The 71287-nt window shown below is 36.6% G+C and overlaps 4 protein-coding genes across 4 annotated transcripts; 1 reads left to right on the top strand and 3 right to left on the bottom strand.

Moving 5' to 3' along the window:
• Positions 1-23795: 23795 nt before the first annotated feature.
• Positions 23796-45086, bottom strand: LOC135132993 (spermatogenesis-associated protein 20). Its single transcript, XM_064061213.1, has 6 exons — positions 44748-45086; positions 44369-44620; positions 35964-37322; positions 35705-35913; positions 29385-29584; positions 23796-29331 (listed from the first exon to the last, which is right to left on the bottom strand). The coding sequence occupies exons 1-6, from the start codon at positions 44921-44923 to the stop codon at positions 29032-29034; spliced, it is 2496 nt and encodes an 831-aa protein (XP_063917283.1). The 5' UTR covers positions 44924-45086; the 3' UTR covers positions 23796-29031.
• A 411-nt stretch (positions 45087-45497) lies between these two features.
• Positions 45498-47138, top strand: LOC135132994 (small ribosomal subunit protein uS4). Its single transcript, XM_064061214.1, has 4 exons — positions 45498-45596; positions 45935-46178; positions 46427-46613; positions 46918-47138. Exons 2-4 carry the CDS (start codon positions 45956-45958, stop codon positions 47090-47092), a joined length of 585 nt encoding a protein of 194 aa, XP_063917284.1. The 5' UTR covers positions 45498-45596; positions 45935-45955; the 3' UTR covers positions 47093-47138.
• A 6392-nt stretch (positions 47139-53530) lies between these two features.
• LOC135133029 (glutamine-rich protein 2-like) lies at positions 53531-56798 on the bottom strand. The gene is made up of 9 exons (XM_064061258.1): positions 56597-56798; positions 55033-55183; positions 54800-54985; positions 54412-54752; positions 54299-54361; positions 54098-54248; positions 53965-54049; positions 53760-53911; positions 53531-53708 (listed from the first exon to the last, which is right to left on the bottom strand). The coding sequence occupies exons 1-7, from the start codon at positions 56608-56610 to the stop codon at positions 54023-54025; spliced, it is 933 nt and encodes a 310-aa protein (XP_063917328.1). The 5' UTR covers positions 56611-56798; the 3' UTR covers positions 53531-53708; positions 53760-53911; positions 53965-54022.
• Positions 56799-62058: 5260 nt separating this feature from the next.
• On the bottom strand, positions 62059-65607 carry LOC135132340 (uncharacterized protein C16orf96-like). Its single transcript, XM_064060409.1, has 15 exons — positions 65484-65607; positions 65205-65427; positions 65039-65158; positions 64225-64990; positions 64065-64177; positions 63820-64000; positions 63616-63766; positions 63383-63568; positions 62995-63335; positions 62882-62944; positions 62681-62831; positions 62543-62632; positions 62417-62489; positions 62337-62363; positions 62059-62285 (listed from the first exon to the last, which is right to left on the bottom strand). Exons 1-15 carry the CDS (start codon positions 65541-65543, stop codon positions 62212-62214), a joined length of 2619 nt encoding a protein of 872 aa, XP_063916479.1. The 5' UTR covers positions 65544-65607; the 3' UTR covers positions 62059-62211.
• Between the last annotated feature and the right edge of the window lie 5680 nt (positions 65608-71287).

The following is a 71287-nucleotide window of genomic DNA, read 5'->3' as shown; positions in this document are numbered from 1 at the left end:
TGAAATAAAAATTTTGAGAAATCAGAAACCTGGAAATCAAGAATTTGAAAAATTGAAGAAATAAAAAATTGAAAAGGCGCAAAATCAAAAAAATTGATAAATCCAAAAACTGCAAAATTTAATGCATTTTTTAGTTTCCATTTTCTATTTTCTTTATTTTTTCAATTTCTGTGTTTTTCATTGTTCTGATTTTATAATTTTTCTTTTTTTCATGTGTTTTTCGATTTTTCAGATTTTTCCGATTTCTCAGTTTTTCGATACCTGATTCTTCAATTTTTCAACTTTTTGAATCAGAAAAATAAAAAAATCGCAAAATTATGTAGTTGAAAAATCAAAAATGAAGAATCGAAAAACTTTGAAATGAAAATGTTGAAAAAACAGAAATAATTGAAAAACTGAAAAAATAGAGAAATCCAAAAATTCCAAAATTTAAAAATCAAAAACCACTGGAAACTCAAAAATTGAAAATTTGAAAAATTAAATAAACGAAAAATTATAAAATCGAAAGAGACACAAGAATTGTGACACAAAATCGAGAAAGTGACAAATTCATCTTAAAAATGGAAAATAAAAATCAAGGACTTGAAAAATTGAGGAAACGAAGAATTAAAAAATCGAAAAAAAAAATGTTTGATATCAAAAAATTAATCTAAGGTATGTAAATCCAGATTTTTCGAAAAATTATAAGATTTTATTTCGCGAATTTATTTTTTTTATGATAAACCTTATAACTATATAACTTACAACTTATAAGGGTCATGAAACATTGAGAATAACATGAAAGTAGCCGTTTCTGATGGACCCAATTTCGAATGAAATTTTATAATTTTTCCTCTAAGACACTTTTTTGAAAACTCTGGCATTACATTAATTTAATACATATTAATTTTATAATGACAGAACCCAGAATCAAATTTATTTTCTTATTACCGCTTTATTGTTCTATTTTCCTATGAAAATCGGTGCCCTGTGAATACCATAATGTCAAGATGTTTAGGAAACACGAAATGCTCCCTCACAGATTAAAATTTATTTTCTTATTATTGTTTTATTGTTCTATTCTCCTATGAAAATAGGTGCTCTCTAAATATCATAATGTCAACATGGTAATGAAGCACGAAATGCTCCGTGTTTAGTTTTACATGTGAAAGATACCGATTTTAATCCTAGAAACACGCAAATTTTAATACTTCATTTATTTCTTTAATAATCCTATAGAGTTTTTTTGGAAAATAAATCAAGAAAATTGAAAAAACTGGGCAACGTCGCTTTGAAATTTCAAAATTAAAGTAAGCTTAAGAATGTGTTCGAATCAAAGGCAGTGGCAGAGTATGGGTGATTATTATGAAAATAAACTCTTCGAAGTGGTTTTCTATCCGAGGTTATGCCTGAAAAGCGAGGAAAATTGTATTCAAGTAAGTAAATTAAAATTTCTACATTTCTGACAGCTTCAATTGCTAGCGAGTTCCGTCTTCTTCACGACAAGGACCTAATATAATGGAAAAATATATATCTATTTACTCATTAACTTCATTTCAAATTTTCGCACGTCCATAACCCAATTAAAAACATCTGAAATCAGTATTCTTTTTTTTCAGAAGCGACTTGTAATAAATATTATACTTGTCAAGAAGTTATGCGCTTTGAAAAAGTTACAAAGAGCTGGCAAAACGTCGATAAATTACTGAATAAATACTTGAGTAAAAGACAAAGCCTACTCAGGAAATTCCAAAATCTCCTAAACTTATTTTTGTAATTAAAGCGAAACACAAAATTACGAATTCTGTGAAGTTTCCTTAACTATAAATTAAAGTGTGTATAAGCAGAGCTGAAAATATTTTAGACGTTTGACTTTAAACGCTTCGGAGAATATTTAGAAGAGTACTTTGTTAAAGTTAATACAAAGATAACAGCAGTTGCAATAAAAAACAGTGACAACATTCGCTTCCACTCGAGCAGCAAATTTCCCACCCACATCACCCGAATGATCCTTCCAAGTCGGTTACACACATGTCCTAGGAATGCGATGTTTTATTTTAGCTAAACACACATCACGATGTTTATGGAAGATTCGACAAAGATTTGTTTGGTGTTTTAGCGATCCATGCGTAAAAATTCAAATTTTCGACGGTACGCTTTGTAGGATCAGTCGGTATGTATGTAAATGACGATGGATGGATTTTTATGACGATTGATGTAATAAAAAGGTAACAGGAATAATAAAATGCTTTAGTTTGAGATTTCGTTGGGTTTTATAATAGCAATAAGGTGGAATCAGGCCCGAATAACGTCCCGGGAAAAGTTAATGAGGGTATACAATGTATTGATGGGCACACAATGTGTGTTTCGTGAAAATTGTTTCCGGGAATGATGCGAATTAAATTTATTTATAGGAACATAAAACGGGTTTGTTAGTACGTTTCTAACAGGTGAAGCTGCGTTTGTAATTATTACGGAAAGCTGGTGTGGCACACGATATCGTGAAAAATACAACTGTTAACAAGATTTGTTGCATTATTAGGACGTAGGGCAGTTCAGGAATATGAAATAAATTTTCAACACGTCTGGTTTTGTGTGAGATTTACCATTTATTTTATTATTTTACATAATCAGCGATCCTAATCTTCGTTAAAACTTGCATAATAAATTAAATTGTGTGTCGTGCTCAGGTGCAGACGCATTTTTTAGTGCTCCTTATTTTTCTTCATTTTTTATTTCATTCGTCTGTTTACATAACTTATGTAGCTTGTTATAATGATTTTAAAATTGACTTTTTTGCTACGTTTAACAACTAAACAACAGATTCATTATCACAATAAGTAATAATAAAAATTTTAGTTAATATTTCTTTCTTCCATAACGATGTTCAATTACCATTTCAGTTAGAATGTGCAAAGATATGGTTGTGTTATTTTTGTAATAATTTGATAAAATTCCATTTGACAACCATGTTTGCCCTTTTTGCGAATTATTTAAAACAATTTTGGGGAGCTTTAGTGTTCTATTTTTGAAAAATTCTGACCTGACCTGTTTTTGAGTTGATTTTTGGAAAATTTAAAACGATCTTGAGGTTCTAGGTATTCATGTTTAGAAAGAATTTGAAAGTGCTTTGGGCTCTAGTCTCTTCTTTTATAATAATGTAATTAAATTTCTTAGAGCATATGTCATTTGCCAAAATCGGTTTTATTTTAGCAGGTACCAGCCCCCTCCACTCGCCTTTCATTTTCTTAGAGGTCATTTGCCAATAATAATAATATATTTCGCCAATTCTGTTACATGATCGAAATATCATAGATGCCTCTTGTAGCTTTTGACTCTCAAGGCCAACTAGATTCATACTGCTTAGTATTTACTACGATGAGACTGACTTTTTCAAATGATATACCTTCCAAGAAAATAATGGGAGGGTGGGCGGGACTACTACTTGCTAAGATAAGACTGAGTTTGGCGAATATATGAGAACTGGTAAAGCCAAGACTCATTTGGCAAATGATACCTTCTAAGAAAATAGAAGGGTGTATCATTTGCCATAATCAGTCTTATCTTAGTAAATACTAGCCCCGCCCGCCCGCCCTCCCTGTTGTTGTATAGAGGGTATGTTATTCGCCAAAATCTGTATTCCCTTAACAAATACTGTCCCCGCCCACCCACCCTTTGTTTTCTTATAGGTTCTATAATTTGAAAAAGTCAGTCTTATCTTAGTAAATACTAGTCCTGCCTACTCGTCCTCAAGAAAATAGAGGATAGCTGAGCAGCTAAGATACGACTAATTTTGGCAAATAAAATACCCTCTAAGAAAATAGAGGGTGGGTGGGCGGGGCTAGTATTTACTAAGATGAGACTGACTTTTTCAAATGATATACCCTACAAGAAAATAATGGGCGGGTGGGCGGGGCTACTACTTGCAAAGATAAGACTGAGTTTTGCGAATACAAGAGAACTTGTAAAGCCAAGACTCATTTGGCAAATGATACCTTCTAAGAAAATAGAAGGGTGTATCATTTGGCATAATCAGTCTTATCTATACTAGCCCCGCCCGCCCACCCTCTTTTTTATAGAGGGTATGTTTTTCGCCAAAATCTATATTCCCTTAACAAATACTAGCCCCGCCCACCCACCCTTTGTTTTCTTATAGGTTCTATTATTTGAAAAATTCAATCTTATCTTAGTGAATACTATTCCTGCCTACCCGCCCTCAAGAAAATAGAGGACAAGTGAGCAGCTAAGGTACGACTAATTTTGGCAAATGAAATACCCTCTAAGAAAATAGAGGGCGGGTGAGCGGGGCGAGTATTTACTAAGATGAGACTGACTTTTTGAAATGATATACGCCCTACAAGAAAATAATGCGCGGGTGGGCGGGGCTACTACTTGCTAAGATAAGACTGAGTTTGGCGAATATAAGAGAACTTGTAAAGCCAAGACTCATTTTGGCAAATGATACCTTCTAAGAAAATAGAAGGATGTATCATTTGCCATAATCAGTCTTATCTTAGTAAATACTAGCCCCGCTCGCCCGCCCTTTTTTTATAGAGGGTATGTTATTCGCCAAAATCTGTATTTCCTTAACAAATACTAGCCCCGCCGACCCACCCTTTGTTTTCTTATAGGTTCTATCATTTGAAAAAGTCAGTCTTATCTTAGTGTATACTAGTCCTGCCTACCCGCCCTCAAGAAAATAGAGGACAGGTGAGCAGCTAAGATACGACTAATTTTGGCAAATGAAATACCCTCTAAGAAAATAGAGGGCGGGTGGGCGGGGCTAGTATTTACTAAGATGAGACTGACTTTTTCAAATGATATACCCTACAAGAAAATGATGGGCGGGTGGACGGGGCTACTACTTGCTAAGATAAGACTGATTTTGGCGAATATAAGAGAACTTGTAAAGCCAAGACTCATTTGGCAAATGATACCTTCTAAGAAAGTAGAAGGGTGTATCATTTGCCATAATCAGTCTTATCTTAGTAAATACTAGCCCCGCCCGCCCACCCTCTTTTTTTATAGAGGGTGGGCGGGGCAAAATCTGTATTCCCTTAACAATTACTAACCCCGCCCACCCACCCTTTGTTTTCTTATAGGTTCTATCATTTGAAAAAGTCAGTCTTATCTTAGTAAATACTAGTCCTGCTTGCCCGTCCTCAAGAAAATAGAGGATAGGTGAGCAACTAAGATACGACTAATTTTGGCAAATGAAATACCCTCTAAGAAAATAGAATGTGAGTGGGCGGGGCTAGTATTTACTAAGATGAGACTGATTTTTTCAAATGATATACCCTACAAAAAAATAATGGGCGGGTGGGCGGGGCTACTACTTGCTAAGATAAGACTGAGTTTGGCGAATATAAGAGAACTTGTAAAGCCAAGACTCATTTGGCAAATGATACCTTCTAAGAAAATAGAAGGGTGTATCATTTGCCATAATCAGTCTTATCTTAGTAAATACTAGCTCCGCCCGCCCACCCTCTTTTTTTATAGAGGGTGGGCGGGGCAAAATCTGTATTCCCTTAACAATTACTAACCCCGCACACCCACCCTTTGTTTTCTTACAGGTTCTATCATTTGAAAAAGTCAGTATTATCTTAGTAAATCCTAGTTCCGGTTTACCCATCCTCAAGAAAATAGAGGATAGGTGAGCAGCTAATTTTGGCAAATGAAATACCCTCTAAGAAAATAGAGTGTGAGTGGGCGGGGCTAGTATTTACTAAGATGAGACTGACTTTTTCAAATAATATACCCTACAAGAAAATAATGGGCGGGTGGGCGGGGCTACTACTTGCTAAAATAAGACTGAGTTTGGCGAATATAAGAGAACTTGTAAAGCCAAGATTCATTTGGCAAATGATACCTTCTAAGAAAATAGAAGGGTGTATCATTTGCCATAATCAGTCTTATCTTAGTAAATACTAGCCCCACCCGCCCATCCTCTTTTTTTATAGAGGGTGGGCGGGGCAAAATGTGTATTCCCTTAACAATTACTAACCCCGCCCACCCACCCTTTGTTTTCTTATAGGTTCTATCATTTGAAAAAGTCAATCTTATCTTAGTAAACACTAGTCCTGCTAGAACTTGTAAAGTCAAGACTCATTTAGCAAATGATACCTTCTAAGAAAATAGAAGGGTGTATCATTTGGCATAATAAGTCTTATCTTAGTAAATACTAGCCACGCCCGCCCGCCCTCTCTTTTTATCGAAGGTATGTTATTCGCCAAAAATCAGTATTCCTTTAACAAATACTAGCCCCGCCCACCCACCCTTTCTTTTCTTATAGGTTCTATTATTTGGAAAAGTCACTCTTATCTTAGTAAATACTAGTCCTGCCTACCCGTCGTCAAGAAAATAGAGGACAGGTGAGCAGCTAAGATACGACTAATTTTGGCAAATGAAATACCCTCTAAGAAAATAGAGGGCGGGTGGGCGGGGCTAGTATTTACTAAGATGAGACTGACTTTTTCAAATGATATACCATACAAGAAAATGATGGGCGGGTGTGCGGGGCTACTACTTGCTAAGATAAGACTGAATTTGGCGAATTAAAGAGAACTTGTAAAGCCAAGACTCATTTGGCAAATGATACCTTCTAAGAAAATAGAAGGGTGTATCATTTGCCATAATCAGTCTTATCTTAGTAAATACTAGCCCCGCCCGCCCACCCTCTTTTTTATAGAGGGTGGGCGGGGCAAAATCTGTATTCCCTTAACAATTACTAACCCCGCCCACCTCCCTTTGTTTTCTTATAGGTTCTATCATTTGAAAAAGTCAATCTTATCTTAGTAAATACTAGTCCTGCTTACCCGTCTTCAAGAAAATAGAGGATAGGTGAGCAGCTAAGATACGACTAATTTTGGCAAATGAAATACCTTCTAAGAAAATAGAGTGTGGGTGGGCGGGGCTAGTATTTACTAAGATGAAACTGATTTTTTCAAATGATATACCCTACAAAAAAATAATGGGCGGGTGGGCGGGGCTACTACTTGCTAAGATAAAACTGAGTTTGGCGAATACAAGAGAACTTGTAAAGTAAAGACTCATTTAGCAAATGATACCTTCTAAGAAAATAGAAGGGTGTATCATTTGGCATAATCAGTCTTACCCGTCCTCAAGAAAATAGAGGATAGGTGAGCAGCTAATTTTGGCAAATGAAATACCCTCTAAGAAAATAGAGGGTGGGTGGGCGCGGCTAGTATTTACTAAGATGAAACTGACTTTTTCAAATGATATACCCTACAAGAAAATAATGGGCGGGTGGGCGGGGCTACTACTTGCTAAGATAAAACTGAGTTTGGCGAATACAAGAGAACTTGTAAAGTCAAGACTCATTTAGCAAATGATACCTTCTATGAAAATAGAAGGGTGTATCATTTGCCATAATCAGTCTTATCTTAGTAAATACTAGCCCCGACCGCCCGCCCTCTTTTTTTATAGAGGGTGGGCGGGGCAAAATCTGTATTCCCTTAACAATTACTAGCCCCGCCCACCCACTCTGTATTTCCTTATAGGTTCTATCATTTGAAAAAGTCAGTCTTATCTTAGTAAATACTAGCTTCGCCCACCCACTCTCGAGAAAATAGAGGACAGGTGAGCAGCTAAGATACAACTGACTTTTTCAAATTATATACCCTATAAGAAAATAATGGGCGGGTGGGCGTGGCTACTACTTGCTAGGATGAGACCGATTTTGGCGAATACCTTCTAGGATAATAAAAGAGTGTATCATTTGCTAAAATCACTCTTATCTTAGTAAGTACTAGCCCCGCCCACCCGTCCCCTCTTTTCTTCCAGGGTATATTATTCGCCAGTCAGTATTATCTTAACAAGTACTAGCTCATATTATCCCAACGCTCTGATATTTTTCGAAAAATCTATACACAGGATGAATCACTCAACGAGCGTTCCTCAATATCATTAAAAGTAGAAAAAAAATAGAGCTTAAAATTTTTCTATTCTTGGAGTAGCATACAATAAAATTATTTTCAAGTGCACAACCTGTTTTTTTTATAGAACACTCTGTATATATTGTTGTATATTTTCATTGGCCTCTTACCAGGTTTGAAAACCAGAAGTTGTCTTTGAAATTCCGATGCGACGGTGCCTCGTTATTCCACTCTTTTGTAGTAGTTTTAGGGATACAAGGATTCACAAAAAATTCATTACAGTTATTTTTAAAATCAGTGCTACAGGATTTCGTGGAGAGATATACAGAGTGTTTATAAAAAATTCTATTACATTACAATTTTCATATATCGATTTTTCAGTTTTTTCAAATACAGCGCTAAGCGATATGAATCTAGTTGGCCTCGTTGACTCTATTGACATGATGGGTGGGCGGGGTCAATACTTGCAAGGATAAGACTGATTTTGCCCTCTACCCTTCATTTTTTTAGAGAGTAGGTCATTTGCCAATATCAGTCTTATCTTAGCAGATACTAGCTATACAAAAAGAGTGGATCTTCACAATCTTATGACTCATTTAAACGTCTTGGTTCCAACTCTAAAGTACTTATTAATATTGCTTACAAAAAAAAACTCTTTGATGGTTTACGCAGAAAAAAATGTGCTTAGAGGTATAGAAAATTCAGATTTTTGAACAAAATAAGCAGGAAAAAGTAAAATAGGTCGAAAAGTGCAAAAAAGGGAGAAGTGTGAGAATCTAAAATGTCCAACTTCACCCTGACATACAACTATGTACGTTGTAAACTGAAAGTGTCAAATTTATTCGCGTTGCAGACTTTACATAAAATATTTAAATTACATTCCTGACTAATTCGCAGTTTCCAGTGGATGTCTACGTGTCGCCAATCTGTATACACAGCCTTCATAGCAAAGTCTGCATAACTCAACTGAATGCGTTTTCAGCGTCTGCTTGCAGCAAAATAAGTTCATTTCATCAAAGTCTCCGTAACTACAAAATTATGTATAAGTCACAATACAAAACTCTGGAAGACAGAATGTAAAATTAAAACGTTCGATTTAATCCTCAAGATTCTTCCAACACACTGTTTCCGGCCCACGGAGCGATGACATTCTTTGAACTTTACCACCTACAACGTTATAAATTACTTCCTGAAGGCTTAAATATTAGGGTGAGAATTCAATAACACTTCGCCAACTTCGGACACCAATCGTATCCGAAAAAATTAGCGAACTAGAGTTGGAAAAAAAGAAAATAGCTTTTAGGGAAAAACACCTGACTGAAATATAATGGTTGTGCCATTCAGGATCTGTCCTGATAATTATTACCGTCTTTAAGGTGAAACGACAGTGAACTTTCAACGCTGATTCTTTTGAAATATTAGTCATCATTATAGTAGACACAAAAATAACGTTCTCGAACAACAGCAAAGTGAGGTGGCGCACCATCTTGTTGAAACTCAAGTTGAACATGAAGTATAATATATAAATTTATATTATATCAAGTGTAAAATTGAAAATCAATTCGAAATAAAAAACTAAATTTAACTGCGAATTATTAGAGTTCGCTGTTCAAACGTGCCGCGTGTAGACCCTTGTTAGTCAGAACATTCCTATTATTCGTCTGAATACACACCTCGGCTCTATTTGCCAGAAGTAAGTAGATATATTGCGTTCTTCCTCCCCCGAGTATTCCTTGAAGTATTTTTCTGTTTGCTAGATCCCGTTGACGTTTCATACGTACAAGATCCATGTAATAAACCCTCTTTGTGCCCACATACCTCTTTGATAAAACTTTATAGTTTTAAACAAAGGCACGAACGGATCTACGATGGAGGGGAAATCAATGAGTTCAAGAAAATAGTTCAAGAGAAAAGAGAAAAAGCCAGCGAATTCGCGTTTGTTTGCATAAAACCTGTCGTTAGAAAGTTTCTACTTTTTCAATTGACTCGACAGACAAATCATCTTACCATAGTGAAAAATACCACATTACTTCAAACTTCGCCGTCTCAAGTCTACCGTAAGTGGTGGGAACCCTTACCGAAGTTTTATGAGAGAAAATCCGCAGTAAATCTCTGACGCCTGGGTGCCCGGAATTTATATAACCTAGACTTTTTGCTTAATAGCCGATATTAATTTGGCAGAAACCTGGAAACCATTGCGCATAAAGCGATGATTTGTTTGCTGGGAAGCCGAGGATGTAATCGTTACTGTGTCCGATTTGGAATAACTCCTACAGCAGTTGCAACTCATTCGTATTTCCATACAGGGACAGGGTGATTTCGAAATGTGTATAATTAAAAAATAGGCAATAGATTTATTGCACTGTGTAAAGTTCACGTTCCTTTGGGTGACTGCAGTGCCTAGAAAAAATTATTTGAAAATAAATATAAATTGTTGTACACGCCACTGGTAGTGTTTCTTGACCTACCATAAGTATTATTCAATGAATGGCACATAGCGACTAGGATTAAGAACTAAAAACAGCAGCGCACTGATAAGCAACGATAAGGGACAAGCTGGTTGCCGTCGTGTGGGATGATAGTTGTTGGCGTCGCTCTTACTACTCTTACGATTGTCGTTCGAACCCTGGCGGTGCTGCGGACCCCGAACACATCGGGTACAGGGCTGTAAAAGAAGGATGTTGCGTGCGTGCGTGTTTTATCGGAGGTGACCAATGCTTGCCGGGTGGGTGCCTTGACCACTAGACTACAGAGCGGCTTATCTTTCTTCGCTTATCAACCTGTTATTGTGCCGCCACCAGCATTGGTATACCTAGCAATGCGGGCATATGGTGAATTACAGCTGTGCAGAGTACGATGAAACCAATGGCTAGAGTTTCATGTATTCGGGTATTGTAGGAAGGAACTCTTAGGGAAGACATACTAACAATTTTTAGGTAGTCGATTTTGCTATGTAAAGCTTTATTACCAAAAGTTATAGTTTGACAAAGACGACGAGTTTGAGGTAATTGAAGGCCAGTTAGTTGTAGTCTCTCAAAATATGTATGATTGTTTTTGTTAACGTTAAGTTTAAATAAAATAAAATTTACAATTTTCCTCTGAGCTTTTTCAATCCTATCAATGTGTGTTTCATAGAAGGGATTCCAAATTATGCTACAGTACTCAAGAACTGGTCTCACTAACGCACAAATAATTTAATAATAATTTAAGGATAAAAGTTTCAATAGTCTCTCTCAAAATGTTGTAAAAAATTTCAAAACTGGTAGTAATATCATTAGTTGTAAGCAAAATGTATATTACAGTCATACATAGTAGAGAAATAGTCATTAATTTCACTATACCGAACATTTCCTAAGTTAAATGTAGTATGTAGTATGATTCATCGGCTGGGCGACGCGACGTTCGCTAAAGAAAAGCCTGGAAGCGGATGTCGCAACGGACCCAGAAAACCCTCGAAGCGGCGTTCTGGATCCATCGAGAGAAACGTATAGGTTTAAAAAGAGGCCACCGAGAACGATTATTATTCAACCAGAAAAATTCCAACTTACGATTTGTTGATTTAATACATTATGAGACCTCCGATGCAACTTCCGTGAAAACGGATCTTGCCAGTGGCGGCTCCTCAGAGGAGGCAGGGGAGGCTGAGCCTCCTCTGTTTTTTGGAGCTGAGCTTCCTCTAATTTTTTCGATGAAAGAATTTGTATTTTTATAGACATTTGTTACTATTCAGAATATTTTGTTTGATTTAATTTACTTTCATCATATATCAGGTTAAAATATCGAAAAAAATTATATTTGCGCCCTTAAATCATAATTCACACCACTCCGCGTTTGGCTTCAGCCGTAGAAGCTAGCCTCCGCCGAGAATGCATCTTACTATTGAGACCGCAACCTTGACGCATAGTCATTCAGCACTGCATTGGCTAAAATGTTCATCGGGGTGCCGCTTCAGGCCGCTAGCCTCCGGCTACTGCATCTCTTTTCAGATCAAGTCGCACGGATTATTTTATCTCTTTCTTATTAACTCGCGCGATCGAGTGTAAATTGGAAAAACATTGAGGTGGTTTCGCGTGCTCCCTATTCAGTGGTGAATGGTGTTTAGGCTTTAGTACCTACGTAAAGCCTAAGGTGTTTTTTATATCATTTATTTGCGTTTTATTTCTGATCGTTAAAAACAGCTGGTATTATCGGCATATTAATATTACTTATACTTAACGAGAATGAGCAACGAAAATAAGTCAGTCTCATGTGCAGTGTAAAGGCATGAAAAATCACAGGAACACATATTTTCTTCTACTACTTTAGATTCCGCTCATAAGAGGGATATTGAGAACTATAACGAGAAAGTTGGTGAAAATAGGGCAATTTTGAAAAGACTAATCGATGCAATAGTTTATCTATAGTGTTCTTTTCGTGAGCATGACAAAAAAATTATTCAGATAATGAAGGATATAAAAAGTATTGGTTTTCAAATTTGAGCCTCCTCTGAAGAAAACTTCACGAGCCGCCACTGGATCTTGCACAAGTCACAAATTACATCAGGACCATCTTCAGTGCACAGAGAACACTTTTGGGTCATTTTTGCAGAGTAAATGTGAGAAATATCGACAAAAACAGGTATAAAACGTAGGTATATTGTGGTAATAATGTTTGACACAATACAGACCTAGCAAATGAAATAATTTGTAGCGTCACATCACCAGGGCTGTGGTAAAAAATCATCGCCTCTATGGTGACGATAAAACAATGATTTTTAAAAGTCTGTTTTTTCGATTCAAAAGAAAATAAATAAAGTTTTCACTTCCTAAAGTTCTTCGATTACATTCACGGCCCTTCAACCACAAATTCTTCACTACAGTTCATCTTTAATTCTTTCCTTTCTTGGTTTGCCCCTATTATTGTACATTCTTTAGCTCTTCCTTTCTTCTTATCTATTTCTTCTTATATACCTAGTTAAATTCCCTTGGCATTTTCTCTTTCATATTTTGCTACTCTTTTACTTCTATCCATATTTAATACATAGTATTCTTTGAACAACGCGATACGCAAAACATGTTCTTTATTTTTTGTAGAGAAATAAGGATATTGCAATTAAGCTCCGCCCCCTTGGCTTACGACGAATAAAAAAATCACCAGAATTGAGATAGGGCGGTGGGCGGGGCTTATATTTTGCCTTTGTTTTTCTTAATATACATAGCCATCTTTTCACAAGAAGAAACTTAGAATATGGTTAAAATGGTGCAAGAAGATATGGATTTTGCAGTTATGGGGCGGAGCCTCATTGCATAATCTATATTTTCCTATGCAAATTTTCCATTTTAAACATGTTTTAAGTTTCATCTTGTGAAAAGAAGTCTACACATATTAAAAAAAAGACAAAATGGAAGCCCGCCCACCCGCCCGATCTCAATTGTGATGATTACTTTATTCGCCGTGAATCAAGAGGGCGAAGCTTAACTGCAAAATACTTTTTTACAAGAAATAAAAAACATGTTTTTGAGTATCGTGTTGTTCAAAGAATGCTATGCATACTAGGAAAAAAAAGGGCAAACTACAAACCCCGCCCACCCACCCCATCTCAATTGTGATGATTTTTTTTTTACCCTTAAAAACTTAAAAGATGTTTTTGTAAGAAAATATGGATTTTGCAATTAGGTTCCGCCCCTAGGTCTGGGTGGGGCATAATCTTTGGCTTTATTTTTCTTAATATACCTAGTATTCTTTGAATAACACGACACTGAAAAACATGTCTTTAATTCCTCGTAGAGAAATAAGGATTTTGCAGTTAAGCTCCGCCATCCTAGCTCACGACCAATTAAAAAAAAATCATCACAATTGAGTTAGAGTGGGTCGGCGGGGCTTATTTTGCCTTGTTTTTTCTTAATATATATTGCCATCTTTTCACAACATTGCCAACATTATGGGGCGGAGCCTATTGCAAAATTTTCCATTTTAAACATATTTTAAGTTTCATGTTGTGAAAAAATGGCTATGTATATTAAGAAAAAAGAAAGCAAAATATAAGCCCCGCCCACCCACCCTATCTCAATTCTGATGAATTTTTTTATTCATCGTGAACCAAATTGTTTTTAATGACTTTCTCAAGCTTACACATGTCAACTTAATAATTTCTAAAAATTGTTATAAATATCGGGTGACTATTAATAATGGACGCAATTTTTAGGGTTGGTAATTCTGAATAATTGGTAGCAATGCTAGCAGGTCTATCACAGTTGTTAATTTTGACATGAAAGCGCCTGAAAAGGAGGCATTAAATGCACTGACAGATACCGACGTTGCCAAGTTGTACACTGTGATCATACTGTAAAATCACAGTATAAAGATCATAATCTGTATGTATACTAACCGACATTGAAAACCACTCGCCCTTCAGTTTCTTAGAGAGTAAGTCATTTGCCGATATCAGTCTTATCTCAACAGGTACTAGCCCCGCCCACCCACCCTCTATTTTTTTAAAGAGTATGGCATTTGCCAAAAATAGTCTGATTTTGTACTAGCCCCGCCCACCCTCTTTCTATTTTCTTAGGGGTATGTTATTTGCAAAAATCTGTTTCTTCTTAGCAAATACTAGCCCCGCCTACCCGCCCTCTCTTTCCTTGTAAGATATGTTATTTGCCAAAATCAGTCTTATCTTAGCAAGTACTATATAATACTTATATTGAAATGGCAAAATAAATTATTAAACAATAATTAAATAGTACTTGCTAATATAATACTGATTTTAGCAAATCACATACCTTCCAAGAAAATAGAGGGCGGGTGGGCGGGGCTAGTACTTTCTAAGATAAGACAGAAATTGTCTTATTTTAACGAGTGCTAGCCCCGCCTACCCGCCCTCTCTTTCTTTGTAGGATATGTCATTTGCCAAAATCAGTCATATCTTAGCAAGTGCTATATAATATATTGAAATGGCAAAATAAATTTTTAAACAATAATTAAATAGTACTTGCTACGATAATACTAATTTTGGCAAATCACATACCTTCCAAGAAAAGAGAGGGCGGGTGGGCGGGGCTAGTACTTGCTAAGATAAGACTGATTTTGGCAAATGACAAATCCTCTAAGAAAATAGAGGGTGGGTGGGCGTGCCTAGTATTTGATAAGATAAAATTGATTTTCGCACTTTTGTCATTTTCAACTATTTTTCAATTATTTCCGAAAATTTTTTGTTTGAAACAATAATTAAAAGACGATCTGACCCAACGGAAAATTTATAGATAATTTTTCGCAGATTACGAATCTAAAATATTTTTGACAATTTGTCTTCAAATAACTGAGAACTGCGGGGAAAATGTCCCAAAAAATTTAAAACCGGCCCAAATGGCTTTATTTGAGAGGAAAACATTGAGTTTCTAGTTTTATAGAGTATTAATCGCAGATTTATCTTATGAAATACTAGCTCCGCCCACCCACCCAGCTTCTATTTTCTTAAAGAGTATGTCATTTGCCAGAAATTGTCTTATTTTAGCGAGTACTAGCCCCGCCCACCTTTTCTCTATTTTCTTAGGGGGTACGTTATTTGCTGAATTCAGTTTTTTTGGTAGTGAATACTAGCTTAACTGCAAAACACTTATGTCTTTATAAGAAATTAAAAACACGTTTTTGAGTATCGTGTTGTTCAAAGAATACTATGTATCTTAAGAAATGAAGACAAAATATAAACCCCGCCCACTCACCCCATCTCAATTGTGATGATTTTTTTTTTATTCTTAGAAACTTAAAACACGTTTAAAATGGCAAATTTGTGTAAGGATATATGGATTTTGCAATTAGGCTCTTCCCTAGGTCTGCCAACGAATGAAAACTTCATTACTGTTTAGATCAGGGCAGGTATGGGTGGGGCTTAATCTTTGGCTTTATTTTTTCTTAATATAATATACTAGAGCTACGAGGTTAAAATTCGCTACATACTCCCAAAAGTCAGATTGTTTATTCTTGGGTCCGGCAACATTCCAAAAAAGGATTTTCGTTTTCTTCCTATTCTACTGTTCATTCTTTTTCTTGTTACCATCCCCTCGGCCCTCATTCGAAATTATTTTAACGTTTTCGCTGTTTTCCTCTTTTTCCCCTTATTCTTATTCATCGTACTTTACGTATTCATCTTATTTGCATCTTCTACCATAGCCATGACTAAGGTCATTTTCAAATTTTCCTTTTCATATTTTGATTTTCCCTTCTCTGCTAGTTTTTTTACTGTTCCTCACCATAATAGGATATACTTCTGCCTATATTTAACTTTTCTTTTCCTCCCTGCTCATGTCTCGTTGGTATTATTTCAGTATATTTTCTTTCTTTGGTATTTTCTTTTACCATATAATTTTTATAATCTTTCCCATTTATATTCAGCTTTCATCACATCTTTTTTGTCTCGCCTCCTTCATGTACTTTACCGATTCCTTGCGCTTCTCTTGCATGTCTTTGCTATAGTTTTCATTAATTAAGATTACTGCTTGAAATCAGATTTTTGGACTCTTGCGTTTTCTTCCATTATTTTTCTCTATTTCCCGCTTCACATGATATAGTTTTTGCCCTATTCTGGTATTTCTATTGTCCATTTCCTCTAGTTTCACCATAATCTCGTTCATTGACATGTTCCCTAAATGATCCACACAAGTTTTATTTTAAAACAGCAATAAATCATTCAAAAATAGGACTTTAAATTATTACAACTTCCCTCTCATTTTTTTTTTTTAATAAATATAAAAGAACTCAATAGCACATGGATATCCATAATTTAACTATCTTTCTGTTGATATTAGACTCTAAATTTCTAATCTAATACCTTCCTTTAATCTAAAAATACTAAAATATTAGTTGAGGAGTTTTTTATTTACTGACTTTACATTAACTAATAGTTACTGTCAAATAAACATTATTATTATTACTAGACTTTTTGCTTGAAAAACTGCAGCTGCCTATCTAATCACTTAGTAAGTTTCACGTTGTATATCCAAACTTTAATTGCCTTGAAGTCAGACATCTAACTAATTTCATTTAAATTCAGTGAAAAATTTGAGTTCGAACGGACAGACAAATATTTTGGGTTCACTTTTTTTTTAATTTATTTAAAATACATACTGTCTCTTTTCTGAAATATTTCTAGACTCTCAAAGTCTTTACATCGTCTGCATCTATGCAACAGACCATAATGTCCCTGTAGCACTAATCCAAAAACAACTTGAAAACTTTCCTCCACATCTAAAGTACGATCATTAAATTTGCTTACGTCACTGCACTCTCCGATCTGTGGACTTTCTCAAGAATGACCCATATATTTCATTCAATTATCGTAGCTTTGCCATTTCTCCTAATTTAAGACTCGCTTCCATTCGTTTTGTTTGGTGGCGGCATCTTGCCTTCCATCTCTTGAAAATTTAATATCGTGACGACGTTACGGTTTTTCTATCGAAGCAGCAGCAATAATAAATCGCTTTGATTGTCGAAACGTCGGCGTCTAATAAACATAGATGAAAACTTTTTTAAAAATACTTCCGGAAGTGGCGTCTAACCTAGACCCTAATCCGGACGCGTTCCATTTAGGTCCTGAACTGGCGTAAGTAGATCATGTTAAAAAATGCATTAACTCGGGGACCTGGGGAAAAGGTGAGGCAAATGTGTGCAATTTCAAGAGTTTTCCAAGATGATGAAAGTGTCAGTGAGAGGAAAGAGTCGCGTTAAATTAGCTTTTCGATGGGTATGGGATAATTATGGTGTCACTTGTGTGGTGTTCGGAATACATAATTTAACCGGAAATCCACGGACTTCCTGGTGATTGCAGCTTAACAGTGTGTGTTTATAATGGGGCTGATACGGACTTTTATTTATTCATGGGATAAATGAATCGCTTGGAAGGGATTGTGTTTAAATTATAGATAACCAATACTGGCTCTATCGGCGAATCTAATTCCATATTTATTTTTTGACTAAGAACTAAACTGCGTTTTTGAATAATATACAAAGGGTTGAAATTGGAAACACATCCAAGATTGGAACGCGGCACACATTTTCGAGATGCGAGTTTCAGATAGAGGCATAACAATTGTTTTTCTTTGTTTTCCTTTATCTATTTTGTATAAGTTGTACTCAGTGTTGTTCATTTTGGCTTCTTTTACTTTTGGATGTTTCATCAAGTCACAGAGACCTTGACCTCTTCTACACTGTCCCAGTTTACCAGAATAGCGTCCCTTTCTTAACGTAAAATTCTATAAACTTGTAGTGGAATTTACAATTCTTCTGGCCCATCTCACTTTCAAACATAATTCTTCTAGAAATTTCTTGAAGAATAACTTCGTTTAGTCACAAAATAGAAGCCTTCTAGGGTCTCCTCAAAGTCAAGTTGGCAAGTCATCTTCTGCTTCCAACTTCAATCTTGAACTAGACACAAAGTTATTCTTCCACTTTTTTTAGTTTCATGGAAAAAATTTGTTCTAGAACGCCTTCTAATGAAGTTGAAATTCTTCTGTCTTCTAATAGAATTCTCGTAAAATGTTCTTTAATTTTAGTATATATAAACTTTTCAGCCTCTTCTAGTTTCTAAATAGAATTAGAAATTAGGGAGACTCTTAGAATTTCCACAAACACATATTAACCAAGTTCTTCCAACCTCAGTTTTGAAATTAATGTCAAAATCTTTCTACTTGTTCCTGTTTTCTTCTAAAATCTTTTGTGCGGAAATTAAAATTCCGGTTATTCATGTCACTTTCAAATAGAATTCTTCCAAAAAAAATCTTATGCCGACCTGGAAATTCTCAACATCTAGTTTCTAATTCTAACTTCAGTACTGAAGTGAAATCAACGTTGTTCTATTTCGTCTTCTTCGAGTAGAATCTTCTTAAATTTGGGTATAATTCTGTACTGATGTGCAAATTTCTCGACCTCCTCTGATTTCTAAGTAGAAACCTCTTGGAATTCCCACAAACTCACGTTAGCTAACTTCTTCCAACTTCAATTTGGAACTGAAGTCAGAATTTTCAGAATTGTACTAAAATCTCTTGTGCCGAAGTTAAAATTCTTCTGATTCATGTCGCTTTCGAAAACCTCTTTGTTTGAATTTGCGTATAATTTTGAAAATTCTCAACCTCTTCTAGTTTCTAAATTGATGCCTTCTATAATCTACTCACTCAAGGTAACTAATTTCTTCCAATCTCAATCATGAGCTGAAATAAAACTTCTAGTAAATCTTTATTTTTTATTTCCCTGACAGAATTTTACTAGACCTCTATATACTGAAGTTGAAATTCTTCTGATCCATCCACCTTGCAACAGAATTCTTCCAGAACTTTCTTGAATTTGAGAATAATCTTCTACTGAAGCAGAATTTTCTCAACCTCTTCTAGTTTCTAAATAGAAACCTCATAAATGTTCTACAAACTTACATTAGGTAACTTTTTCCAACTTCAGTTTTGAACTGAAGTCAAAGATGTTCTACTTTTTGTTTCCTTGATAGAATTCTTGTAAAATCTTTTAAGCTGTGGTTAAAATTCTTCTGATTTATATCCAAAACCTTCTTAAATTTACGTATAATTTTGTGCCAACGTGAAGATTCTCGACTTCTAGGTCCTACTTCCAGTTGCAATACTGAAGGGAAAACAAAGTTTTTTATTTCTTCTGTTTTCTTGGTAAAATTCTTCTAGAACCTCTTGGACTAAAATTGAAAATTTTCCAACTTCTCATTTTCCAATAAAATTCTCCTAGAACATTCTTGAATTTCGGTGGACTCTTGGATTGAGGTAGAAATTTCTCAGTCGCTTGTAGTTTCTATTTAGAGGCCTTCTAGAATATATCCCAACTCAGGTTAACTAATTTCTACCAGATTCAATCTTGAAGTAAAATCAAACTTTTGCTACTTCTTGAAATTCTTCTGAGCCAACCAGCTATCGAACAGAAAGAATGTTTCTAAAATCTTCTTGAATTTGAGGATAATCTTCTACTGAGGTGGAAATTTCTCAACCTCTTCTATTTTTTAAGTAGAAACCTCCTAGAATTTCGCTAACTTCTTACAGCTTCAGTTTTTAATTGAAGTCAAAGTTCTCTCTTTTGTTTGAATGAAAATTCTTCTAAAACCTCTTGGCTTTGGTTGAAATCTTCTGACCCATCTAGTTCTCGAATAGAATTCTTTTAAAACATTTTTGAATTTGTGTGTGATTTTGTGCCTAATTTCTAATTTCAACTTGAACCTCTTGGATCAAAACTGAGATTCTTCTAACGCATCTCAGCTTCAAATAAAATTCCCCTAGAACATTCTTGAATATCCGCGGACTCTTGAGCTGAAAAATCTCTCAAGCTCATCTAGTTTCTATTTAGAAGCCTTCTAGGATCTTCTCAAATTTAGGTTAACTAATTTTTTCCAGCTTCAACTTCAATTGAAGCCAAACTTCTGCTGTTTCTTCTATTTTCATGTTAAAATTTTTCTAGAACTCTTTACACTGAAGTTGAAATTCTTCTAACCAACCCAGCTTTCTAACAGAATTTTTCTAAAACCTTCTTGAATGTGTCTGCAAACTTGTTCCATGTAGAAATTTTCAAAATCTTCTAATTTTCAGCTCCAACTAGAACGTCTTATACTGAAGTTAAAATTCTTCTGACCCATCCAGCTTTTCAATAGAATTCGTCCAAAACCGTCTGGAATTTGCCTGTAATCTTGTGCCGACCTCAAAATTCTCAATCTTCTAGTTAATTCCAACTAGAACGAATAATTCTGACATTGAAATTCTTCGGCTTTCGAATAGAATTCTTCTAAAATCTTCTTGAATTTGAGAATAATCTTCTACTGAGGTGGAAATTTCTCAACCTCTTCTATTTTTTAAGTAGAAACCTCCTAGAATTTCGCTAACTTCTTACAGCTTCAGTTTTTAATTGAAGTCAAAGTTCTCTCGTTTGTTTGAATGACAAAATTCTTCTAAAACCTCTTGGCTTGGGTTGAAATCTTCTGACCCATCTAGTTCTCGAATAGAATTCTTTTAAAACCTTTTTGAATTTGCGTGTGATTTTGTGCCTAATTTCTAATTTCAACTTGAACCTCTTGGATCAAAACTGAAATTCTTCTAACGCATCTCAGCTTCGAATAAAATTCCCCTAGAACATTCTTGAATATCCGCGGACTCTTGAGCTGAAAAATCTCTCAAGCTCTTCTAGTTTCTATTTAGAAGCCTTCTAGGATCTTTTCAAATTCAGGTTAACTAATTTCTTCCAGCTTCAACTTCAACTGAAGCCAAACTTCTGCTGTTTCTTCTATTTTCATGTTAAAATTTTTCTAGAACATTTTACACTGAAGTTGAAATTCTTCTAACCCACCCAGCTTTCCAACAAAATTTTTCTAAAACCTTCTTGAATGTGTCTGCAAACTTGTGCCATGTAGAAATTTTCAAAATCTTCTAATTTTCAGCTCCAACTAGCACGTCTTATACTAAAGTTAAAATTCTTCTGACCCATCCAGCTTTTGAATAGAATTCGTCCAAAACCGTCTGGAATTTGCCTGTAATCTTGTGCCGACCTCAAAATTCTCAATCTTCTACTTAATTCCAACTAGAACGAGTAATTCTGAAGTTGAAATTCTTCGGCTTTCGAATAGAATTCTTCTAAAATCTTCTTGAATTTGAGAATAATCTTCTACTGAGGTGGAAATTTCTCAATCGTCTAGTTTCTAAGTCTAACTTTATTACTAAACTAAAATCAAAGTTCTTCTACTGCTTCTGTTTCCCTGATAGAATTCTTCTAGAACCTCTTAGACTTTTTAAAACTGAGATTGTTTTGACCCATCTCGCCTTCGAATAGAATTCTCCTACAACATTCTTGAATTTGCGCGGGCTCTTGGACTAAGGTATAAATTTCTCACCCTCTTCTATTTTCCGTTTGAAGCCTTCTAGAATCTTCTCAACTCAGGTTAACTAATTTCTTCCAGCTTCATTCTTCAACTGAAGTTAAACTTCTGTTACTTCTTCTATTTTCTGATAGAATTTTTCTAGAACTCTTTATACTAAAGTTGAAATTCTTCTGACCTCCCCAGCTTGAATTCTACTGAAGAATTTTTCCACAACCTTCTTGAATTTGCATGTAATTTTGTGTCGACGTCAAAATTCTCAACATCTTGTAGTTAATTTCAACTAGAACGCCTAATTCTGAAATTGAAATTCTTCGACTTTCGAATAGATTTCTCCGAAAATCTTCTTAAATTGGAGAATAATCTTCTACTAAGGTGGAAATTTCACAACATCTTCTAATTTTTAAACAGAAATCTTCTATAATTTCCACAAATTCACCTAAGCAAACTTCTTCCAAATTCAATTTTAAACTAGAATCAACGTTCTGTTTCCTTGAAAGAATTCTTCTAAATTTTCTTGGGCGAGTTAGTTTCTAGTTCCAACTTTAGTACTAAACTCAAATCAAATGTCTTCCACTTTTTTGTTTCCCTGATAGAATTCTTCTAGAACTTCTGGGAGTGAAATCAAAATTGTTCACATCCATCTCGCTTTCAAATAGAATTCACTTAGGACATTCTTGAATTTGCACAGATTGATAGAAATTTCTCAACCTTTTGTAGTTTCTAAATCAACACATTCTAGATTCTCGTCAAACACATGTTAACTAATTTCTTGGAGCTTTAATCTTGAGCTCAAGTCAAAGTTCGGTTACTTTTTCTATTTCCTTGATGTAAATTTCCTAGACCAACTCTTTGCGCTAAAGTTGAAATTTTTCTAACCAATGCAGCTTCCGAATAGAATTGTCCTAGAACCTTCTTCAATTTGCGTAACGTTTCATAACCATAGAATATGAAAACAATAGGTCTTCCGTTTCCGTCGTTTTGTCGTTGTCTAATCATTTACACCAACAATTGGATTAGCTCAGTTGGTTAGAACGTTGTGTTAATTCGGTCCCCTCATAGGCCACTTTTTTTTTCTTACAGTGTGACTAGTATTACCTTATTTCTTTTTCTTTGCCAAAAAACTGGATTTATTTGTTGTACTTCAAGGCCAAGGCAAGTTCTTTCTAAATAATCTTAGACCAATTTTTTTTTGAATAGTTTGCCAAAAAAATAATCAATACTAAGGAAACGTCATAGACATCTGGTAGTCTGCATTCACATATTTCTTATTCTGTAGATTTAAATAAAAAAAAAATCATGAGAACTCCCAAAGACAAATTCTACCAGTTCTACAATGGCGCCCAACGAAAAAAAAACATGACGCAAATAATATCCACAAACGTGGGAATATTTGGCAACTACCTTCATGCCATGTATTTATCTCATTTTCTCCACGATAACCAAAAATAGTCGTTAAATAAAAATTAAAACCGACGTTTTCGTGATTAAATGCAATAAAACCACCAACATAACGTCGTAAGGTATCTAAATTCCCAGAACCCACCTCTCCCGACTGAAACGTGTTTGCTGCACAACCAAACTAAAGCCCAAAGCAGCGCACATCATCCCATTCAGTGTTTGTAAACAGTTCCAGGCCTTCCACACACCCAAATCCTTTACCAAATCCAACAACAGCCACGATTTTGCATATATGAATAGAATTGAACTGCACTGAGTGCATAAAGATTGCATATGCACGAACACGCCTCCAATCCTGCATCGCTATCCATGTCTCCGAAACACATCCACGAACCCGAATACATCCAGGAACAAGAATCCCCAATCGAGAAGTCCCGTTCACACGTAAACTGTCGAGTGAGCACGTTCTGAAGAAAACACACGACATGGGCTTAATATTTGGTTGGGCGCGGCGTGCACGCATACTTCTTGCAAATTAATTCAGTCAAAATATTTACGTTGGAAACCTGCTCAGCGTTACAGGTAACGTAAACAAATGTGAAGATCGAACAGGTTAGGTCCAGATTTGGAGATAGGGAGATGAGGAAAAAGGATCCAAGAGGGTTATTTAAACTAATCCCTCGGCTGCTGCTAATTTATTTCGGCCAAAAACATATTTACAGTCACACTATTCGATTAACCTGGAAGCATTCAAACGCGACAACCTTGCGTATCACATTCGAGATTAGTATCACAATCGTGGTCAGAACACGCTTCGCATTCTCAAACTTAATGACTAGGCTTAGAGGCTGAGAGCCTTTCGAACGTACTTTCTGTCAATAACGGGTTCGCATGTTTGTCTTATTTTACGAACTTATGGTAAAGTTAAAACTAGTGCCGGGGACACGCAACTCCGGGATGTATTAGGGGGGTACTTAATTACTTTTCTAAGTCCCGATCTTAGGGGCTTTAACCACTTTACCAACATGAAGCCGGCTGAACTATTTTTACTTCGCTGGTGACAGTGTCGCGGTTTCGCGATTTTACCTACTTCGGGTTTAGGTCATGACATCTTCTAGAACTTGGATTCGTCGATTGATTAAGTCTTTCTGGCGGGACGTTATTACGCTGTAATAATTATTTCGTTAAACTCTTTGTAAGGAAACGGTCTGGATAGTCTCAAATCCGGACTGACTCTTATTTAGAACAAGGTAGGTCAGTTTAACAAATGTTTCACATTTCAAAATAGAAAATCGGTATGTTTCGTTAACAGTAGCTTAGATTCCACCGCCAAGAGTGAAGAATGGCGCATTTTTAAGTTTCTGGGACGTAGGAGCACGCTGATTTTTTTACTATAATAAACGCACGGCTTTGATAGTGCGGAATTGACCGACATGTTTTGCAACTCCAGATGCCAATTACAACGATTTGTTTTAGTTTCCTCCAAATTTAATTGTTTATTTCTGTAAGACTACCTTGACATAACCAAAATCCAGAATTTCGAGGATTGCCGCACACTAAAATACTCCCTCGTTCCTCTCACCTAATGCACAGTCCAAATTCAGGCCGACTTCATAAACATATCACACAGTTAAAGAAACAAACAGAATTAAATAAATTAGTCAAAGGGACTGACAATCCCCCAGTCCCGGATTAAATAACCAAATCTATCCTCTTCGAAAGCTCTCCATACAAATAAATCAAATGCGATCATCCAATCCAAAGACTCTAATTGAAGAACCTACAAAAAATATATCGCTGTACGAGTTTGATTTTAGAGCACAGTCATCCACATGGTTGACCCAGTAGTAGTGAAGGTGAGGACCAGCAAAAAATCAACAAAGACTGCCTCATACAGTCCGATCCGACCTCCACCTGGTAAATTCTCCAGATCTTTAGTTAGTCCCTCGACGATAAACCCTTCAAAACCACCCGAATTCCAACTGACGATGACCAGATATACCTGTGGACCCGGACCTTCCTTGGTAAAATTGTACCATGACCGCATGGTGGAAGTCCAAGTGAGGTCTTGAAGTTTTTTTTGTAAAATAAAACACCCTCACTATTGTGGAACGGGTTCCGCCGACCAAAGAGAAGTTCAGGTGTGATTTTGAAGGTTTACTCTGTGGCGAAGAACGTTCGGGAATGATGAAAGCTCAAATGTCTCTGTATCTCTATGCAATCCAGAAGCAATGGGCTCTAATCCCTAAGGTAATTGTGAGATAGCTAGTTCTGGTTCACGAAAACCTGGAAGGTCAGGTAAGGTCAGGTTATGTAAGGTCAGAAAAACAATATGGATTTAGAGAAAAACGTTCGACACTAAACGCGATAGAGGACGTAGTCAGGATTGCCAAAAAATCGAACGCAGAAGGAAATCCAAAGTGATGGCGAGCGATCTTTATAGACGTCCAAAACGCCTTTAACATGGCCCCATGGGACATCATAATCGAGAAACTAGAGCAAAGGAGCATCTCCAGGTATCAGGAAAACACCATAAAAGATTATTTTACAAAAATAAAGATACGGATTGAGAGAAAATAAGGTCACTGAAGTGGGAGAAGGCGTTCCACATATTGTACGATGACCTAATGAAGATAGACGTACCGGAGGAGGTTACCCTAATCTGCTACACTGACGATTTGGTGGCGGTGGTCACGGCTGAGAATAAAGAAAAGTATGGCAGCGGCAAAATCTAAAACCATTACTCTGAATAGAAGGAATATCGCAGACTTGGTCTTCGAATAAGATCACAACAAGATTGTGCCTAAACCGGTAGTGTGATAGAAAAGGCTCGTAAAACTGCGGGAGCGGTAGGGACACTGCTATCCAAAATAAGAGGACCTAAAAAAAAATAAAGGGTGCTATATTCAACAGTACAATACATAATACTATATGGGGCGCCCATCTGGTATGAAGCAACCAATAAGGCACAATGGACGAGTAAACTAATAAAAGAGATTGCCCGTAAAAATTTTGGGGAGATAGATTTTTATAGGACCCAGGGTCTAACCGGTCATGGAAGCTTCATGAAATACGTGTAACCAGCGACAGACCACGCGGAACACACGCTCTTTAGCTCCCCAAGATGGTCCAGGGAAAAGCAAGAGCTAGAACTATACCTTGGAAGAGAAGATAAAGTAGGAAACTTGGTCGAGTGCACGCTCTCGCAAGCCGAAGCCTGGTAGAGAATCCAAACGTATATGGGAAATATAATGAGAACAAAAGAGGATGAAAGAAAAGAGTGAAAACCAACGTAAAAACAGTACCGCGAGATCCAGGAGGAAAACGGAGGAGTTTTAGTGAGGTAAGAACACCCCCCCCCCCCCCCGTACAACCTGGTTACCCTGCGAGGAGAAGTTCCCCTATCCGGTAAAGATCTCATTATCGCTGGAAATATGAATGCTAAATATACATATGGGGCTCACCGTATGACGACAAGAAGGGAACTATGCTTGCAGAATGGGCTGCGCTTAACCTAGTAGTACATAACGCAGGAAAGATTCCGACCTTTTATGTACCAGGCGAAGGTTCGTTTGTCGACGTCACACTGAGTATGACCACCATAGCCAAATACATAGAAAACTGGAGAGAACTATCGGAAGAAGAAAACCTAAACGATCATCACCACATCCTCTGAAGATGAAAAGACAGGGAAACTACAGTACGTTCGCCAAGTAGGCTATCAAACCAGATCTCGTTGATTTCCGGGAAGCCGTAGCTAAATTGGGAAAAAGCTGGAATGCCCAGACATATCAAATGAAAATCTGTGTCCAAAAGCATGTGAAAAATTGAAAAACGGGGAGGTGCCAAGCCTTGACGGTTCCTCTCCGGAAATAACCAAGAGGGAGATTGTGGAAACTCCCGATAATTTGCAAATCGCTATCGAGACTGGCGCTTGGAAGTAATACCAAAAGGTGGTTCCCAAGCGACCTCACTAACCCAGGAGGAGTTTTGGCCGGTAGGAGTCTGGTACTACCTAGTGCAATTGATCGTGAGGTACCAGCACTAGATGTCCACGATGGATTTCTCCTCAAATAAGTGCGGCAGTCTGAGAAGAATAGGTATTCGGGCTTACTCAATGGAATCACCCGGAGTTACCATGCTGGGGTACGCCGACGACATTGTTATAAGGGTTGAGGCAAAAGCACTCGTATAACAAACAGTACCTTGAAGATACAAAAAAAAAAAAAAACAGAAAAGAATAGACTCGAACTAAAGACCACCACCTGTGTTATATGCTTGTGTCCCACCGGCTCCATTATTGCCGGCCAAGTGTCACCGGAGTTGATTCCCTTTGACGTAATGGTAAAGGAAAGGATGAAGATATAAAAAGGAAGAAAAGAAAAGAAGAAAGGGAAGGTGCGGGACACGATACTACAAAAATGGTAGGAACAACGGAACAGGTCCAAGAAAGGAAGGTGGACCTACTCCTTGATCCCTAAACTTGAGCCCTGGATCTCTGCAACGTATGGGACTCTCAATTACTATACAACTCAAGCCTTGACTAGGGCATCGGTATCTTCGGAAACTACCTTACGAAAATCGGGACAAGTGCTGAACGATGGACTTTCCCAGGAACTGAATGAGGACGAAACTCGAACAGGATCAATACTGTAAGTCGAAGACGCTGGGTCTCATGACAACCTTCGACGTTAAGGCTTTTAATTCGGACCCATGGCAGATACCCCAGAAACACTCGGAGTTCCAGGATACCTTGTCAGAATAGCCGCAGGAAATTTCGAAGACAGTGTAGAGACGGGACTAAGTAGAGGCGTCGCCCAAGGCTGCGTGCTCTGTGCTCATACTGAAATTAAGCTTCCACAAGGGACCGAAAGATCGAGAAAGGTAACCAGGAACATGCCGAGCGAAGAGATCCCTAGCAGCGGAACAATGAAGATTCTCGGCTGGGTCGTACATTCGATACTACCGTTCGCGGCTCCGGGGTCGGCTGAGATTACAAGAACCACGAAGTATAGGACGGTCTTAAGATGTCAGAGGAAGGAACTCCTCCGGATGGCCTCAGCTTATTGCAGCGAACAAACCACTATCGGTAACCAAAGGTACCTGAAGTTTTTCCCTTCTCCAAAACAAAAACAAAAAAGAAAGATCAGGTTAGGTCACGTCAGGTCTATTATGTCGCTGACGCCTTAGCTGTGAGATCTTCGGTAGCAGTTGGTGCCGCGACCAGAACTACATCTTTAGACCTATATGGAAGAGCGACAAAATGGCAACAAGGCAGAAAAGATGGTTGATATCAACAGGAAGTAGATACCTAGCACGTTTCGGAAAAGTACATGGTCTTTAGTATGTAGCTGTCAGTGATTCCGATGCTTTTTCAAAAACTGGCGCCCGAACACCACCCATCGAAAAAAGTCACATCCATGAAGTTAAAATGTTTATATCATCTACGAGCCACAATATTTTGCGCAACCAACTCGCTAAAACGAGTCCGCATCAACCGTAAAGTTAAACCGATTGATTTTTCGTACCTTCGACTTATATTTTAAACTAGTTAGCCCAACGATTGCCAAAAAACAAAGCACATACATAAATTGTGCCATTAACAGATAATTTCACATAGCAAAAACCACAAATGCTTATCTATCTCATTTTTTTTGTTGTTCACCGCCCTTCCAAAGAATTTAGTAGCACCATTTAACTAAATTTCTACAAAACATAATGAAGTAGGTAAAAATTCCCTCCTATAATTTTAAGCCTATGAAATTACGTCCCCTTTCCCTCATTCTCCACCCTCACCTCCACACCCACACTTAACTAAAAACAAGCAAAAAACCACAAACTTAACACATTCCGCTCGCGCAAAATTTCAACATAACTCAAAACTACAAAAATTTATATACAACAAAACGAGCAATTTCATTCCTCGTCACTACTGCTGCTGGCTTGCCCCCCTTCCCCTTTCCCGTCGAGCGAATTGGCCAACTCCTCGGGTTCCGTCACCGGCAAGGAACACGCGAAGTTCCTGCAGACGTACGCGGCCGATTTTCCTTGGATGGGTTTGAGTCTCGACAGCGACTCGTGGCGCTGGTATAATAGGCCCGCGCGGCCGCTGGGACCGTCGGTAACGGCCAGGATTCTTCCCGGGATGTACCTCGATCGCACCACGTCCAGCAGAGCTTGGGTGTTGTTGTCTTCGGTTTCGCCGGCAATGAATACCTGGTTTGGTACAGAGGTAATTACGGGTGATCGATGGAGATAGAAGTGTTCACCTGTGTGGGCGAGTTGTGGTAAAGAAGCAGAGCTGATGTCATTTCGGGTAGAGCCACGGGGATTGATTTGAGTCGGTCGGCAAAAACTGTCAGGGTTCGACCGGCTTTTGCTCGCAGGTCTGGTCGGTCTAAGTAGGCGGCGAGGCGGAGTAGGTTGTGGACGCTGACTGAGTTGCCGCAAGGCTCGGCTCCGTCTTGGTCTGGAAGTGATTGAAAGGGGTTAGTTTGGGGGTGAGAGGAGGTATTCGTCTAGACGTAATCGATTAGGAAAGTTTTTTGTCTCAGGCGGACATAAATTATCGCAAATTTATTGTAGAAATTCATGATACTGAAAAATCGTGGAGAAAAAATGCATTATCAAATGTATTAATGCAGATATGGTACAAGTGATACTATCAGTTCATTGTTCATGTTCATGTCTATGTTTATTGTTCGCATTTTTTGTTGCTGCTGAAATTAGTTTGTTCAGATAAATGATATTGTCGTGAATCCGTTCCCGTAAATAGAATTTAATGGCCAATCTTTTAGAATTTTTGATTTATATAAAAAAGTATCATTTTTAATCTTATAAAACAAATATAAAAAAACATAGCATAATAACACGTTTCATTGGGAGTTACTAATACACTAAAAATAAATTAAGTTTTTTAAATGAACTATAAAATTTACACTAAGAAGCTCCGTGATTATTTCAAATTAAAAAAAAAACGCTAGCAACCCTCCAGAATTCTTCACGACCTTAAAAACAGACTCTAGTGATTTGTCCACATTCTTAAAGACAACGCAGGCACCCCCAAGGTCATTTCATATTCTTAAAAAAAAAATACTAGAAGCCCCCAAGATCACATTATTTAAAAAATACTAGCACTCCCGACATTCTTTCACATTCTTAAAAAAAAAAAAAACATCAGTACTCGAGATTGTTTCACAATCTTACAAAAAAACACCAGAAGCCTCCAAAAAAACACTCGAATGACCCAAAAATTCTTTCACATTCTCCTGACTCCCGAGATTCTTTCACATTCTTTAAAAACACTAACACTCCCGAGATTCACTTTCACATTCTGAAAAAAACAATAGGATTCCCCGAGATTATTTCACATTCTTAAAAAAAAAACACTAGGATGACCCAAAAATTCTTTCACATTCTTAAAAAGCACTAGGATTCCCCGACATTCTTTCACATTCTTACAAAAAAAACCAGAAGCCTCCAAAAATTCTTTCACATTCTTTAAAAAATACTAGGAGCACCTGATTCTTTCTCATTTTTAAAAAAACACTAGAAGCCCCAAAAATTCTTTTACATTCTTCAAGACCCCCGAGATTCTTTCACATTCTTACAAAAAACACCAGAAGCCTCAAAAATTCTTTCACATTCTTTAAAAAAACACTTAAACCCACCAGAACCTTACACAATTTTAAAAAATACTACGAGCCCCCGCCATTATTTCTCATTCTTGAAAAAAACGCTACAATGCCCCGAAATTTTTTCACTCTGAAAAAAAACACTAGAAGCTTCCAAAATTCTTTCACATACACTCTTTAAGACTCCCGAGATTCTTTCATATTCTTAAATAAAAAACACCAAAAACCTCCAAAAATTCTTTCACATTCTTTAGACTGAACCCACCAGATTCTTTCACATTCTTAAAAAAATACTAGGATCACCTAAAAATTGTTACACATTCTAAAAAAAAAAAAACACTAGGAATCCAACATTCTTTCCAATTCGTACAAAAACATCAGAAGCCTCTAAAAATTCGTTCACATTCTCTAAAAAACACTTTAACCCGCCACATTCTTTCACATTCTTAAAGAAATACTAGGAGCGCCTAAGATTCTTTCTCATTTAAAAAAAAAACACTAGGATTCCCCAGATTCTTTCACACTCTTAAAAAAAACACTACGATTCCCCGAGATTCTTTCACATTCTTACAAAAAACACCAGAACCCTCCAAAAATTCTTTCACGTTCTTAAGAAAAAACACTAAAAGCCCTCGAGGTTCTTTCTCATTCTTAAAAAAAAAAAACGGTGACCGGAGATTCTTTCACATTGTTAAAAAACCACTAGAAGGCCCAAAAATACTTTCATATTCTTCAAGACTCTCGAGATTCTTTTACATTCTTAAAAAACACTACTGTTCCCCTAGATTCTTTTACATTCTTAAAAAAACACTAGGATTCCCCGAGATTCTTTCACATTCTTACTGAAAACACCAGAAGCCTCCAAAAATTCATTTTTTCACATTCTTCCGACTGTACTATCATATTCTTCAAAACTCTCGAGATTCTTTTACATCCTTAAAAAACACTACTGTTCCCCTAGATTCTTTAACATTCTTAAAAAAACACTAGGATTCCCCGAGATTCTTTCATATTCTTACTGAAAACACCAGAAGCCTCAAAAAATTCATTTTTTCACATTCTTCCGACTGTCGAGATTCTTTCACATTCTTAAAAAAACACTAGGAATCCAAGATATTCTTTCACATTCTTAAAAAAACCCTTGGACCCCCCCATTTTTTTTATATTCTTAAAAAATACTAGGATCACCCGAGATTCTTTCACATTCTTACAAAAACCACCAAAAACCCTCCAAAAATTATTTCACATTCTTTAGAAAACACTTGAACCCACCACATTCTTTCACATTCTTAAAAAGATACTAGGAGCCCCCGAGATTATTTCTCATTCTTTAAAAAAAAACACTAGGATGTCACAAAAATTCTGTCACAATCTTCTGACTCCCGAGATTCTTTCACATTTAAACAAAAATCACCAAAAGCCTCCAAAAAATCTTTCACATTCTTTAAAAAACACAACAATTCACATTCTTCAAGACTCCCGAGATTCTTTCACATTCTTAAAAAACACTAGGCTTCCCCTAGATTCTTTCACATTCTTACAAAAAACACCAGAAGCCTCCAAAAATTCATTCTTTCACATTCTTAAAAAAACACTAGGATTCCAAAAGATTCTTTCACATTCTTATAAAAAACACGAGAAGCTTCCAAAAATTCTTTCCCATTCTTTAAAAAAACACTTGAACCCTCCAGATTTTTTCACATTCTTAAAAATCTTGAAAAAAAAACATTAGAATGCCCCGAAATTTTTTTACTTTGAAAAAAACACTGGAATCATCCAAAATTCTTTCACATACATTCTTGAAGACTCCTGAGATTATTTCACATTCTTAAATAAAAAAATACCAAAAACCTCCAAAAATTATTTCGCATACTTTAAAAAATCCTTGGGACCCTCAATTTTTTTTTACATTCTTAAAAAATCCTAGGATCCCCACGAGATTCTTTCACAACCTTAAAAAACACGAGAAGCCCCAAAGATACTTTCACATTCTTCAAGACTCTCGAGATTCTTTCACATTCTTAAAAAACACTACTATTATCCTAGATTCTTTCACATTCTTAAAAAAAACACTAGGATTCCCCGAAATTCTTTCGCATTCTTACAGAAAACACCAGAAGCCTCCAAAAATTCTTTCATATTTTTTAAAAAACTTTTGAACCCACCACATTCTTTTACATTCTTAAAAAAATACTAGGAGCCCCTGAGATTCCTTCTCATTCTTAGAAAAAAATTCTTTCACATTCTTCCGACTGCCGAGATCCTTTCACGTTCTTAAAAAAACACTAGGATTCCAAGAGATTCTTTCACATTCTTACAAAAAACACCAAAAGCCTCTAAAAATTCTTCCGCGTTCTTTAAAACACACTTGGACCTCGCAATTTTTTTAGATCCTTAAAAAATCCTAGGACCCCCCGAGATTCTTTCACATTCTTAAAGAAATACTAGAAGCCCCCGACATTCTTTCTCATTCTTGAAAAAAAAACACTAGGATATCCCAAAAATTCTTTCACAAGCTTCTGACTCCCAAGATTCTTTCACATTCTTAAAAAAAACACTAGTATTTCCCGAGATTCTTTCACATTCTTACAAAAAACACCAGAAGCCTCCAAAAATGCTTTCACATTCTTCAAGACCCCCGAGATTCCTTTCACATTCTTAAAAAAACGCTAGGACTCCCCGAGAATCTTACACATTCAAAAAACACCAGAAGCCTCCAAAAATTCTTTCACATTCTTAAAAAAATACTATTCTTTCGTGATTTTTTCTCATTCTTGAAAAAAAACAAAAGGATACCCCGAAATTTTTTCACTCTTAAAAAAACACTAGAATCTTCCAAAATTCTTTCACATACATTCTTGAAGACTCCTAAGATTATTTCACATTCTTAAATAAAAAAAACACCAAAAGCCTCCAAAAATTCTTTCGCATACTTTAAAAAATCCTTGGACCCTCAATTTTTTTTACATTCTTAAAAAAATCGAGATTCTTTCACATTCTTACAAAAAACACCAGAAGCCTCAAAAATTCTTCACATTCTTTAAAAAAACACTTGAACCCACAAGATTCTTACACAATCTTAAAAAAAGACTACGAGCCCCCGACATTCTTTCTCATTCTTTAAAAAAATCACTACAATGCCCCAAACATTTTTCACTCTGAAAAAAACACTAGAATCTTCCAAAATTCTTTCAGATACATTCTTTAAGACTCGCGAAATTCTTTCATATTCTTAAAAAAAAAAACACCAAAAGAATCCAAAAACTCTTTCACATTCTTTAAAAACCACTTGGACCCCTCAATTTTTTTTACATTCTTAAAAAATACTAGGATCCCCCGAGATTCTTTCACATTCTTACAAAAAACACCAGAAACCTCCAAAAATGCTTTCACATTCTTCATAACCCCCGAGATTCCTTTCACATTCTTAAAAAAACCGAGAATCTTACACATTAAAAAACACCAGAAGCCTCCAAAAATTCTTTCACATTCTTTAAAAAAACACTTGAACCCACCAGATTCTTACACATTCTTAAAAAAATATTACGAGCCCCCGGTATTCTTTCTCAATCTTGAAAAAAAAATAGTGGGAGCCCCTGAGATTCCTGCTCATTCTTAGAAAAAAATTGTTTCACATTCTTCCGACTGCCGAAATCCTTTCACATTCTTAAACAAACACTAGGATTCCAAGAGTTTCTTTCACATTCTTACAAAAAACACCAAAAGCCTCTAAAAATTCTTCCGCATTCTTTAAAACACACTTGGACTTCGCATTTTTGTTAGATCCTTAAAAAAATTCTAGGATCCCCCGACATTCTTTCACATTCTTAAAAAAATACTAGAAGCCCCCGGCATTCTTGAAAAAAAAACACTAGGATATCCCAAAAATTCTTTCACAATCTTCTGACTCTCGAGATTCTTTCACATTCTTAAAAAAACGCTAGTATTTCCCGAGATTCTTTCACATTCTTACACCAGAAGCCTCCAAAAATGCTTTCACATTCTTCAAGACCCCCGAGATTCCTTTCACATTCTTAAAAAAACACTAAGACTCCCCGAGAATCTTACACATTCAAAAAACACCAAAAACCTCCAAAAATTCTTTCGCATACTTTAAAAAATCCTTGGGACCCTCAATTTTTTTTTACATTCTTAAAAAATCCTAGGATCCCCCCGAGATTCTTTCACAACCTTAAAAAACACGAGAAGCCCCAAAGATACTTTCCCATTCTTCAAGACTCTCGAGATTCTTTCACATTCTTAAAAAACACTACTATTCCCCTAGATTCTTTCTCATTCTTGAAAAAAAAAACACTAGGATATCCCAAAAATTCTTTCACAAGCTTCTGACTCCCGAGATTCTTTCACATTCTTAAAAAAACACTAGGACTCCCCGAGAATCTTATGTTGGAGCGACACCTAGTGTCGGCCGTGCGAGGCTCGCTCGTGTAGTCGCCTTCACGAGATGGCTATATTGCGCAGAGCGACACAGCGCCACTTGTAGACGCCATATTTTTAGACACTTCTGGTACGACCGTCCGCGTGGCTACCAGCGCGACTATGTTACGCTCGTCGAATATTCTCTTGCAATGTGCCACAATGTAATATACGTTAGTAACCGATTCCGTGGTGTTTTCATTTCCGCCAACATCTTACACATTCAAAAAACACCAGAAGCCTTCAAAAATTCTTTCACATTCTTAAAAAAAATACTATTCTTTCGGCATTTTTTCTCATTCTTGAAAAAAAAAAACAAAAGGATACCACGAAATTTTTTCACTCTTAAAAAAACACTAGAAGCTTCCACATTCTTTCACATACATTCTTTAAGACTCCCGAGATTCTTTAACATTCTTAAATAAAAAAACACCAAGAGCCTCCAAAAATTATTTCGCATTCTTTAAAAAATCCTTGGACAACATAAGTACTAAAAAAATTGTTAAATTAATAATTACCTTCCTTTCCTCGAATTAGTATACTAGAATCATTTTCAGGACTCGTAAAATACCCCGACCCCTTCGCATCCCAAAACAGACGATCTTGCTGTTCTTGCAAAACTTCGGCCCACAACAACCAATCCGCATCCAACGACGCCTCATACAAATCCAGAAGCCCTCTAATTAGGAACGCATAATCATCCAAAAACCCATTAATCGGAACAGCCCTACAAAATCCACCCTTACTTCTAAAACTCACACAAAAAACAATACTAACGTTTGAACGACCTTGCCTTCATCTCCCCTATAACAGCACCTCAACAACGTCTTCTCCCTCTCATTAAACAAAAACTTCTTAATAAAACTCGCCGCCAAAATAGCCCGATTTATATAATCCTGATTCTTCAAAACAAACCCAGCTTTAGCGAACCCAGAAATCATCAAACCGTTCCACGACGTCACGATCTTGGTGTCGGTGTGCGGTTTCGGCCTTTTTTGCCTCTCAGCATAGAGAACTTCGTGACAAGTTTTCAGAATTTTCTTGACTTGATCGACGTCAGTTTCGAATTTTCGCGCCGTGTCTTCGTACGACCCGAAACACACCAGGACGTTCTTCTTTTTTAGCTCGTGGTGGGGGTCTTGAGCTGGACTCACGTTGCCGTTTTCTTTGATGTTGTAGTGATAAATGAATAAGTCCCGATGCGAGATTTCTCCGGTTTTGTCTTGGTCTAGCAAGTTCGCGATTTCGTCGTACTCCCAGACACAAAAAGCGCCCTCTTGCTTGTGTGGTGCGCCTTCGTAGGGGAACGAATCGGCGTCTTCGGCACCGTAGAAACCACCAAGAGGGTGACTCAAATCTCTAGATACATACAAGAGGATATCTTTTAGAGATTCCGCGAAGAACTCGTCTTTGCTGACAACGTAGGCGTCCGCGTACGACACAGCTAACTGCCCTTGGTCGTACAACATCTTCTCAAAATGCGGCACGTGCCACCTGTCGTCGACCGAGTACCTCGCGAAGCCGCAATTCACGTGGTCGTGTATACCTCCATAGGCCATTTTTTTCAGCGTGTGTAAACACATGCGCAGACACTGATACCCCTGCTCGGAGTTCTTATCCCTCGAGTACATATGGAACAAGAAATTGAAATTACTAGGTTGCGGGAACTTCGGCTGGGCGGAGAACCCCCCGAAGTCGTCCTCGTACGAGTGAGACAGCTGCAGAAGACACTTCTTCCAGACTTCGTCCCCAGGCACGTTAATGCTCTGCTTGCAGGGTATTTCCCTCTCGCTCACTTTGCGGAGGACTTCGAGTGAGTACTTGCCGGAATTGGCTATGGCGGATTGTTTGGTACGCCACTGTTCCGCGATGCTTTTGAGTACTGTTTTGAAGCCGGGTCTGCCGTATTTGTCCTCGGGGGGGAAGTAGGTGCCGCCGGCGAGGGGTTCGAGGTTGGGGGTGAGAAAGACGGACATTGGCCATCCCCCTCCCCCCACGCTGGCCTGCACGAAGGACATGTAGAGTTTGTCGACGTCGGGGCGCTCCTCGCGGTCTACTTTGATGTTGACGAAGTGCTGGTTCATGATTTTGGCCACGTCGTCGTTTTCGAAGGATTCTTTTTCCATGACGTGGCACCTACGAAGAAAATTGAACGCTCTCACAATGTAACATGTTTTTGTTAGTTTACATTTTTTTAGTGCAATTATGTAGGTTTTCGTTCATTTGATTAACATAAACGTTATTATTCCCGCGATAACAAGTTGTCAAATTGTTTAAGCAGCTACGCTGTCATTTCTTGAACAAAATTTTAATGAAAAATGCAATTTGTGTCCTACGTTACAGTTTTTGTGTTAATTATTGAAGAGAAAAAATAATGGTGGTATACAGCAATATTCTTTAAATAGAGAATTCCAGAAAACAAAATGTCATAACCAAAATTTCATAGTTATAACTTTCTTAACTGAGTTGTTTTCTGACAAATGAATACGAAAATGTCAGTCTCCTGTTATTTTATTAAATAAATAATCTCCAAAACTAATGGACTGACTATAGTGAAACTTTGAATATAGATGCTAAAAAGCTAATCAAAATTTGTATGTTAATCCCAATCAAAAATTTGATGTCATCTCACAATTTTATAAGTAAATTGCAATATTCCAATGGGTGATTCTGGAAAAATTGTAATAAATTAACTCTTAGAAGTCAAAATCTATATGAAAAAGTCTGTAAGTTCCGAAAATGACCGAAATTTTCAAAGACGGGTTTTGAAAAATTTTTGAAAAAGTAGCCAAAAAATTATGAAACAGATTTCGACGTACTTATTGTAAAAAAATATATATCCTGTTTATGGAGCCAGGGTAAGATTTTAGAAATATTCGATTTGAAAATCTTTTTTTTTTAATTCAAAAAATCGCAATATGTCTTTCAATGGACGATTCTGGAAAAATAGTAGGAGTTATCGAAGAAATGAGGCCGAAACTAACTTCTGAAAGTCGAAATCTATAAGAAAATGTGTTTTATGAAGTTTCGAAAATGGTCGAAAATTGGCCAAAATTTTGGGTTTTGAAAAATTTTGCGTTTAAAACGTCGACTAAAAATTCTCGAAAAAGAGACATTGATTTCGATCTCTAGATTAGAAAAAATTTAGCCTGTTTATAGTCCAGAAAACAATTTTAGACGTCCTCGATTTGAAAATCAATTTTTTTGAAAATCCAAAAAATCGCAATATTTTCTTGGACGAAGCCGAAATAAACTTCTAAAGGTCGAAATCTATAAGAAAATGTATTTGGTTGAGTTTGAAAATGATCGAAACGTGGCTAGAATTTTGTGGGGGTTTTGAAAAATTTGACTTATCAAAAAGTTGTCAAAAAATTCCTAAAAAATTCTGGGATATAAATTTCGATGAACTGATTCTAAAGTATAGCGAGTATATGGTCTAAGATATTCGAATCGAATTTTTTTTTTACCAAAAATTGCAATGGACGATTCTGGAGAAATGGTAGGAATTATGGAAGAAATGAGGTTGAAACTAACTTCTGGAGGTCGAAATCTACACGAACATGTATTTGGTTAGGTTTCAAAAATAATCGAAAATTGGCCGAAATTTTTGGTTTTCAAAAATTTTACTTTTAAAAAGTTGCAAAATAATTCCCAAAAAAATCTGGGACATAGATTTCGGCCTGCAAATGGCAAAAATTTTGCGTGTTAATGATATCAGGACAAAATTTTAGAAATATTCGGTTTGAAAATCGTTTTTTTCTTTAATCCAAAAAATCGCAATATTTCAATGGGCGATTCTGGAAAGATAGTAGGAGTTATCGAAGAAATGAGGCCGAAACTAACTTCTAAAAGTCGAAATCTACAAGAAAATGTGTTTCATGAAGTTTCGAAAATGGTCGAAAATTAGCCGAAATTTTGGGTTTTGAAAAATTTTGCGTTTAAAACGTCGACTAAAAATTCTCGAAAAAGAGACATTGATTTCGATCTCTAGATTAGAAAAAATTTAGCCTGTTTATAGTCCAGAAAACAATTTTAGACGTCCTCGATTTGAAAATCAATTTTTTTGAAAATCCAAAAAATCGCAATATTTTCTTGGACGAAGCCGAAATAAACTTCTAAAGGTCGAAATCTATAAGAAAATGTATTTGGTTGAGTTTGAAAATGATCGAAACGTGGCTAGAATTTTGTGGGGGTTTTGAAAAATTTGACTTATCAAAAAGTTGTCAAAAAATTCCTAAAAAATTCTGGGATATAAATTTCGATGAACTGATTCTAAAGTATAGCGAGTATATGGTCTAAGATATTCGAATCGAATTTTTTTTTTTACCAAAAATTGCAATGGACGATTCTGGAGAAATGGTAGGAATTATGGAAGAAATGAGGTTGAAACTAACTTCTGGAGGTCGAAATCTACACGAACATGTATTTGGTTAGGTTTCAAAAATAATCGAAAATTGGCCGAAATTTTTGGTTTTCAAAAATTTTACTTTTAAAAAGTTGCAAAATAATTCCCAAAAAAATCTGGGACATAGATTTCGGCCTGCAAATGGCAAAAATTTTGCGTGTTAATAATATCAGGACAAAATTTTAGAAATATTCGGTTTGAAAATCGTTTTTTTTCTTTAATCCAAAAAATCGCAATATTTCAATGGGCGATTCTGGAAAGATAGTAGGAGTTATCGAAGAAATGAGGCCGAATCTAACTTCTAAAAGTCGAAATCTACAAGAAAATGTGTTTCATGAAGTTTCGAAAATGGTCGAAAATTAGCCGAAATTTTGGGTTTTGAAAAATTTTGCGTTTAAAACGTCGACTAAAAATTCTCGAAAAAAGACATTGATTTCGATCTCTAGATTTACAAAAAATTTAACCTGTTTATGGTCCGGAAAAAAGATTTTAGACGTCCTCGATTTGAAAATCAATTTTTTTGAAAATCCAAAAAATCGCAATATTTTCTTGGGCGAAGCCGAAATAAATTTCTAAAGGTCGAAATCTATAAAAAAATGTATTTGGTTAAGTTTGAAAATGATCGAAACGTGGCTAGAATTTTGTGGGGGTTTTGAAAAATTTGACTTATCAAAAAGTTGTCAAAAAATTCCTAAAAAATTCTGGGATATAAATTTCGACGAACTGATTCTAAAGTATAGCGAGTTTATGGTCCCAAGCTAAGATATTCGAATCGAAAAAAATTTTTTTTTACCAAAAATTGCAGTGGACGATTCTGGAGAAATGGTAGGAATTATGGAAGAAATGAGGTTGAAACTAACTTCTGGAGGTCGAAATCTACACCAACATATCTTTAGCTAGGTTTCAAAAATAATCGAAAATTGGCCGAAATTTTTGGTTTTCAAAAATTTTACTTTTAAAACATTGCAAAATAATTCCCAAAAAAATCTGGGACATAGATTTCGGCCTGCAAATGGCAAAAATTTTGCGTGTTAATGATATCAGGACAAAATTTTACAAATATTCGGTTTGAAAATCGTTTTTCTTTAATCCAAAAAATCGCAATATTTCAATGGGCGATTCTGGAAAGATAGTAGGAGTTATCGAAGAAATGAGGCCGAAACTAACTTCTGAAAGTCGAAATCTATAAGAAAATGTGTTTCATGAAGTGTCGAAAATGGTCGAAAATGGTCGAAAATTGGTCGAAATTTTGGGTTTTGAAAAATTTTGCGTTTAAAACGTCGACTAAAAATTCTCGAAAAAAGAGACATTGATTTCGATCTCTAGATTACAAAAATTTTAGCCTGTGTATGGTCCCGAAAAAATTCATACGAGGGTATTGGAAAATTTTGCTTTAGAAAAAGTTGGCAAAAAATTACTAAAAAAATCCGGGACAAAATTCGGTTCGAAAATCTTTTTTTGTAATCCAAAACTTACAATACAATATGCGATTTTGGAAAAAATAACAGGATTTATGGAAGAAATGAGACCGAACCTAATTTCTAGAGATCGAAATCTATACGAAAATGTGTTTTGTTAAGTTTCGAAAATGGTCGAAAATTCGCCAAAATTTTCAAGGAGGGGTATTGAAAATGTTTTGCAGAAGTGGCCAAAAAATTCTAAAGTACAGATTACGACGTACTGATTCCAAAAATATAGCATATTTATAGAGCCGGGACAAGGTTTTCGAAATATGTATTCAGTTTGAAATTTTTTTTTTTTTTTATTCCAAAAAATCGCAATATTTCAATGGCTGATTCTGGAAAACTTGTAGGAATTATCGACGAAGTCAGGTCGAAACCAACTTCTGGAAGTCGAAAACTATACGAAAATATCGAAAATGTTTGAAAACTAGAAGAAATTTTGGGTTTGAAAAAATGTTGCTTTTAAAACGCTGACTAAAAATTGCTAAAAAATTCTGGGACATGGATTTCGACCTCCAGAATACAAAAAATTAACATGTTTATAGTCCCGTAAAAAGATCTTACGATATCCTCGGTTAAAAAATCGATTATTTTGAAAATCCAAAAAATCGCAAGATTTTCTTGGACGATGCCGAAATGAACTTCTAAATGTCGAAATCCATTAAAAATGTCCTTGGTTAAGTTTGAAAATGATCGAAAACTGGCTAGAATTTTCATAGAAATGGGGTTTAGAAAAATGTTACTCACCAAAAAGTTAGCAAAGAGTTTCCAAAAAATTCTGGGTTTTGACAAATTTTGCTTATCAAAAAGTTGTCAAACAATTCCCAAAAAATTCTGGGATATAAATTTCGACGAGCTAATTCTAAAATATAGCAGGTTTATGGTCCCTGGGCAAGATTTTAGAAACATTCGAATCGAAAATCTTTTTTAACTAAAAATTGAAATGAGGTTGAAACTAACTTCTGGAGGAGGTCGAAATCCCCACGAATATGGTCGAAAATTAGCCGAAATTTTTGGTTTTCAAAAATGTTTCTTTTAAAAAGTTACAAAAAATTACTCAAAAAATCTGAGACATAGATTTCGGCCTGTAAACGGCAAAAATTTTGTGTGTTTATGATCTCAGAACACAATTTTAGAAATATTCGGTTTGAATTTTTTTTTTTTTTATCCAAAAAATCGCGATATTTCCTTGACCGATGCTGGAAAAATGCTAGGAGTTACGAAAGAAATGAAATAACGAACTGCTAGAGGTTGAAATCTTGCATAAGAAAATTTTTAGTTAAGTTTGAAAATGCTCCAAAATTGGCCGAAATTTTCAAAGAGGAGGGGGTTGAAAAATTTTGCTTTTGAAAAAGTTGTCAAAAAATTACTAAAAAAATCTGGGATATAGATTTCGACGTGTTGATTCCCAAAAAAATATATAGCGTGTTTATGGTCCAGGTCAAAATTTTAGAAATATTCAGTTTGAAACTCGTTTTTTTTTTCTTAACCCAAAAAATCGCAATATTTCAATCGGCGATTCTGGAAAAAAAGGTAGGAGTTACCAAGGAAATGAGGCAGAAACTAACTTCTGGAAGTCGAAATCTATACGGAAATATCGAAAATTGTCGAAAACTGACCGGAATTTTGGATTTGAAAATTTTAAAACGGGAACAAAAAATTCCCAAAAATTCTGGGACATAGATTTCGACCTCCAGATTATAAAAAATTGGCCTGCTCATGGTCCCAAAAAAAGATTTTAGAACTTCTGGGTTTGAAAATAAATTTGTCTGAAAATCCAAAAAATCGCAATATTTTCTTGGACGAAGCCGAAATAAACTTCTAAAAGTCGAAATCAATAAAAAAAGTCTTTGGTTAAGTTTGAAAAAGATCTAAAACTGACCAAAATTTTCGATTATACTTATCAAAAAGTTGTCAAAAAATTTTCAAAAAATTTTGATACATAGATTTCGACGTGCTGATTCTACAATATAGCGAGTTTATCGTCCCAAAAATGTCTTTAATTAAGTTTGAAAATGATCGAAAACTAACCAAAATTTTCGTAGAGGGAGGTTTTGAAAAATTCTGCACATCAAAAAGTTGTCAAAAATTCCCAAAAAAGAAATACTGGGACATACATTTCGACTTGCATATTACAAAAATTTTGCGTCGTTATAATCTTAAGGCAAGATTTTAGAAATATTCAGTTTGAAATCAATTTTTTTAATAAAAAAAAATCCCAATATTTCAAGCGATGCTAGAAAAATGGTAGAAGTTTTCGAAGAAACGAGATCGAAACGAATTTCTGTATAAGAAAATGTCTTTAGTTAAAATCCGAAAATGGTCGAAATGGCCAAAATTTTCATAACGAGGTATTAAAAAATTTAGTTTTTGAAAAAGTTGCCAAATTATGAAATTGATAACGAAAAATTACGATGATGTCATCAAATTTTTTGAGGAAATAAAGAAAGGAAATTTTGATTACAGATGTGTACAAGAACCTTAAACGTCTGCAAGATTTCAGAATAATCGGTTTTGTAGATCGTACAATTATGATTTTCTTTTTTCTAAAAATGTAAACTAAAGGCGGATTAATAAACTACAAGTACAGAAGCATATTACTTTCTGAAATTCTGATAGGATTTACGCAGCAAAATTTCGAAATGACATCAAATTGTGGGAATCATGAGACAAATGTTGGTTAACATCTTACTACCTATGCGATATTCTTAAAATAACAGATGAAAACGGAGGGATTACTTTTTTATATTCTAGGCGCTATGAAACCTCAAGCTTACGCTTGGCAAGTAACAATTTCATAATCAAATTTAGTGCTTACAAAGCATTAACAATATAATTTTTTATTCTTCACCAAAAAATGTAACTAAGTAAAACACCCCAAAATCAACAACCAAACGGACGTACAACAATAAAAAGTGTGATTTTAGAGTATGCTGTAAAATTGACTTCGAGACATGTATTTTCCAACCAATAGGAAAGATTGTTGATTTTCATAACAAACAGAGAACACTGTATGTGGTGGTTCTTTTATGGAAATAAACATTTATAGAATGTGTACCCTAAAATAATAAAATTTAATTACATATAAACATCTTATGAAACTGCCCTTGAAAAAAAAACATGTGACCTTGTTCTTCACTTCAGTCTGAAGTGTTATTCATTCTTCAGAAATTTTAACCAAATCTTGGCTTATATTAAAAAAAAAACAGATTTATAAAAATACTGCATATTTTTAAATGCCAACAATCATTATCATGTCTGTGATATCAAAGTAAACTGCAAAACCCCGTCCCTGCATAAATCAAAACATTTACCAGTGACACGTCGAATACCCCACAGACAGAAAAATCAGCTTATTCTCCTTCTTCGCCCTATCGAACGCCTCTTCCCCCCATGGGTACCAATCCACCGGATTCGTAGCATGCTGCAACAAATACGGCGACTTCTCCAGCGCCAAACGGTTGCCCTTCGGCTTCGGAAGCTCAACATTAGAAGTCGACGTAGTTGCCTCGTTCGACATTGTTCGCACCAACAGCTTTTCAACTTTTCGGCCCAATGACACTGACCTACAAACACTGTTGATGTAGCGGAAGGTCACCATTAACCATTACTAAACGAATTGTCGCCAGTCAAGGTTAGATCTAACGTGATGTGACAAACGTAGCGCTCGAAATTTGAACCGAATTTACCTACCTACTACTGGCTTTTATGGGCACTTGTGGATCCTGTTGAAGGAATTTGCCGGGCAAAGCTGACACACTGGCTGAAGCGTGCAAATTATTTGATAGATGCAAATCTCCATTTGACAGTGACAAGCGGCGAAATAATTTCTGCAAGGCTGGATTTTGCACGACACGCGCAACGATCATAGCGGACTGGGTCTACATAGCGGGGGGACTCAACACGAAATGTTTACATGGGTTGTTATTAATAAATAAGGTGAAAGGACAGGAATTTTTTGAGGCAACTTGCTGGTTAGAGTTGTTGACAATTTTGACAAGAGCAAGGACGGCGGGAACATTAAATCAGAAGACGCACTGTATTCATGAAATGAGGAGGTAGTGTGCACGATAAACACTTATTTTTTTAATTGGAAATTTAAGTAGTCGCTAATGCGTTCTAATCGCTGTAGTTACAATGTTTTTATTGATGTTTTTGTTAAAAAATACTCAACAGTAGATTGTAATTTGACTAACATTACTGGTCACGATTTTAACCGAAGTGTCAAGGATTCAAGGAAAAACATCGAGCAAAGATCATGAGTTCAAATAAATACTTTGAAACTGTTCCACAACTGCTCATCGTCGTGCTGTAATGTTTTTTATTCATCATAGCTCTGCCTCTGATTAATTTCAAACCTCAAAACAATATAGTCTAATAAATTTTATAAACTTTAAAGCTACATTTCAAACTTCAAATCGACACTTCGTCGAGTGGACTGTAAACCTTACCCCTCCCTAAATTTCAAAAGCACAGTGCTGCCCCCAACGTCAACTACGTCAAGAACGCCTCTGCAATCGTTCATTTCGTGCAACGAGTTGGGTAAGTAAAGTTCATCCTTCGTTTTTCTCTAATTCTAAAGAAAAAACAAAAATATCACCACCACCACGTTTCCTAAACATTACTTAAAACAAACTTCTAAATTTTTTTACATAAATTTCACGGATTGTGGATATTTTTGCTGATTTCTGCCGCCTTAATCATTGGGCAAGGGGAATTGTAAAAACCGATTCAATAACCCCTAATCAGATAAGGCGAAATTAAAACCTCGTTTAATCCCAGAAAGTACAATTACTTATCTGATTCATGGCGAGGTAACACTTTTTTCGCAAAAATCGGGTAAATTCACCACGTGTACACGCCAATGTTTGCTTTTACAGTGACGGCTCGTCTTGGCCACGATGGTCAACGGTAGGATCCCCACTGTCTGTTCTAAGACTTACGTTACCCCGAGACGTCCCTATGAAAAGGCACGTTTGGACCAAGAATTGAAGATCATTGGTGAATATGGTCTGAGAAACAAGCGTGAAGTATGGCGCGTGAAATACACGTTGGCCAAGATCCGTAAAGCTGCTCGGGAGTTGCTTACTCTGGAAGAGAAGGATCCCAAAAGATTGTTTGAAGGTGAGTTTTGTAATTATTGTTGTTTAATTGTGCCCTGACGCCACGCTCCCATTGGCTTTTTGTCAATGAGGAGTGCCAAATCTAATTTGTAAAAGGGCAGATTAAATCCCGCTAGGAAGCAGACTTATTCACTATGAGTAAATCTGTGCCGAAAGTTAGGGAAACATTTTTTTATATATATATATATATATATTTCGCTAAAAGTGTCTAGGTGGCAACACTGTTTCAACATCTGTCGTTAATTTCAGGTAACGCGTTGTTGCGTCGTTTGGTCCGAATCGGCGTCTTGGACGAGAACAGAATGAAGCTCGATTACGTTTTGGGTCTCAAGATTGAAGATTTCTTGGAAAGGCGTCTCCAAACCCAGGTTTTCAAACTGGGTCTGGCCAAATCAATCCATCACGCTCGAGTATTGATCAGACAAAGACATATCCGGTAATAATGATAATGATGTTGACGATTTTTCATAAAGGCCACTTAGTTGAATAACTAATGCCTTGAAAATGTTGCCAGTTTGGCAGGTAATTCCACGTTTTATTAGTTCCGAGTCTAGAGTCACTTGATAGGCGACGCGATGCTTAGACAAGTGCTAAAGAAACTCGAAGAGAAATGATACCAGCTCTTATGCCCCAACTTAGCTATTATAGTTAAGTTGGGTACCTTGTGAGGCGACATGGCATCTAAAATAACTTTTGTATTTTTTGCTAAGAACACTTAAGACGTTTTGGTTCTTTTACAGGGTCCGCAAGCAGGTGGTAAACATTCCATCGTTCATTGTGAGATTGGACTCGCAAAAACACATTGACTTCTCGCTGAAATCACCCTTCGGTGGTGGCCGTCCTGGACGCGTCAAGAGGAAGAACCTCCGCAAAGGAACAGGCGGCGGTGGAGGAGGCGAAGAAGAAGAAGATTAAACTCCACACTTTGTTTATTTGAAAAAATAAATATTTACAACACCAATTTGACTTTTATTTCATTAAAATTTATCAGAATATTTTTTTTACTAGTAAAAGTTTACTCAGGCCTAAGCATTTAATCACGTCAGATTCCAAAATATCCGTTCACGATCTTTATATAGTAGGGTTGGCCATAAAAATTTAGTGAGTTTGTTGGTATTCAATGCAGAAGAATAAAAATTCCCTGAACCTTTTTCGTTAGGTTATGTTTTATTAAATTAAAGGTTAAAAAATATGCCAAGAATGTAAACATTGTTGCCGATACTTTCAGTTTTCAGTAGCAATGACCAAGTTAACGGTATCCATTTCTTAGAAAGCCTAAAACTTTACGCTATTTAAAACAGTTATTTGGCTTTTTGTAAATGTTTATTTCTTATGTAAGGAACAAACACTAAAATTTCCCTTAAACATTGTTTTTATATGAATGGGGGTTCTACATACCTACGACTATTGTCGCATGCCACATTTAGCATCTCATCTTTAATTCTCAATCATCAGTTCGTTTTGTTCGCCCACTCTTCTTAGAAATGGAAATTTGGACCTTTATAAACAGCCTATTTCCACATCTTCCAACTTCTTTTATCACTTTTCTAAGATTACTAAAAGGGTTGGTAAAAGACAACAACCTTGCTCTAGTGCTTTGATTGGTTTAGCTCTTCTGAAACATTTTTCCGGCCTTAAATTGAACGATTTATCTATATAGCTATTACCATTGTTTAAGTATTATGCTATTACTAATGCTTACGAAGTGCTCTTTACCGTCATTTTCAAATTCTGATCCTGAATCAGATTCACCTAGCGAAATAATGAAAGGAGGTATAGATTCGTACGAAAGATTTCCCACATTTTTTTCCCAATCTGCCAAAATAAGTTTTTCGCAATGTTTACAAAAATGTTGCCACATGCTTGGAATACATTTAGGAAGCGCCTCAAGCCATAAATTCTCCACCCTATTTTTTAACGAAGGTTGAGAATGTATATGCTTGTTGTAATAGTTCTTACAAAATCCCCACGCCATTTTAATTGGATTATATTGACAATGGTACGGAGGTAATCTAAGAACTTCATGGCCAATTTCTCTTAATGTCTCGTCTACCAAATATCTTTTTTCTATTGTTTCTGAAGAGTTTAATTAAATCCTACAACTGTTTCTTCGAAAATTTTTTGTCAAATTCAACACTATGTTTAAAGAGCCATTCCTGCATTTCACATTTTTTAGAAAAAGTGGGTGGTTTATCCAACTGAACCGAATGATACGGTGCATTGTCTAAAACCACCACACATTTTTGGTTCAACTTTGCCAAAGCAGGAATGAGCTGATTAACCACCCAATTTTGAAAAATTGTCCCGTCCATCGTTTTATGATAGTCTCTATCGTTATTTTTTGAATTTGAATTGTTACAAGAACCCCTTTGAACAACCCGCGTAGAGAATAGTAAACCTTGATCCTTCATTTTTAATTTTGGTGAGATTGTTTTTTAGATCAGTATCGTGCACCCAGCAGCGAATGGACGAACCATTTTGATAGATCCATGTTTCATCCAAATACACGAAAGTCAAATCTTCACAAGAATTTAGAAACTGTAAATATGTTCTCAAAAAAGTAATTTTGGCTGCAACGACATGTTTTTGTTCACATAGAATTTTGAGGCGTTTCTAATTTGCAGACCACAGTTTATCTTGCAGACCGGGGGTTAAAAATGCTCCAATCAAGTTAAAATTTGACATTCGCTAGTTTTTTAATACGAGGATTAGTGATGCAAAATTTCAGCCCATTCGGAGAAACCTTCAAAAATCACCCCAAAACAACCTTGCAGACTGGGGGTTAAAAATGCTCCAATCAAGTCAAAACTCGATATTTGCTTATTTCTTAATACGAAGATTGTTTTGATACAAAATTTCAACCCGTTCGGAGAAATCGTTGAAAACTACCCCCAAAACAACCTTGCAGACTGGGTGTTAAAAATACTCCAATCACATCAAAACTCGAGATTTGCTTATTTATCAATACGAAGATTATTAATACAACATTTCAACCCGTTCGGAGAAACCGTTAAAAACTACCTCTAAAACAACCTTGCAGACTAGGGCTTAAAAATACTCAAATTACGTCAAAATTTGACATTCGCTAGTTTTTTAATACGAGGATTATTGATGCAAAATTTCACTCCATCCGGAAAAACCCTCAAAAATCACCCCCAAAGCAACCTTGCAGACTGGGGGTTAAAAATGCTTCAATCAAGTTAAAACTCGATATTTGCTTATTTCTCAATACGAAGATTGTTCATTAAAAATTTCAATCCGTTCGGAGAAACCGTTAAAAACTACCCCCACAACAAACTTGCAGACTGGAGCCTAAAAATACTCGAATCAAGTCAAAATTTGACATTCGCTAGTTTTTCAATACGGTGATTATTGATGGAAAATTTCCGCCTATTCGGAGAATAGGGGTTAAAAATATTCCAGTCAAGTCAAAACTCGACATTTGCTTATTTATCAAAACGAGGATTGTTGATACAAAATTTCAATACATTCGGAGAAATCTTTAAAAGAAACAGACTAGGGATTAAAACAGTGTCGGACTGGCTCATCCGGCTACCCGGCGATCGCCCTAAAAGCTCAGGGTCCCTAACGAATCACTTCAAAAAATTATTTTTTTATTTAAATTTAATTTAGTTTTTTAATTTATTTTTTTATTATTTTATTGTTAATTATTAATTAATTTATTAATATTTAAATTTAAAAAATATATAAATTACGAATATAGGAGTATTTGTTATAGATACGTGAATTGCGATAATTTGAGTTCATGTTTATCACTGTTAGATAATAATCAGTTGCTACTATGTAAGAATGCATAAGTTCGGAATTTTTTCGTCCAGTCTCTCATTTTAGGGTGTGTTTTTACACGTCATTTTTGCTGTTAACTTGGTTCATTCAGTACATATGATATACTGGTTTTGAGTTCTTTGAGGTATAATTAAACTTTCATCATCAGTCAAAAAATACAAAGTGGTGTCCAGAAGAGAAAATTTAAAATTCATAGGAAACAAAATCTCAAAGATATTTTAAAGAAAATTAGAAACATTTTTAATTTCTGAGAAACCTAACGTAAAAAAAACGTTTTGAGAGAAAGTTTAAATTAATCATAGGAAGCTCAAACTTCATTTTATTTGAATTTCAAAAAGAACCCAGAAATGTGCTAATTTCTTAATTAATTATTATTAATGGGAAAACAGATAAAGATCCGTTATAGTCAATACGAGCCAAAATTGTCTTCATATGTAGGTCTTACAGCCTTTGGATGGTGTCCACGTCCATTTCTCTAACTTTCTGGTAATTTGTTCTTCTAAATTGGCTTACCAGCCGTTGTTTTAAACCTTTCTACTTAGTATTGCCCAAATTTTGTTTTCGATTGTTCGCACGGGGGGCACTATGGAGGGATTATCTTAGGTACAAAATTTATATTATTTCTTTCTAACCAATCCCTGGACATTGTAGTATAATGGCATTTTGCTAAATCTGGTCAAAATATTACATCGTCGTTATTATGGTGTTTCCATATATTGTTATGTATTGACCGCGTCATTTCTAATACGGCCAATGAATGGTGCTGAACCGCTAGCCGAAGATATAGCCCATCAAACAAAAATTTTATCTTCAAACTTTGCCTTCGACTTAATTTTATTTGTAATTTCTTCTATATTGTTTATATAAAATCCATCCTTCCATCTCTGAATAGGCAAACGTAAAATATTTTTCATCGTCCAGCACAACCACACGATTGTCCAAAAAATGATGCTGCGATGCTCTATGTTTTGAACATTTAGCTCTTTTGCTGTCTCTCAAATTGTCGCTCTGTTTCTGTTATTTTGTTAAATTAAATTTAATTCTGTGTTTATTTGTCTTCTTTTTTTGCTAATTTATATATCATGTGTCAATAGTGAATAGTTCTTTAATGAAATAACGACCACTAGTTAAATTAATAATTTTTAAAGTTTGGTTTTGCGAAATTTTTCAGGGTGGCCGGTTTTTTTGCCGGTGAGTGTATATGCATTAGAATAAAATTATAAAAGGTAACAAAACAATATTTTTCATAATTAACAATGTAAAATTGAGATCATTGGGTGATTCCGCAGTTGTTGTGGGAATTAGCTCGGTTTGTGCGAATGTGGAGATAACACTTAACCAATTAAAAACTCAAGTAAATTTGCTGCTGCTGCTGCTTTTATATGCTTTCTTATGAAATTATTTTTGTTTTATATCTAGTATCCCACAAACGCTTTCTAGCACGCCACTGGAACAACCAGTTTCTCGAAGGACCTGGAACAACCATTTATGACTCTAGTAGAAAGCACGGTACCAGGCATTATTTTAAACTATCTTCCCTCCCCTCATTCTTCCTCTATGGTGCGCAACTACTTTAGGAATATATACTGTCTCTTTATATGTGTCTAAAATATTTTTAAGGCCCAGTTTACAAAGTTGTTTTGCGGGTAGTTTTTGAGGGTTTCTTCAAATAGGCTGAAATTTTGTATCGATAATCTCCGTATTGAGAGACTAGCGAATATAAAATTTTGGCTTGATTGGAGTATTTTTAAGCCCCAGTCTGCAAGGTTGTTTCCGGGTAGTTTTCAACGATTTCTCCGAACGGGTTGAAATTTTGTATCAACAATCTTCGTATTGCGAAATTAGGAAATATCGAGTTTTGACTTGATTAAAGCATTTTTACCCCCAGTCTGCAAGCTTGTTTTGGGGGTGATTTTTAAGGGTTTCTTCGAATAGGCTGAAATTTTGTACCGATAATCCTCGTATTAAGAAACTAGCGAATATCAAATTTTGACTTGATTGGAGTATTTTTAAGCCCCAGTCTGCAAGGTTGTTTTGGGGGTAGTTTTTAACGATTTCTCCGAACAGGCTGAAATTTTGTATCAACAATCTTCGTATTAAGAAATTAGGAAATATCGAGTTTTGACTTTATTGGAGTATTTTTAAGCTCCAGTCTGCAAGGTTGTTTTGGGGGTAGTTTTTAACGATTTCTCCGAACGGGTTGAAATTTTGTATCAACAATCTTCGTATTGAGAAATAAGCGACTGTCGAGTTTTGACTTGATTGGAGTATTTTTAACCCCCAGTCTGCAAGGTTTTAGGGGTGATTTTTGAGGGTTTCTGCGAATAGGCTGAAATTTTGTACCGATAATCCTCGGGTTGAGAAACTAGCGAATATCAAATTGTGACTTGTTTGCAGTATTTTTAAGCCCCAGTCTGCAAGGTTGTTTTAGGGGTGGTTTTTAAGGGTTTCTCCGAAAGGGTTGAAATTTTGTATCAACAATCTTCGTATTGAGAAATGAGGAAATATTGAGTTTTGACTTGATTGAAGTATTTTTAACCCCCAGTCTGCAAGGTTGTTTTGGGGGTGGTTTTTAAGGGTTTCTCCGAACGGGTTGAAATTTTGTATCAACAATCTTCGTATTGAGACATTAGGAAATATCGAGTTTTGACTTGATTGGAGCATTTTTAACCTCCAGTCTGCAAGATTGTTTTGGAGGTGATTTTTAAGGATTGCTCCGAACGGCTTGAAATTTTGTATCAACAATCTTCGTATTGAGAAATTAGCGACTGTCGAGTTTTGACTTCATTGAAGCATTTTTAATCCCCAGTCTGCAAGGTTGTTTTGGGGGTGATTTTTGAGGGTTTTTTCAATAGGCTGAAATTTTGTATCGATAATCTTCGTATTGAGAAACTAGCGAATCTCAAATTTTGATTTGATTGGAGTATTTTTAAGCCCCAGTCTGCAAGGTTGTTTTGGGGGTGGTTTTTAAAGGTTTTACCGAACGAGTTGAAATTTTGTATCAACAATCTTCGTAGTGAGAAATAAGCAAATCTCGAGTTTTGACTTGATTGCAGTATTTTTAACCCCCAGTCTGCAAGATAAACTGTGGTCTGCAAATTAGACAGGCCCAGAATTTTGCGACCACTTACTTCCCTGTGTTTATAATCCATTGACTTAAGAATTTTGTATAATATGGTTCGCCCCCATTTCCATTCCAACTGTTCCCTAGAATATGCCAACAGAGTATCTACAGGGAAATATTCGTTTTTTTTTTATTAAGTTGCCAAATTAAAATTTGTCGTTGCAGGTCTTTCCGAAACAAATAATTAGTAAATAAATCCGTTGGTTTTCGCTCGCCAGATAGTGATGTTTTTAAATTTTGGTCTCCTGTTGATAAAATTTTCGCCACAATTAATTAAAATTGTCTTCTACTAATGCGCTTTTAGACAGTTTGTCTATTTTCGATGCCAATTTGACTTTTATTTCACTTAAATTTACACAATCTTCTATAGATAATTAATAAATTTTGACAAATTAGCTTGATAGATACGTGAAATACCTACATTCGTCCTCCAAGGTCAAGGTTAATTTTTTGCCAGTTTTACTGGCCTTGACTCTTGTGTTTGGGAAGCTCATATTTGCTTCTCCTCTTGTACTAACTGCCTTGCCTTTTGTGCCTGGGAAGCTCTCATTTGCATTTCGTGAGGGTCTACCGGCAGAGCACCGATGTTGTTAACTTGTTCTTTAGAAACATGCAAGTCTAAATATTCCCTTTTATTTTAATTATACTTACTGTCAGGTCCTGCGGTTTTGGATTCTTCTGGATTTTTTTTCTCATATCCACAATATATACTCTAGTTAAGAAGACTTACCTTCACTTGCGATAGCACCTTGTGCTTCAGCATTAATAAGAGTAGAACGATCTTGCTGTGGTTTGTCCGATTCCTGAAACAATCTCAAATTACTGACTAGTTTAGGCAAATTTTGACTTTTACTACAGGCTGAGCTGAACCTTTGCTGATTCGGCCTTGTTGGCCCTCTCGCTTATTTGTTTTCTTATAGAGGATCTCTAGATTTATACATCTAAAAATATAAATTAACAAGATTCGTTACTTATAAATGAAAATATACGTGATTATCAATTCCTTTAATGTATTCATCTTGCAAGGGAGATATTTCAGGTCCCCACTGTTCTAGGAAGTGTCCCAATCTTGTAACTCTCTGCTGCGGGGTTGTCACAGTGTGACTGCCGCCACAATATCGGTTACAGATGTGATCTTTTCTACAAAAACTTATATAAATCACCATTTCTAGTTTATCTAAACACTTTACTCTTTTTGTCCTCGTGTTTTCAGTGCTGTTTCTATGTAGTTCAAATTCTTGCTACCGGGTACACTGGAAGAAAAATCGTTCACCTCTATATTTCAGTATACAATATGTCTTACCATTTCTGTTGTTTCCTCAGTCGATCCAAATCATAAGCAATATAAGGAGCCATGTTTCTATTAGGTGGCATAGCATAAGCCTTCGGCTTCAACGACTGATCCATTTCTCTCCTCATTACCACATATTTATCGCAAGATATACAGTTAACATTCCTCAGAAATTTGGTCTTGGTGCCTGCAGCCTCTTGCTCTCTCTTGAGAGCGGTCAAAGACTTGAACTTCTCCTGCAGAGCCTTAAGTTTACTATTAACGAAATCTCGCAATGGATCCACTTCCATCTTGTCAAGTTTATTGCCGACTTCCTTCTGAATGGAATCGAGAGCTTGTGGCCACATTTCTGCCTACCGTAACAGTTAAAACTAACACATTTATGCAATTCCTCACTTACTTGTTCTTCCAATTTGTTCAAAATCTCTTCTATGCCTTTCGACAAATCGTCGCATGCCGCATCGAACTGATCATGCGACACTTTTCTGTTGATCACACAAGCATCAGCTTTTTCCCCTAGTGCATCTTGTAGATCTTCGCGATTCGCTTTAACGATCTTCAGCACGTCAAGCTGTTCTAAAATGGCCTAAACCACAACGTAATTGTACATGAAAGAAAAGTTTATTAATTTACTTGTGTTTGTTTGTCACGCTCAGCTCTGCCTTCTTCTAAATTTCGGACTTGCTCGGAAATCGCGATGATTTCTTTCTCAAGAAGAGCAAGTTTGTTGGTTAAGTCAGTAGTTGTTTCGGCACCCACATCAGTGGAATCTTCTCCCGGAAGGCTAAAAGACAATATATAATGCACAAAGTGTAAAATTTCTGTTTGTTATTTACAACACTTCGAGTTTCGTCAAGATGTCAGTTATATCGTCTTGCACAGAAGCAAATTACTCGTTTACTAATTTTGTTTAATTGCTTTATGTATAAATTATTCATGTCTGACAACTACTGGGTGTATCGTTTGAATTTGTTTTCGACGGCAGCTGTACTTAGTTTACCCACTTCCGCTGCTCCAAAAACTGCATGTGTTAATGATATGAGAAGTTTTACTAGCTACGTGAAAGTCGATACTAGATTAATAGATTAACTACCTCTAGATTTCCTGCATCACCGCTAAATCATCTTTTAGTGTTAAATCTCTTACTTCGATAATAAAAAATATCTGGTTGACCGAGTTTCACTCGGCTCGTTTGGTAGTATTAGATCAGATTAGGACAGATAAATATGCGTATAGTATGCATTTTGAAGTACACGCGCTACTTAAAAATACACATTAAAAAAGAAATTCCATAAGCAGTCTTTGTTTTAAACACTGATAAGTGACATGTAGAGATTAAAGAACAGAAAACTGGAATTATTGTTTGACATCTCATTTGTTACCCAAGTTTTCTCTCTGTCGTTTTTTTTTTTCTTAGTTCTCTCTCTCGACTCTAGAAAAAGGTCACAACCACATTCATACTGCCAGAAGATTTTCGCCTCTGGTGTGGTTAACATACTGAGTTACCGTGCTCTTTTGTGTTATTCCTAATTTCTCAATCTCAACCCTGCTCCCGAAGATGCCATTTACGAAAGTGTGCGAAACGTTGAGCCCAAAAACTCAAATAACACGGTCCCATCCCCGAAAACGATCACATGTTGACACTGACCGTGGAACCTCTGAAATGAATGCTTGACAAAATAATCTCAATTCAACACACTTTCGTGTGCCTTTTATCCGCTCACTGTTTAGTTTTTGGTAAATTTTCTCACCTCAGGAGGTGAATTTCAACGTCCTCTATACAGTGGAGCATGTTTCGGTACGTACAATTGAAGATAAAAAGGTACGTCAAACGTACTGTCAGACTGTCACCCAAACTTCTCATATAAAACAATCGCGTGTTCGTGTAGTGTCATCTGATGTTGCCTAGCAACAAATATAATTCACTGCCTGAAAATTGCTGAAAATGCATGAAGCTGTAATTTTCAGAAGTTAAAACTATGATCAATCGATTTCTTGACCCAAAAAACCCCTAACCTGTAAATTTCATCGAAATCGTTAGATCCGTTTTCGAGAAACCCATTACATAGATATATATATACAAACTTTGCTCGTTTAATAGTATTAGATTCTTACTTTTCAGCAGAACTACTTTTTTTATTAGTAAAAGTTTACTCAGGACTAAGTATTTAATCACTACAGATTGCAAAATATGTACCTTTTCTTCTGCATGTATCTCCTCCGACGCTGCCTTCTACTACTGCGTTTCTGGGTTCGATTGCTTTTTTAATCTGGGTTTGACAGCAGTGGAGGAGGTGAAGAAGGAGACGAAGAAGAAGAAGAAGAAGTTTAAACTCCACAGTTTGTCTATTTGAAGTACATAATAAATATTTACACAAATTTGACTTTTATTTCACTAAAATTTATCACAATATTCTAGAAAATGAATGAATTTTGACAAATTAGTTTGACAGAAACGTGAAGTACATTCGTCTCCCAAGCTCAAGATTAATCTTGTGGCAGTTTTACTGACTGTCGTGTCTCTTGCGTCTGAGAAGCCACCATTTGCATTTCCTGAGGGTCTACCACCACACCTCCGAAGCTGTTAACACCTTCCCACCACCCTACGAGTACAAGAGAGATTACTCCTCCCTGGGAACATCCCCTGTCTACAACAGCCTCGATCTCAGTGCCACCTACATTAATCAGTACTTACCTATTCCATAGCATACCAGTCACCCACCTACTCAGGGTGAGGTTCACGTCGCGCTCTTGTAGGACTAGTCTTATGCTTTTGAAGGTCGTTTTATCGAACGCTTCTTCAATATCCAAGAACATCCCTAAGGTGGAGAGTTTGTTCTCTATCGCCTACTCTATACGGTTTACAACTGTGTGTAACGCCGTATCCGTGGATCTTTCTTGGATGTAGGCATGTTGGTTCGGATGTAGAGGCTTAAAGCGAATCTCTTTTCCGCTTAGTCTTTCTAGCGTTTTCAGCACGAATGATGTTAAGCTAATTGGTCTATAGGATTTAACCAAGATGTAGTCTTGTCGTCCTGGATTAGGTATAAAGATAACCTTTACTTTTCGCCATGCATTCGGTATATAGCTGAAAGCCACACACTCCCGAAGCATTGGCAACAAGATAGGGCGTAGTCTGCTCATTCCTCTCTGCAGGAGGGCGGGATAGACACCGTCCACTCCCGGAGCTTTACACGGGGAAAGGGTGTGAACTGCCGACTCCAGTCTTGCCTTCGTAACTAACTCTGCCGCCAGCGCCCAGTCCTTCAGGGGAGGTTGAGTACCGGCTACATCCCTTTTGGAATGGGAGGTAGCCCTTATGCTGCCTGGAAACATAGTCTGCAGCAAAATGTGACTGTAAAAGTGCCATTTTCTTTTTTTAGGAAACCTGGTTGATGTGTGTAGTCCTTCGAGGGGACTCTCTTCAGCCTTGCGGCCGAAGCAGTCGACGTTATGTCGCTGCAAAAGGATCTCCACGATTCCCGTTTCCTCTTTCTTAATTATTTCTTAAACTCTTTCCGGTGGTGTTTATAGGCTTCCCAGTCTTTGGTTTTCTTAGTGTTTTTTGCTCTACTGAAAAATTTTCTTAACCCCGATTGAAGTATTCTGAGCCTTCGGTTTCACCATGGTGTACCTTTGTCAGGCCTTCCTTCTTTAGGGGGCAACTTTTCTCGTAAGCTGACATTAGAGAGTCGTTGATAATGGACAATGGTTCATGTGCTCCTTGTGGTAAGTACACGGATGCTAATACCAGTTGCCCTTCGCCTCTTCCTATGTTGCACTTAACATTTAGCGCAGTCACATCCCTAGAACTGACCCGAGGTAGAGGACAGCTTTAATATTCCTGGGAATGTAAATGCATGTCCCTGTAGATTCTATTGTGGTACTTACAACAACAGTGCCATTTAAATTGCTCAACTCCGAGATGCCCGATTTTACTGTCCATGGTTCTTGGATTATTGCTATAGTGTTCTGCATCTTGTCAAGGCGATGACACAAAACAGTCGTCACCGTGCGACAATGCTGTAGTTTAATCTGGATGAAATTTATCCGCTGCAGCGTCATCTCTGAAGCCAAAAATCTCATACTTACCTATCTTAGGAGACACGAGGCTTATGTCTCAGGCGGGCCCGCTGCCACTGGTAAAAGCTTCATCCCCTGGGGTTTCTGCCACTTCCATAGGGATTTGCCTTTCCTGAGGCAACGCCTCGTTCTCCTTAAGTTTCAGGTTGAAAGAGGACAGCATATAGTTGATCTTGTCCTTTCTCTCCCGGATTTTCTTGGCCTCATCCACTCCAAGCCCAAACACAAAGAGGTTGCCTGGAGCGGAAGCCTCGGATTTGACCTGGTGATGGAAAAGAAGCCATTTTTTAACGCGAGCCCATTGGTTCTGGCTCTCGAGAGGACAAAGTACGACCTCTGCATCCACCGGTGGTCCCGGTGTCCACAGGGTCGCCCTCACCAGCTTTGGTAGCTCAGTCAAGAGGACCACGTTAAGTTGTGCGCCTTCCCACAAGGGTGTTAGAAAGCGCGCTGTTTGTTTTAGCCTTTCCAGAGACATCTCGTCTTCACAGGTTATCCTTAGAATTTCCCCTGTGTACTTGATGCCCCTGAAAGTAGTCGCTTGCCTTCCCGATGTCAGGTACTGTTCAAGTTGTCTGTCCAGTGCTCCCATAAGGCCATTTTGTACAATCTCCACCTGGTCAGCAGTCAGCTTACCAAGTGGATGCTGTACATCAATCATAGCTACACGGAGACGATTTGTAGCTACCTCCCTGTAGCTATGTTCTTTAGAGGTGGTCTCCTGCCTCCTCATCCTCTTTTGCTTTTGTGCTACCGGAGATGTGGATGTTGAAGACCGCACTCTCTTTTTTGACCCTGAGGTCTTTTTTACCCCGAGTTTTTTTAGGGTTGGCTATTATAACCTGCCTCCTCCGCCTTTTTACCTCAGCCCCCAGATTCGCTTCCTCTTAGGAGGCTGCAACCCCACAGTGGCTGGGTTTTCAATTTGAGATGCACCCGAAGACACTTCCTCAGTGAGGCTAGCAGAAGGATATAGCTGTAGCCTGATCTGATATCGGTTAGTCTCGACCTCCCGTTTTGATGGAAATCCAGGCCAAAAAGGCATGTTGCCCAGTCTTGGTGACCACACTGCACCAAGGGGGAGAGCACAAACTCCAGGATTCCTTCATCCCATCTTACGGGTTTCCACGGACGGCACAAACACGCGGGAGTTTGTCCGCGGGGCTGTTTTGATGACCCCACGCCAAGGGGTTCATTCTCGGGAGGGCACGTTTATTTCCAGCCCGCCTTTACTGAACCTCCTTCGCGGCCGTCTAAGGCATGTCCACACAAGACGAGCCTCAGCCTTAACCTACATATCTGGAGCAGGGAAAAACCCAGATCGGACTTCCACCACCCCCAGGAGTGTTTAGTTCTCGGGGGGCATGTCCACCCTCCCCAGACCTCCCTTCCCCAGACAATTCCGGTACGGTGCCCTTGAGGGGACACTCCATCCATCTGCAACCTGGGGACGCGACTAATAGGTAGCTCAACTCACAGGGACACAACGGGGCAAACTTATTTTACATTTGGCCTTCGTAGTACCACTGAGAAGTTCTGTACAGTAAAGCAGGTACGACACAGGCTAAATTTGCTACCTACATTTTATGCGAAAATTTTCTGTAAGTTTTCGCATTAATTAACTCCTTCTAACAAACATGCACTCCAACAAAGCTAATTATCTAGGTAATTAAGCCTCGTTATCATGTCTGCCTCGCAGGTTATATATCAATCCAAAACCAAACAGAAAACAATTTCAAATGATCAAAAAAACTTAAAAAACTTTATTAGATGCAGCAATAGTATGTGTTTATAATACAAGAAAAAAACAAGAAGAGAAAAGAATCAATACCGTGTCATTGCCCAATTTTTAGCCAATCGTTTAGGCATAGACGCGCACAGGTTTCTAAAACAGTTGCAGGAACTCCTACCGTGCTTCATTTATTGAAACTAAAAGTTGTTCGCTGTTTTCAACTATTTGTCGTTTTTCTTGCAGCTTCTTGAAACCTTCAAACTACCGGGTGGGAAAAATTACACATCGTTTCGGGTGGGGTCCGTTTGGACCCCATGGCCTTATTTAGCCAAAACTAAAGAATTAATCAAAAATTTTTGGCGAATCCAAATTATTTATTAATTTTAAACACAACCAAGTTAAAAAAATTACATAACAATATTAAATAAGCATTTTTCGTTACAGTTTTTTGTTCCAGCATTCCTGACATTCAACAGTACGAATAGAATGATCTCGGTAAACAAATCTTTTGCAGGAAATGCAAAAATTTCTTGATTTCTGTCCTTGCTACTTATATAGACGAAACAGCATCCTCGGGATTGTACTGATATCGATTTTGATAACGTGCCATTGATAAAACAAAATTTAATTTTTTAAAGTGATTACATTGTCACACTGACACCAATACTGACACCTGCAAGTCTGTATCAAAACTGCAACGCCGCCTATAAACTAGTAAAGAATAAAACAATGGTTTTTGTAAGACTAAATTCTCAGAATAAGACCTGCAGGTGCAATAAAATCTCCAAAATATAGACAAAAAAATGGCAACGTAAAGAACCAGGTGGGGTCCATGCGGACCCCAAGAGACTAATTTTTTTTTTGGTAACAAACTGTTACACCTATACAATTGATATTTTTTGAATGCATAGCAAAAGGCCTTAATCGAAGCTACTAAAAATACCACTATCGTTAAACCAGAAATAACGGGAAAAAATAGGAAAATGTATCAATGGGGTCCATTTGGACCCCACCCGGTAGTTTGAAGGTTAATAAACCCCACATCTTCTTTATGGGGCTTAAGTCTGGGCTGAGAGTGGCCAAAGCAACACGTTTATATCGTTCGCGGTCAGCTAGTCATTCACTCTCTGCGCAGTATGAAATGAACAATTGTCATGCTGAAAAATAAAGTTCTGCTGTATACATTCAATTTGCCATTTTGGCAAGATTGAAAGACTTTCTCGTCTGAGAAAATAACAGAGCTCGAAAAGCCCGCATCCTGCGTGAGATGTTGTAAAGCAAACCCCATTCGTGCCTCCATGTGTGTAGGCGTAAGCCTTATTTTTTTGCTGCTGTATGGTTTCTAAGTCCTTATACTTGTTAATGGCTACAGTTTCAACCACAGTTGTACAGTACCTAAATGGCATATCTTCTACAACTTGAACGGGCGCATGATCTTCATTAACCGTGGTGATGTAATGTGCGCATGTACCTGAATGGCGATCAACTTGCTGGTTTTCTCTCCATTTTTGATTGTATAACTGACACTAGTCCGCGGTATGACCAAAAGTGCAGCGACACGCGTCTGCGACATCCCCTCTTAGAAATGGGATGTTATTTTCACTTCATTAAAATAACTAATCGGTGGCATGTCAATCTTACGTCAGTAAGTAATCATGTGTAGACGAAATTCACTGTCCCCGACTCTACCTTTTCTTCCGCATGTATCTCCTCCCACGTTGCCTTCTACTAAACTGCACCTCTGGGTTCGATTTTCGTTGCTTCTTCAGTCTAGGTCTGGCGGCGGAGGAGGCAAAGAAGAAGAAGGTTAAACTACACAGTTTGTCTATTTGAAGTAATAAATATTTACGATACAAATTTGACTTTTATTCCACTAAAATTTACACAGTCTTCTAGATAATTCATGAATTTTGACAAATTAGCTTGATAGATCGTGAAGTACATTCGTCTTCCAAGCTCAACGTTAATCTGTGCCAGTTTTACTAATGGCCTTTTGCCTATTGTGTCTGGGAAGCTCTCAATTGGATTTGCTGAGGGTCTACCGGCACAGCACCGATGTTGTTAACTTGTTCTTTAGAAACATTCAAGCCTAAATATTCCCTTTTATTTTAATTATACTTACTGTCAGGTCCCATGGCTTTGGATTCTTCTGCGAAAAATGTTTTCTTATATCCACAATATACTCTAGTTAACAAGACTTACCTTCACTTGCGATAGCACCTTGTGCTTCAGCATTAATAAGAGTAGAACGATCTTGCTGTGGTTTGTCCGATTCCTGAAACAATTTCAAATTACTGACTAGTTTAGGCAAATTTTGACATTTTCTACAGGCTGAGCTGCACCTTTGCTGATTCGGCCTTGTTGGCCCTCTCGCTTATTCGTCTTCTTATAGAGGTTCTCATCTCTAGATTTATACATCTAAAAATATAAATTAACAAGATTCGTTACTTATAAATGAAAATATACGTGATTATCAATTCCTTTAATGTATTCATCTTGCAAGGGAGATATTTCGGGTCCCCACTGTTCTAGGAAGTGTCCCAATCTTGTAACTCTCTGCTGCGGGGTTGTCACAGTGTGACTGCCGCCACAATATCGGTTACAGATGTGATCTTTTCTACAAAAACTTATATAAATCACCATTTCTAGTTTATCTACGCAGTTTACTCTTTTTGTCCTCGCGTTTTTAGTGCTGTTTCTATGAAGTTCAAATTTTTGCTACCGGGCACACTGGAAGAAAAATCGTTCACGTCTATATTTCGCTGTACATTCTTTCATACCATTTCTGTTGTTTCCTCAGTTGATCCAACTCATATGCAAGATAAGGAGCCATATTTCTGCTAGGTGGCATAGCATAAGCCTTCGGCTTCAACGACTGATCCATTTCTCTCCTCATTACTACATCTTTATCGCAAGATATACAGTTAACATTCCTCAGAAGTTTGGTCTTGGTGCCTGCGGCTTCTTGCTCTCTCTTGAGAGCGGTCAAAGACTTGAACTTCTCCTGCAGAGCTTTAAGTTTACTATTAACGAAATCTCGCAATGGATCCACTTCCATCTTGTCAAGTTTATTGCCGACTTCCTTCTGAATGGAATCGAGAGCTTGTTGCCACATTTCTGCCTACCGTAACAGTTAAAACTAACACATTTATGTAGTTCCACACTTACTTGTTCTTCCAGTTTGTTCAAAGCCTCTTCTATGCCTTTCGACAAATCGTCGCATGCAGCATCGAACTGATCATGAGACACTTTCCTATTGATCATACAAGCATCAGCTTTTTCTCCCAGTGCATCTTCTAGATCTTCACGATTCGCTTTAACGATCTTCAGCACGTCAAGCTGTTCCATAATGGCCTAAACCACAACGTAATTGTACATGAAAGAAAAGTTTGTTAATTTACTTGTGTTTGTTTGTCGCGCTCATCTCTTCCTTCCACTAAATTTTGCGCTTGCTCGGAAATCGTGATGATTTCTTTCTCAAGAAGAACAAGTTTGCTGGCTAAATCCGCGGTTGTTTCGGCACCCACACCGGTGGAATCTCCTCCCGGAAGTCTAAAATGTAATATATAATGCAAAAAGTGTAAATAATTGTTTTTGTTATTTACACCACTTCGAGTTTCGTGTAGACGTCATTTATATCGTCTTGCACACTGGCGAATTGCTCGTTTAGTAATTTTATTTGATTGTTATATAAATCATTCATGTCTGCCAACTCCTGGGCGTATTGTTTGAATTTCTTCTCGACGACAGCTGTACTTACTTCATCTCCTTCCGCTTCTCCAGTTACTACAAGCATTAATGATATGACAAGTGTCAATAGGTAGGTAAAAGTTTATACTATATTAAGTACCTTTACTTTGCTCTATCTCTTTAATACTACTGATCATCCATTTAGACAGATTATGAAACTCTTCCTGTATCATCGCTACAGCATCTGTCGGTGTCAATTCGCTTAGTTCGACACTAAAAATTCTTACTTTAGACCAGAATTAATTTGAAGTCTTTCATACTTTTCGACGACACTAGTAAATGGTTCTTGAGGGCTAAGCACTTTGATCACGTCACTTTTCGCAGTACTCTTTCTACTCGGTGTTTCTGGAGCTACGCTACCTTGTACTGTACCTCTCCCTTCGCTCTTTACTTCACTTCTAGCAACGCTAGCCGTTTCGCTTTTAGCAATACTAGCCGTTTCGCTTTTAACAACACTAGCCGTTTCGCCTCTAGCAACACTAGCCGTTTCGCCTTTAGCAACACTAGCCGTTTCGCCTTTAGCAACACTAGCGGTTTCTGCTCGAGTGTGGTCCACCGGTGCTGCAACGACACCTGTTTTCTTAAGCTCTTTAACAGAAGTTTCTAAGTGTGCGACGCGGGTTTCTAGGTTTCCGAACACACTTCCCTTTCTATCACTAGCAAAACTAGACTGATCGATTGACATTTTAACCTCTTGGACTCTTTGTTGGACATCAGCACCTAATTCGCTTCTAGCTAAATCCTCCACCAAAGAGCCTAGTTTCTGTATTGTTATTTCGGTGGCATCCATCCTTTTGGCCAATCTGAGATTTTGGTACATGTCTACGATGGGTCCCGTTGAGTCTCTCGTGGATTGTATTAAACCAAAGTTTGAGGGCAGTTCTCTCAGTTCCTTGATTTCTTCTTTCAGATTGTCCAGCTCGTTCAGCACGCCGTCGAACGCAGTTTTGCTCAAAGCAACTGTGTACTGAGGTAGAGCGGACTTAGAATCGATTAAGACGACCGTGTTAACTCCGACCAAGCTACCTAAACACAAATATAAAAGAATATAAAGGCAACAACAACATGGAGAACCTTGAGGTGACTTTAAGGGTAGAGGGTTCGGATCGGGATCTTCCCTGGAATCTTTTCGTCGTTCGATTACCCGGAGTTCCTTTTCTTTCTTTTCTTCACTTTGCTTTACTTTTGTAATGTCTGTAATATCTGGGGTGTTGAATAGTTTCTTTGTGGGGGAGATTACCTTGTAAGCTGATTTTTTTCTTATTACCAGTAGATTTTTTCCTGTCTTTGCCACCGATAACCGTGTACTCTGGGTACACTTTAGTAGTGGTTTTGTTTGTAGCTATTATTGCCTGGACGCGATCGCTATCAGGACCTCTAAATTCTACAGCCAGGTCATTTAGTGTCAGTTGCTGAATTATCACGTGCAGCAAGACTTGTAGAATTTGAAAATTAATTACAGACTGAAGATTAGTGAAATTTTTTTATTGAGGGGAATTAGGAACACAGGGTGATTTACCTCGTTAATCGAAAGGTCCACCATTTGGGATAACGTTATTAAAGTAGAGTTCTGTGCCATTTTTCAGTCTTTTAGTCTTTTTAATGAAATTTTTGACAAATGGTGATAAAATTGTATGAAAACTGTGTTGACACAGGCTAACTTATTTTTTAAACAAAATTATACAAATCTAGACACTGTAGTAATTTCTAAACTGTTCTGCAAAGACGGTGTATGCCGTATAATATGTGGCAGGTTTTTCAGACACATAGATATGACGTATATCAATAGAATCAAATAAGTATCTTCAATAATACTTAACATATTAGTGTCAGGAACCAAATTGGTCAGTTTTAGTTCAAAACAAGACAATTTAAAACCTATTACTCCTCTTTATAAATTCGTATAGACTTGATTATATTCTCCAGAGAGTAACTGTATTCAGATTTAGTTGATGACCCCACAAATAAAACTCATTTTCTCACTTATTTACCACCAATTTAAACGTCAAAGCGGACAAGCAGACAAATTAATAATTTTAACAGTGCATTCAGTTTATACATTAAACACGAAAAATATATATTAGACCAATTTCCAGCTATATCGAATTGGTTTGTTTTGACAATAAATCTCATTTAATGACAATCATCGCTAAAATACGAAATATTATTCCAGAAACGTTCCAATTATATCAGTCTGACAACTTCCTCAAACCAAAATGTACGTTAAATAATTACTGGTGAATTATTTATGATTCACACCTAAATAAATAATACTAACAAAAATCTGAAAACTGGTTAAAACCAGAAAAATAATCATCTAAAGAATGAATACTGACAATTTATTTACTAAATGGATATTAAAATATTTTCTCACTTTTTTCATGTTGCACTGCAGCAAATCTCAATTATTTAAAGTCAGCGACAAAGACAACAACATTAATAAGTGCGTTGGAAGCATTATGTCAAATTATTATCAGCCAGGTTTTACAATTCTGTTAGTGGACACAGATTTTCTTGAAATTTCTTACCCCGTGATTCATTTTAACAGTTCCAAAAGTATTCATCTATTCGAGTACTGTTACCCACAAATGTACATAATAAATTTAAAAACAAATCAACTACACCGATTGGTTAATATTTTGCAAGACTCGGAGATTTTCAACCCACGAGCTTATTTCATCATAATTTCAGACCACGTGTCTTCCTATGACGATTTTTTTCAGCAACTATCATCCTACTTTATTTATAAGGTGGTACTGCTGGACACTTCAGACGAAAATTTAATAACTTACGACCCATACGTGCACGAAAATGTATTAAGTCAGGAGATTCAACCCATGGTTCTGGGTCATTGCAACAACGTTTTTCTTGGTGGTATTTTCAACAAAACTTTGCCTTTGCTGTGGCGAAACACAACAATTGAAGCTGTGTATACCGAACACTTTCCATACTTGTACTACGACAAAGGAAAACGGTCTGGCGAAAATTTCAAACTTACGGCAATGATTAGAGAAAAACTGATGTCCAAAGTTAACTCCCAACCTTTAAACGAAACCAATTCCACAGACATTAATGGTTGGTTTGGGTACTAAATGTTTCTTATAAACTCCCTCAGATCTGTTGCAGACGAGAAGAAAACACGTCGTCGGTAATCTTCAAACCGTTAATTCAACCAATCATTTGAAATTCGACTTGATTCAAGTCGACATGTCGGCTCATTTTTACTGGGTGGTGCCACCAGGACGAAAACTTCTCTTCTGGAAGGTCTTTTTGCTTCACTTTGACTACAAGATTTGGTTATGCATTTTATTCTGTTTCGTGATTCTGACTTTCGTTTGGCACTATATGGAAGGCAAAGGACTCGTTTTTTCATTCTTCTTGCATTATCAACTGTTGATAGAGTCCGGTATACTAAGTAGTACCCATATATCGAAAACTTCAACTAGAGTCCTCACAGTCTCTTCTGTATTTTCGTTTTTGACAGTTTCAACTGTTTTCAAAAGCGAGATGCTTCATTCTTTTACGAAAATTATTTATGAGTACCCTATTGACAACATGGACGATATTGTACGCTTCGACCTAAAGTGCTACGTTGCTGAAGACATGAAACTTCTGTACCAGTCGAGTGTTTCGCGTTCTCAGTATATATCTAAATGTGTTACCATACAGGAGCACGACGATCAACAAGAAATTCTTCTGAGAGCAGCGTTTGATCAAGATATTGCCACAATCTCTAGACTTCTGAAGCTAAAATTTGCTATCAATACCTTATTGGAAAGGAATTACGACGGGGAATACCCTCATTTGATAGAACGACAAGTCAAGTTCGACTTTTTGTTTTTGTATATTACCAAAGGGTATCCACTCTATGAGCGCATTTTTCAACTTATAGGATGGATTAATTCAGCGGGATTTACGGCGTATTTTAGACAAGTCGTTAATTTTAAAGTTGAAAAAGTTTTTCGTTTTAAGCAAAAAATTGAAAGCAGAAATCTGAAATTTGCACAGATATCTATAGCTTTCTACATGGTTTTGGCCGGTATGGGGCTTAGCTTTATAGTTTTCTTGTTAGAGCTCTCATTTAGGTGTCCCCTACGAAAAAGAGACTAATTTTGTTGTTCTGTCAGAAGGAAATATCTACATATATAGAAATACCAGGGAAACCTTTATTTTTGTAGAAACTTATATTGTATAAATATAGTGATAGTGTGAAATATTAACATGTAAGATATATAATAGTTGAAACCGATAGTTGTAATAACTAAAATAAATTTATTCTTCGAGCAAAAACAAAGTTGAGCGACAGCAGTGCGAAGGGCGTCTCCTCGTGAAGATCTATTTGCTCTACCACAACCACAACACGCGATATCTAGAAACGCCTCGACTCGCATTCTCAATTTTAGATGGCGTTCCAACACTTCCCCTCGAGTCAAACCTTAAGAAACATCCCATAGTGTTTCATTCTAACTCTTCTCCAATTTTTTTTTTCACACTACAATATATCAATACATTATTTAACTGTAATCGTCTCACAAAAAACAGGTTCCTTTTAGTCTGATTACGTTAAAATTTATGTAGATTAAACATAAACGTCGGTATTTAACAGCAATTTCTCAAATTTATGTTTTAATGCTAACGACAGCCAATTTTCTGCTATTTTCAATCGATTTATGACCACGAAATCCATTTAATAAAATAACTGTCTTTGTCACGATACCTAGTTTATTCCAACCACATTCAATTATACATCGACAACTTCCTAATACAAATATGTACAGACAATAATTACATCTGAATTATTTACGCGTCATTCCTGTATAAATAAAACCAAAAAGACAATAATAAAGAACATATCGAATTAATTGTTATTTAAATATGAGCAGGTTGTTTACCAGACGCGTGTGTTTTTTGACTATTATGTTCCACTGTGGACAGTGCCGTTTTTTAAATTTTGGCAACAAGAACAACAGTTTTCTGAATAACTGCATTGAGAGTATTATGTCAAGGTACTATGAACCAGGTTACACAGTCCTCATGGTGGATGAAGAACAAACGAAAGTTTCCTATCCTGTAATTTATTTCAACAGTTCGAAAGAAATCAAAATATTTGACTACTGTTTCCCAAAAATGTACATCATTAATTCAAAAAACAACGAATTACGAAAGGTGTTTCATGCATTACGAAACATGAAGATTTTTAATTCTCGGGCTTATTTCATCATCATTTCAGAGCAATATAGAGACATTTTTCAAAAATTAGCACATCGTTTTGTCTATAATGTGGTTCTGATAGACACCAAAGAAGAAAATGTAGTAACTTATGACCCCTACCTTTATGAAAACGTCCTATCTGATGGTGTTGAACCCACTGTTTTGGGTAAATGTTCTTTGAACAACATTTTCAACAAAACTTTTCCACTTTTGTGGCGAAACACGACAGTCAAAGCTGCTTATAGAGAACATTTTCCTTATCTTTACCACGAAGGAGGACGACTTACTGGAGAAAATTACGAACTTTCGAAAATGCTTGAAGAAAAACTGAAGTTTAGGCTGAATTTGCAGCAACCTTACTTAAACTCTACAGACATTAATGGTTGGTTTTACTCTTCCATGTGCTAATAAAGTTCTTCAGATCTGTTACAGAAAGGACGCAAACACCTCATAGGGAACCTCCAAACTCTTAAATCAACAGACCACTTAAAATTCGACTTAATTAGGATTGGCATGTCGGGGCATTTTTACTGGGTGGTACCACCTGGGAAAAAAGTACCCTTCTGGAGGGTCTTTTTGCTCCACTTTGACCACAATATCTGGCTGTGTATTTTAGTTAGTATTTCTGCTTTAACTTTAATTTGGCATTATATAGAAAAACAAGGTATCATTATTTCGTTTTTCTTCCATTATCAACTGTTAGTAGAGTCAGGTTCCTTAAGTGTTAGCAAAATTACAAAAACACCAAGTCGCGTTTTAACAGTTGCTTCCGTCTTCGCCTTTTTGACCATTTCGACAATTTTCAAAAGCGAAATGCTTAATTCACTAACTGAAACTCTGTACGAGTACCAAATAAACAGCTTAGACGATATAATCCGTCACAACTTAAAGTGTTACGTCGCCGACGACATGAAACTTCTTTACAAGTCAATCAGCAATTTCTACTCTCGGTACATCTCCAAATGCACTTCGATTGAAGACCACGACGACCAACAAGAAATTCTTGTAAGAACCGTTTTGAACAAAGACGTTGCTACGATTTCCAGATTTTTGAAACTGCGCTTTGCCATGAACACTTTGTTGGAGATGGGTTACGAAAAAGAGCGTCCTCATTTAATCAGGCGTCAAGTCAAATTTGACTTTTTGTTTCTGTACTTGACTAAAGGATACCCTTTGTATGATCGTCTTTGTGAAATTCTAGGCAGGATGGACTCGGGTGGGTTCACCTCGTATTTTCGTAAATTGGTCGATTTTAAAGTTGACAAAGCTCTTAAGTTCAAGCAAAAAATTCAGACTAGAAATTTGGAGTTTGCGCATATATCTATAGCTTTTTATATATTTTTGGCAGGGATGGGGGGGAGTTTTGTTGTTTTTTTGTTCGAGGTGGCTGTAAAGCGACCGTTAAGTGCACTGTAAGATGTTATTTTTATTTTTTACGGACGTCAAAAAAAATTTGTAATTTTATAAATTTGTAATTTAAATTTGAAAAGGGAGCGAAAAAACATATGGAGATGTAACAAAAATTATGCATGACTCTACTTCTTGTCTAATCTTTCTTCCATACGTTAGTGTTACAATTGTGTGTAGACGTTTTAATCCATTTATCAATTAATAAATTTTAAGTTTTAATTGTTATTGTATTTATTTGTCTGTCAAATCTATAACTAGAGTTCTAAAATAATCCAAACCAAGTCAACGAATCTTGAGCACGCGTCGCAGACTTTGAGTGTCCTTTTTTTCAAAATTTAAATTCAGGGTATCACGATCTTTACTTAGCTTCATCGTTTTGTCCAATTCAGTTTTGAAGAATGTTATAATTTTTTTTTCATGCAAAAAACTGCCATATTTCATTTTGGCGATTTTGGAAAAATAGTAGTCAGTTTTTGAAGAACTGAAGGCAAAATTAACTCCTAGACGTCGAAATCTACAAAAGAATTCCTTTCTATAATTTTTTAAAATGCCCAAGAAATCGTCAAAAATTTCATTTTCAAAAATTGTGCTTTTGAAAAAGCTGCCTTAAAAATCCGAAAAAATTCTGGGATATAGATCTTATCTAACTAACTCGAAATAAATATCGCGTTTATGGTCCCGGACTAAGATTTTGGAGATATT

The sequence above is a fragment of the Zophobas morio genome, unplaced genomic scaffold (genome assembly GCF_036711695.1).
Source record: "Zophobas morio isolate AGI-343-1 ecotype UQ-CSIRO unplaced genomic scaffold, CSIRO_AGI_Zmor_V1 ptg000021l, whole genome shotgun sequence".
Lineage (NCBI taxonomy): Eukaryota > Metazoa > Arthropoda > Insecta > Coleoptera > Tenebrionidae > Zophobas > Zophobas morio.
This window is presented reverse-complemented; position numbering and strand designations above follow the sequence as displayed.

Bases quoted from the DNA above. Each gene is read 5' to 3' on its own strand.
- LOC135132993 (XM_064061213.1), bottom strand. From the start codon at position 44,923: ATGATCGTTGCGCGTGTCGTGCAAAATCCAGCCTTGCAGAAATTATTT. The intron at 29,585-35,704 runs GTAATTATTAAT...AATCACTTCCAG, and splicing joins ACTAATTCGAGGAAAGGAAG to ACCAAGACGGAGCCGAGCCT. The intron at 29,332-29,384 runs GTGAACACTTCT...GTACCAAACCAG, and splicing joins ACCACAACTCGCCCACACAG to GTATTCATTGCCGGCGAAAC.
- LOC135132340 (XM_064060409.1), bottom strand. From the start codon at position 65,543: ATGGCACAGAACTCTACTTTAATAACGTTATCCCAAATGGTGGACCTT. The intron at 65,159-65,204 runs GTAATCTCCCCC...CAGATATTACAG, and splicing joins GAAAAAAATCAGCTTACAAG to ACATTACAAAAGTAAAGCAA. The intron at 62,490-62,542 runs GTAGAAAATGTC...AAATTGTTTCAG, and splicing joins GCAAAGGTGCAGCTCAGCCT to GAATCGGACAAACCACAGCA.
- LOC135133029 (XM_064061258.1), bottom strand. The intron at 54,249-54,298 runs GTAAAGTGTTTA...AAGTTTTTGTAG, and splicing joins AAAACACGAGGACAAAAAGA to AAAAGATCACATCTGTAACC. The intron at 54,050-54,097 runs GTATATTTTCAT...TTATATTTTTAG, and splicing joins TTAAAGGAATTGATAATCAC to ATGTATAAATCTAGAGATCC.
- LOC135132994 (XM_064061214.1), top strand. From the start codon at position 45,956: ATGGTCAACGGTAGGATCCCCACTGTCTGTTCTAAGACTTACGTTACC. The intron at 46,179-46,426 runs GTGAGTTTTGTA...CGTTAATTTCAG, and splicing joins TCCCAAAAGATTGTTTGAAG to GTAACGCGTTGTTGCGTCGT. The intron at 46,614-46,917 runs GTAATAATGATA...GTTCTTTTACAG, and splicing joins ATCAGACAAAGACATATCCG to GGTCCGCAAGCAGGTGGTAA.